Here is a 60948-nt window from a genome sequence, read left to right on the forward strand (position 1 = left end):
TGTAGTGATCTTTTACTTTTCCGCAGTTTTTAAACAGAAACCTCTCTGTGGTTTAAAAACAACTGAAAGTAGGTTAATAAATGTGTATCTACTGAATATCCCCGAAGCATCCATAAGAAGTGGTGGTGCTGGTCACCTTTAAAGTATCTCTAAAATCTATTGCCTAGTCCAACAACCTCTTCACCAATCCCACATAACCAGTATTTAGATGTCCCTTCACAGAAGTAAACTATGGTTGTTATTATTTTTAACTTGCTCAGCAAGTTTTCCCACCTGACCTTGACCATTTACTTATTCATTTACTTCTTCTCAGTTTAGTAAGATGAGGAATGGCCACCAGGTTTAACAAAATGGAAATCAGCGGTGACCTTAGAGCAGCTTTGGTGGAGTGGTGGAGCCTGGCTGCTCAAGAGACACTGAGAAAGGATAAACTGGAGTCAGAGAACATGGTTTGTTTTCATTTTTTTTTTCTTAAGAATTCTGCTATAAAATAAAGAGAAATGCAGTAGCAGCTAGAGGAGAAGTAACATCTAAAGAGGGTTTGGAGGGTTTTTTCCTCACCCTGAATAGAAGCAACAACTACATTGTTTACTGACCAGTAGAGATGGCCTAATATAGAGGGAAATGATGATATACAGGCAACAGAAGGAAGAGGTCTTGAGCAACACTCCTGACTGAAGACGAGGGATCTAGAGTACATGTGGCTCCAGCGAGAAGCCATTCGTTCCCAACAAGAGAAGAGAAGGTAAATATGCTGGCAGGTGGGTAGATGAGGTAGTGGGAGATTGCGGAAGTTCTCTTCTGATTCAAAGGAAGAGGGAGGCGGTGAGAGAGGTTTGAAGAGAGAAGAAACTTCATAAAAACCACCATCAAAGTGGGAGAATGGAGGACCAGGCAAATATGATCAGCCAGGCCACACCTCAAGGCCTGTTTCAGGTTACTTACTATCATAAATCAGTTAGATTTAACAAAGCCTGGTTCATCCGAGAGAGAACTACAAAACAAGGGAGACAAGGTACTGAGAGTATGAGCGAGGGAAGTTATGATGAGTGCCCATGGAACTGAACTGGGTAAGGGGGAAGTGATGACACAGAGGAAATGGGTAACAGTGAAAAGATGGCAGGGTCCCAACAAGACCTCAGGGACTGATGGAATGCTAAAGGGAGTGAGCTGGTAAGACAGGAGGTGGTGGCAGAGGGCTGCTGAAACTGAGACAGTTATCAGCACCGACAAGGGTTCAGCTTAGGATCAGAGGAGTAAATGGCTGAGACAGGGTGGAAGGCAGATCACTGGTGGAGAGGAGGCCAGGGAAATGAGAGGTCAGGGTATTTGAAGTACCTTCTGAGTATCTGAAATCATCCAAGGAAGGAATGTTGGAGAAAAGTGACAGTAAGCTAAGAGCTAGAATTTTTCAACAAGTGAGGGAGAACGAACCAGGAAAGAGCAGATGACTGACTACAACAGGGATGTAGACCACAGCATGTTGTGACAATGTTAAGATTCAAACTGGAGGGGCGCCTGGGTGGCACAGCGGTTAAGCGTCTGCCTTCGGCTCAGGGCGTGATCCCGGCGTTATGGGATCGAGCCCCACATGAGGCTCTTCCGCTATGAGCCTGCTTCTTCCTTTCCCACTCCCCCTGCTTGTGTTCCCTCTCTCGCTGGCTGTCTCTATCTCTGTCAAATAAATAAATAAAATCTTTAAAAAAAAAAAAAAAAGATTCAAACTGGATGTTTCTTAGGGAGGATGAAAGTAGAATGAGCCTAGCAGTGAAAAACAGGAAAGTTGACTATCCCACCTTTAAAGACCCAAATGGCAAAAAAGGATTTGAGAATCAAAATGGCCACCATTCACCAAGCCTTCAGAGAAAGCAGCAGCCACCAGGGGAGTCCGGCTGTGGTCAGTGCCGGAAGGCCGACTTTCACAGAAGAGACTGAAGATATAAAAGAAACCACAGAAGCAGATAGAAGCTTCTGATCTTGGAACACATACCTTACATGTGGCAGACGATGGTTTCTGTACAGAGTCGAGATGGGGAAGGAGGGAGGGAAAGAAGACAAGAAGAGGAAAGACATGCAGGTGACAAATAAGCATATGAACACATGCTCCACATCACAGGTTATCAGGGAACTGCAAATTAAAACAAGGAGGGGGCACCTGGGTGGTTCAGCGTTAAACGTCTGCCTTCAGCTCAGGTCATGATCCCAGGGTCCTGGGACCCAGCCCCACATCGGGATCTCTGTTCACTATGGAGCCTGCTTCTCCCTCTCCCTCTGCCTGCAGCTCTCCCTACTTGTGCTCTCTCTGTCAAATAAATAAATAAAATCTTAAACAAACAAAAAAACCCAACAAGGTGGGGTGCCTGGGTGGCTCAGCTGGTTGGATGACCCACTCTTCATTTCGGTCATGATCCCAGGGTCATGAGACTGAGTCCCATATCAGGCTCTGGGCTCCATGGGGAGTCTGCTGAAGATTCTCTCTCCCCCGCCCCGCCCCCACTCACACACATGCACATGCTCTCTCAAATAAATCTTAAAAACAACAACAACAAGATATCACACACACTTACTAGAATGGCTAAAATCTCAACATTGGCAACATCAAATGCTGATGAGGACATGGAGTAACAAGAACATTCATTCACTGCTACTGGGAAAGCAAAACAGTACAGCCACTTTGGAAAACAGTTTGGAACTTTCTTTCAAAACTAAATATGCTCTTACCATATGATGCAGCAATTATGCTTCTTGGTATTTACCCAAATGATATGAAAACATGTCCACACAAAAAGCTGCACATGAACATAGCAGCTTTACATGTAACTGCCAATATTTTAAAGCAACCAAGACATCCTTCGATATGTAAATGGATAAACAAAATGTGCTATGGACTGAATTGTGTCCCTCTAAATTTGCAGCCAGAGACAGGGGGGTCTTTAGGAGGTAATGAAGATTAAATGACAATGCAAGAGTGGGGCCCTAATCTGATAGGGATGTAGCCTAATAGAAAGAGGGAGAGAGATATCCTTCCCCACCCCCTTCTCCTCTCCTCCTCTTTCTCCCTTCACTCCTCTGCCCTCTCCCTCTCTCTTTCACCTCTCATGCCTCTGCCTTGTGAAGACACAGTGAAAAGGCAGCCATCCACAAGTCAGGAAGAGAGTCTTCACCAGAACTTGACCATGCTTGGCACCCGATCTCAGACTTCTAGCCTTCAGAACTGTCAGAAAATAAATTTCTGTTGTTTAAACCACCTAGTCTATGGTATTTTGTTATGGCAGACTGAGAGACTAATACACTGTAGTACATCCATACAGTGGAATGTTATTCGGTGCTTTTAAAAAAAAAAGAGCTATCAAGCCATGAAAAATCATAGACAGATCTTAAATGCATGTTGCTAAGTGGAAAACGCTACCTATTGTACGATTCCAACTATATGACATTCCAGAAAAGGCAAAACTAGATAGATAGTGAAAAGATCAGCAGTAGCTCAGGGCCCAGGAGGAGAGAGAGAGATGAATAGATGGAGCACAGGGGACTTTTTAGATACATGAAACTATTCTGTGGGATTCTGTACATACATGACATTAGGTATTTGTCAAAATCCACAAAATGTACAACACAGAAGGAATCTTAATGTAAACTATGGACTTTAGTTAATCATATTGGAGCAATACTGACTTTATAATAAACTGTAACAAATTTACTACATTAATGCAAGATGTTACCAATAAGGAAAATGGCAGGGGGGTGTACGTAGAACTGTATATACTATCTGCTCAATTATTCTGTAAATCTAAAACTGTACTAAAAAGAAAGCCTATTAAGTATTAAAAATAATTATGTGAAATTCAGGGGGCGCCTGGCTGGCTCAGTCAGTAGGTTATGCGACTCTTGATATCAGGGTTGTGAGTTCGAGCCCCACGTGGGGTGTAGAGATTACTTAAAAATAAGTTAAAAAAAAAATCTTAAAATAGGGAGCGCCTGGGTAGCACAGTCATTAAGCGTCTGCCTTCGGCTCAGGCGTGATCCCGGCGTTCAGGGATCGAGTCCCACATCGGGCTCCTCCGCTGGGAGCCTGCTTCTTCCTCTCCCACTCCCCTGCTGTGTTCCCTCTCTCGCTGGCTGTCTCTCTCTGTCAAATAAATAAATAAAATCTTAAAAAAAAAATCTTAAAATAAAGTGATTATGTGAAATTCAGATTTCAGTGTCCATAAACAAAGTTGTATGGGAACACAGCCATACTCATTTACATGCTAAGTTTACATCGCCTATGGCTGCTTTTGCACTGTAACAACAAAGTTGAGTAGTTGCAACAGAGACCACGGAACCACAAAGCCTAAAATACTTACTATCTGGACCTTTACAGAAAATGTTTGCAGACCACGGTTCTAAATTTCATCACCCAAGTTAAAGGGAAAAAGCACATCCTACCATAAGCTGTTATGAGATAATCACTTTAATTATTCAAGTTGTTAGAGTGACAAGTACTAATTACATAATCTGAATTTTTAAAATATCACTGGCCACCTAATATTAAAAAAAAATCAAATCAGTGAAGTCTTTGGATACTCAAAAGGGCAACTCCCAGAAGAAGAATCCATATTCTACTGAAAAATAGTAGCAGACAGCAGTGTTTCACTTTAGTGCCTGCAAGATCTATCCTACTTACTGAACACCTAACAAATCAGAATTAAAGTGTGCAACGAAGAGAAGACTGTTAACAGTTTGAAAAGAGAAGCCTGGAAAACAATGGGAAATGGACAATCAGGGAGGCGCAGGGCAGGAGACCTGAGTTAAGTCAGTGAAATGACTACGAAGAATTGAATGCTCTGTTAAAGAACATTAGGACTACGAGTCAATTTATCAGATTAATCAGGAAAATGCAGCCTGAGTATCAGAAGAAAAAATAATGCTTTGAGGAAGTGCCCTATAGTTGTAGTTTAAGAAATATCATGAAAATGTAAGTTAAGTACCTGATACTCTAAAGTAGATTTATTAATAACTGGGGGGGGTGGATCCTGGAAAGAATCAAATCTGCAGATATAATTAAGCATTATAGAATAATGACTAAGAGCACCAGCTCTGGAAGTAGACAAACCTGGTTCTGATCCTGCTTGTGCAGTCGCTAGCTAGAAGACTGAACATTCACTCTCCCTCAGTCTTTTTTCTCATCTGTCAGTTAATAACTCCTTGCGCTGTTGGAAGGATTAAAGAAGATAATGCATATAAAAGCTTTGCAGGACACCTGACACAAATGAAGTCCTAGATAAATGGTAATTACTATTACCACTAATATCTGGCACAGGAAAACACACTTGAAATGGACAGCCTACAGTGTTTACAACAACTGGGAGGAAATCCACCAAGGGCTGAAATAAATCTCTCACTTCATATAATTTTAGAGAAGTTCTGTCCTTGGAAAATCAAATGACGACTTCAGTTCAATAAATAGAATTGAGATTGTACTTTGCTACTCATAATGATGGTCCAAGGGGGAAAGATGAGCATCAGTCTGGCTTCCCCCCAAGTTCCAAAGTAGGTGAATGGCGTAGGCTCAACTACAGGGCCCATTAGACCTATGCAATCTCAAATTCTCAGCCCGAGACCAGCATTAGTATTATGTCCCGCAAAAAGGGAAGAATAAAAGGTTCCTCTCAACACCTAGATGACGACGTTTCCCCACTCTAAGTCCCACTGCATTCCATTCCACTCTTCCTGACTACAAAACCAAACAAAAATATACGTAGCAGGGGCGCCTGGGTGGCACAGCGGTTAAGCGTCTGCCTTCGGCTCAGGGCGTGATCCCGGCGTTATGGGATCGACCCACATCGGGCTCCTCCGCTGTGAGCCTTGCTTCTTCCTCTCCCACACCCCCTGCTTGTGTTCCCTCTCTCGCTGGCTGTCTCTATCTCTGTCAAATAAATAAAATCTTTAAAAAATATATATACGTAGCAAAAAAAAATTAGAGCTGTTTCTGGAGAGCAGTCAGGATTACATCAGTTTTTAAGAGTTAGCTCTAGGTAGTCAAGGGCCCGAGGTCAGGTGCTTCGGTTCTCTGCCCAGATGGACATCAGCCTAGATCAATAGCGGCAGCTGCGACATGAAGATCTCTGTACACACTCCCATTCTCTCACACAAACACGGAGAGACACACTCCACGGTGTGTGTCTAAATTCACATCGCCCACATCCCACACTGAGAAAACAGCTTACAGCCTTTTGGGTGGTCACAGCCATCCTGCCCTCTGCTTCATACCGACGCCCTTTTCACCCCCACACAATGACCACCTAGTACTTTCCCAGCGGAAACGGTGAAAAACGATAATAACTCCAATCAGGCAACATTTTACGCTCGCTGTTGCCAGGGCAGAAACCGACCGGTTCGGCTAGACTCTTCCAGGGAGGTCCGCGGACGGAAGCGACAGGCTAGCCCTGGCTCCCGGGGCAGAGTTCGCCCACACCTGTCTCCAGAAGTGGGCGGAAGGAGGAAGAACCCCACGGCCAGCATCGGCACGTTCTCAGCTGGTACTCACCCCAATCCTCATCCGCTCGGTGGGAGAGGCCCGGGCTAAGAGGTGACTCCATGGTGCGGGCAACGCCAGCCGGCTCCCGCAAGCCCCACGCTCCGACGGCCAGGAACTCGGCGACTAATATGGGGGACGGCGGCCGCGGGCGGACAAAATACTCCCTACCGCCCTGAGGACGGTGGCCGAGTGAAGACAAAGTGCTTCCACCGCCCGGGGAACTTGCGCAAATCCGAAAGGAGGAGCGTCATAGACTGAGCTCCTTTAAACAAATCTCCGAGTAAATATTTCCCTGTGGGACTTTTCGGCACTTTCTGTCCCGCTGCTTTAAGGGAAAAAAAAAAAAGAAAAACACATAAACACTACTTTGGTTAAATAAAATGTACTGATAATATTAAAAAAAAAAAGAAATAAAAGTAAAATCCCTTTCTGAACTTACTGGTGTGTTCCCTGAATTTTCTTAATACCACAGAGTAGCTATCTCAGAACACAGAGACCAATAAATTAAATTCGATTTAATTTTAAGAATCACTTACTATCGATGTAAAAATGTTCTGTATACACAAGGGTGTGAGAGAAAAACTCACCTATTGTTCGACGTTCGTTAGACCCACGTCTTCGCGGGCACCTTACCTCAGGTAAACACCGTACCGTGAATCGTTCCTCTAGAAAGACTGCTTTTATTTAAACAAATTTAAACAAGGCAAATATAAAAGATGAACTCCCCGTGCTCAGATCTATCTCCTAGATAAGTTTTCTAAATCATAGTACTTCGTAGTGGAAATCCGAGCGAGTTTACCTTATACAACCTACAATAAAGTAAATTCCCAATCTTTTTATTACTAAAACTTAAGATTCGGTTTTGTCTAGAAGAAATTCACATCACGAACTCCAGCTGAAAATCTGAACTGAGTTTGACAGAACAGTTTTAAGGCCGCTGCTTAACAGAATTTCTTTTTACGGCATTTCGGCGGCGAGTACGTCAACTACCCAAAGAACACGTATCCCTTTAGGACCAAGTGGAATCCTTCCCATGGTTACTAAACCAAACAAATGCTTCCCAGAACCCACCCAACTCCTCGTGGCTGGAGGGTTACTACAGATTGCATAATCCGCAGTGTTCGACAGAGCCCTGGGACCAGAAAGAAAGAAAAAAAAAAAACACCACAGGATTCCTTTTATCATCAGATAACTAACCAGTTTTCTTGTACGGTGAAATATGTATCACTTCTATTCTTAGTCAACTGCAAATTCAAAACTGACAGACTGAAATAAAACCAGCAAGAGTCTTCTATTCCGCATCCACCGGATACCTTAGTCCTTTTTTAAAAAAAATCGCCATGACTAAGCTACTACCAGTTTTTATTTTTTTAATTCTTGAAATTTTTATTTTTATCCCCAAAGTGCAGATAATGAAACAAACATTTGCATACCTATCAACAAAAATTAACAAATATTAACGTTCTCCATTTTTGTTTCAGATTTTTCATAGTATAAGAAATTGAACATTACAGACAAAGCCGAAGTCTGATTTTCCCTCTGCTTCATTTCCCTCCCTCCACATAGACAACTTCTATTACATACATTTAATGTTGTGTTGAGTTTTTAAATTTACATAAACATGTCATACCCATTCTCCAAATCACTTTTCTTATTCAACATTACTTTTTGATGATCTATTCATGTTTTAACTGTTGTATGGTATTTCCTTGAATATCTATATATCACAATTTCTTCTCTCATTTTCCTACTAATGGGCATTTGGATTGTTTCAAATTTTTAATGTTACATATTATCCTTGTATGAGTTTCTGTGCATATAAGCAAGAATGTTTTTAAGATACATGCTGGGTCGTAGAGTAGTAATGTTAATATTTGCCAAATTTTACCATTTACATCCTTGCTAGCAGTGATGAGTTCTTTGATTTGGTCACTTTCACATTTTTTGCCCCTGTGAAGGGTGTGACCATAATTTACATTTCCCTGACAATTAAAGAGATGGTGCATCTTTTCCTGTTTCTTAAACCTTACTCTTCTGTGAATTGCCTATTCTTAGAAAATTTGCTATTGCGTTTTCTTTCTCTCAATGATACCTACATCTTTAGCTAGCCTACTCTATTCATTTAACAGATACGTATGTTGCATATACCTTCTCCCAAGTTGCCATTGTCTTTTGTTCATGGGACTTTTGTCCTTTAGGTTTTAATTTCAATGTAGCCAAATTTACCAATCTTCTGTTTATGATCTGTGCTATTTGTAACTTGCTTAAGAAATTCTTCCCTCTCCTGAGGTCATGGAGATTTTCTTGTTTATTTTCCCTCCATATTTTTATAGTTTTGCTTTTCACATTCTTTTCCTTCCCATCTGGTTATTGCTGGGGTGTAGTAACACTATTGATCTTTATACAGCAATCTTGTATCCAAAAACCTTGCTGAATTATGTGACTGTAACTATTTTGTCTGTAAAATTCTCTAGGATTTTCTATGTAGAAAAACTTGTATGCAAACACTAACATATTAAAATTTATTTTAACATTGTAACCTTTTAAAAACTAACCTTTAATGTGGGAAATTTCAAACAAACACAAGAGAAGCTAATCAATCCTCTTGTTCTTAGCACCCAACTTCAACAATTTGCCATTCTTGTTTATCTACCCTCTCTCCCCACAACACTTTTATTTTTTTGTTTTGGTTTGGTTTTTTTTCCTCCTGGGGTGTTTTTAAAAAATATATTTTTTTAAGATTGTATTTATTTATTTATTTATTTATTTATTTATTTATTTATTTATTTGTTGAGAGAGAGAGAGAACGTGCGCAAGCACATAAGCAGGGGGAGGGGCATAGGGAGAGGGAGAGAGAGAGAATCTCCAGCTGACTCTGCACTGAGGGTGGAGCCTGATGCAGGGCTGGATCCCAGGACCCCTGAGATCATGACCTGAGCTGAAATAAAAAGTCGGACACAACCCACCGAGCCACCCAAGTGCCCCATCCCCTGGAGTGTTTCAAGGCAAATCCCAGAGATCATGTTATTTCAGTAACATGTAAATATTTCTTTTTTTTTTTAAGATTTTATTTATTTTATTTGACAGAGAGAGAGACAGCCAGCGAGAGAGGGAACACAGGCAGGAGGAGTGGCAGAGGAAGAAGCAGTCTCCCAGCAGAGGAGCCTGATGTGGGGCTTGATCCCAGGACCCTGGGAAAATGCCCTGAGCCGAAAGCAGATGCTTAATGGCTGAGCCACCCAGATGCCCCTCACCTGTAAATATTTCAATTTGGATCCTGACAAAAGCTTTCTTCAATTAAAAAAAAAAAATGTAGCTATGATACCATTGTAATACCCACCAAAAATAATTCCTTAATAATCTAATACCCATTCCACATTCAATTTTCTCCCCAAAATGCCTTTCTACAGTTGGTTTGCTCAAATCAGGATCATCGGGTTGCATTTGGTTCATGGAACAGTCCCCTCTTCCACTTGTTACTCCATGACCTTTGTTAAAGAATCTGTCATTTGCCCTACGGAATTTCCCACTCTGTGATTTTGCCGCTTGTATCTTCATGGTGATTTTTTCCCTGTAAACCACCAGTTAAATGTAATCTTGATTAAATGGTTTTGGTCTCATTTGTTTTTGCAGGAATGCTTCTTAGGTACTTCCTTGCATGTACCAGGAGGCACATATTTCTAAATATCCCACTTTTAGAGATGTCAAGATTTATCAGTGAATTCTGTTTTTTCCCTAAGTCTGAAACCTTTCCCCTTCTGATCCTATTGCAATAGCAAGGACCTCTGCTACCACACTGACAGGAGATGCACGAGCATACCTCTTTTAACTTGTTCCCAATTTTAATGTGAAAGTTTTACTATTGATAAGATTCTTCCTGTAGTTTTTTAATGCAAGGAAAATTTCAATTTTCATCAAGAAATTCGCTATGGTTGCTATAGTTTTTATACACACTCTGGTCATATACTCTTTCCATTCTAGTTACTATGCTTTTTTTAAAAAAATGATAAATGTCAAATGTTATTGAATCTTCTTTCTTTAATTTATTCATTTGCTTTCAACTTAAACCCCCGGAAGAGAAGTGAAATTTGAAAGAGTTTTGCCTAGAGACATAAAGGAGGCCCTTGCCTAGATCCACTCTTCAGAGGACTCTACTCTGGCATCTGGCAGCGTCTCTTCCCACAGGGAGAGAATCCATGGTGCCAAAGGGATACGCCCAACCAGAACACGTCTCCTTCTAGACATGCTTCTCATGCCCAAATAGCTCCATGCCTGCTTCTGAGGCTTGCTTAGGCCTCTGACTTCCTAAAGGTGAACTGTGCCAATGCTGTATGACAGGAGTGTAGATTAAGCTTAGAAATGGGAGGTCAGAAGTTCACATACGCATATGCACCAGGCATATGAACAAACCCGGGGGTGGGGAAAGGGCCCAACTCTGTAGGTTGCTCTGTAGGTCAGGGGGCCAACTCTCCCTGCATTGCCATGTTTTGTCAGGGAACTCCATAAAGTCAGAGAATTTTAAACTCAAACCTTGTCTCTCAGGTCTTTATGAAGGTAAGTTTGTCAAGATAAGAGAATAACACATTTTATTTAATAATTTGGTAGCTTGATTTATAACTTTCAAATACAGAGCCAAATAGTATCTGGGCCTCAATTTGCTCTCATGAGAATTCTGCAAATGTTGGTGGGGTACCTGACCAGTGAATTTACAACTTGGTTAAAAATTGCATTTCAGGGGCGCCCGGGTGGCTCAGTTGTTAAGCGTCTGCCTTTGGCTCAGGGCGTGATCCCAGAGTCCTGGGATCAAGCCCCGCATCAGGCTCCTCCACTGGGAGCCTGCTTCTTCCTCTCCCACTCCCCCTGCTTGTGTTCCCTCTCTTGCTGTCTCTCTCTCTGTGAAATAAATTAAAAAAATCTTTAGGGAAAAAAATTGCATTTCATCAGTGCTATTATCTAACATTTTCAGTATGACATCTTCTCTATCACCCTAAACAGTGAATCAAACACTAGAATACAGCAGAATTGAAAGCTCAAATTTTGGAATAAGCCAAATCTTGATTCTAATCTAGGTTCAACCATTTGCAAGCAATATAACTTTGATGAAGTGACTTAATCTAAGCCTCAATTTCACCTGTAAAATGGGAACAGGATCTATCTCATAGGATTGTTGGGAGGATTAAATTAGATAAACACATTAAATGCATAGTGACTAGCACATGGTAAATTCTCAATAAATTGCAGCTACTTTAAGGAATAATGCTGAATGCTACTGGGTAGGCACTGTATTAGGGTCTATACCTGCATTATATCACAAAAATCCCAACCACCTGGATTGGACACAATTATCTCCCATTTATACAAGGAAGTAAGGCTTATGCAAATGTCCTTTAAAACAACCCTATTAGGAGGGCAGAGCAGTAGAACATATATTAATCCCATTTCGTGAAGGAGAAACCTGACCCTCAACTTTCAAAAGACCTTCCAGGCAGCTAGAGACAGGTGAAGCCAGAATGATCGGAGCCCAGCCTTACTTCTGCTTGAGTACTATATTAACTGCACCTGAAACACCACCTATGAAATAAAGTTCATATCGCTATTTTGGACAAATGTGTAAACCCACATGTTGTAAGTTGATGTTCTTAAAAAGTGTTCCACTTGTTTTTTCTTGATAATAAAGGCATAATGGATTGTCTATTTATCATTTCTATTTACTATTTACCAAGTAAAACATTAATGGACTTTAAATTGGAAATTTTTGCTTAGTGGATGTTTCGAAAAATTTCAAGATTTACATAAAGAAAAGGCAAGTTCCCCAAACTCATTTTCCACTGGCAAGTACCAGTTATTTTTCAAAAAAGTATCTTGTCAGGACGCCTGGGTGGTTTCATTAGTTAAGCATCTGCCTTTGGCTCAGATTGTGATCCCAGGGTTCTGGGATCAAGTACTGCATTGGGACATTGGGAGCCTGCTTCTCCATCTGCCTCTGCCTCTCTGTGTCTCTCATGAATAAATAACTAAAATATTAAGAAAAAAAAAGACGGGTTTTATCTAGTTTGTTCACTGCACCACCTTTGAATTGTGCACATAATAGGTGCTCGGTAAATATTTACTGAACTGACAGTTGTAAATTCCGATAAAATCTATGTCATTTCCTGTGCTAGATGCTGCAGTGTGACAGACAGCCATACAAAACTCTCGCTACTCAACTTTTTACCTACAAAAGGCATAATTCATATGGTTCAACCTAATTGTTCTCAAAAGCTTTCCAGGGTATACTATGAAGGTAGGTGGACAGATATTACAAAAGCTAAGATAGAAATGGAGAAATTTTTTCTCATAAGAAAAAGTATTTTATGAAACGTACCAAAGGCTTCAGGTCCTATATTAAGAAGTTCTCAAGAATCACCTATTAACCCTCCCAACATTTCAAAAATTAAACTAGGTAGGGGCACCTGGGTGGCTCAGTCGGTTAACCTCAGGTCATGCTCTTAGGGTCATGAGATCCATCTGGGCATTGGAGTCTACGCTGGGGGCAGAGCCTGCTTAGGATTATCTCCCTCTCCCTCTGCCCTTCCCGCCCTCCCCACTGGCTCCCGCACACTCTGTAAAAATAAATAAATAATTTAAAAAAATAAAATTAAACTAGGTATTTTTAAAGAGGTTTATTTTCACTTTTTCCATTTAAAACTACTCCCATTTTGGTGTTTATATACATATAGACATACTCACTTGTAAATATGCAAAATGTCTTAAGAACAACTCTAATAGCCCTTCCTTCTACAGTTCCAAGAAAAATCCAGACATATGTAAATTTACTAATGTCATTTAAAGAAAGAGAAATGTTTCAAAATATGTGCAAACAAATCTGCTTTACATTTCTAGAAATAAAAGAAAATCTGTTTAAACATGATAATTTCCAATTTTTATAAATAATTGTCTATCCAGACCTTAATATCACATAACTAACATACCCAAAATCAGAACTCTTTTGAAAAATATGAAACAAAGAATATGGGTTATAGAAAATTTTAATATCAAATAAAGTACAATTTACATGATTAAAGTTTTGATTTCCATGTATTCTACTTAAATAGTGTAAGAGACTAACAAATAACAAAGCACAGTTTCCTCTTCACGTCAAATGAAATGTTGATGGCCTACAAACTAGACAATCTGCCACGAATGACAATAAGCAAGGGAAGCACGTATCAGCAAGTTTCTCTCCAAGCTATCAAAAATGTCACAAGTTCATATTTTTCTTGTTTGTGATCCCAAAACTGGCAGCATCTTCATTTCATCCACTCTATTCTTATGTATTTGAAAAGCAGGTGTTATCCATCGACCACATGAGCATTGTTCACCATACCAGTTGAAAGAACCCAACTTGGCATTGCATTTGGGGCAAAGAAGCTGAAATAAAGGAACCGTGTTACTTCATTCACTCACTTTTATAAGACAAATAATTATCACTGGCAATACAGGATATAAAAACAGGTAAGAACAGTCAGTTAAGCGTTGGACTCTTGATTCAGGCTCAGGGTCATGAGATCAAGCCCCGCCTTGGGCTCCGTACTCAGGAGGGAGTCTGCATCTCTCCTCCCTTTCCCTCTGCCCCTCCCCATCTCCCTCTCTAAAAACACGAACAAAACAAAATAAAAACGAGGTAAGACATGGCTCCTACCTTCAAGGAATTTATGATCGAATCAGCAAGATAAAATGCAACGGCAATTTACTGTAACAGATGGTGGACTATGATAATTGTGTAACAAGCATGTTGTATCCTGGGAGTTTAGAAAAGGACCACATTAATCCCAGTATGAGGGGAGAAAGGTAAAGGCTGAGATATGACGCAAGATTTCAGGATGAGGCATGTGTTGCCTTTTAAATCAGTCTGCAGTTTAAATATGTCAAACTAAGATCACCATGGCTACAGAAAAGGAAAGTACCTTAGGAGTCTCATGCCAGTATCAGTATTGATATTGACAGCATGTAGGTCAGGTCTCAGATTCCTAGCTATTTAAAAACAAACTGATGCTCCAGTAAAATAGATAAATTAAAAAAAAAAAAAACAAAAAAAAACTGAACACATCTATATATTTTATTCTAATGTATTTAGAGCATTATTTTTTAAGTTTAACTTGTTATTTTGTGCATGACATGAGGCAGGGAGTCTTATTTTTAATATTAAATTATATAAGCTCTGGACATAAAACTCAGAAACAGAATTTGATTTACATAAGTATCTTAAATTTTTAATATGACAAAATATACCACAAAGCTGAAATAAGTAACAGACAGAAGAAAATATTCACAGTATATCAAAGGAAACATTAACATCTAGACTATTTAAAGAGCTCCTATAAATCAATAAGAAAAAGGCAAAATCCAGAGAAAAATGGACCAAGGATGTAAAGGAAATTTATAGAAAAAGAAGCTATAAATAGTAAGTATATAACAATATTGGTTCTCAGTAGTAGTCATGGAAATTCAAATTGTAACATTTTAAGATGAACATTTTTCATCTCCAAGGTTGATAAAACGTAACCAGTTTTATAATATCCATTATGCCAAGGGTATGGGGAAATGGGTACATACATTCAATGTTTGTGAAAAGCAAATCTGTATAATTTTTATTGTCAGGGTGGAATATTAGCAATATTTAAGATGTACACACTCCACAAGCCAGGGATTCCACTTTTAGGCCTATAGGAAAATTCAAAAAAATGTAAAGAAGTATGCACAAATGTGATGTAGTATCTTCCACAAAAATGCCTTTATCTTCTATGTTTTCCAGGTTAAGTAAGAGCAGCAAGCCAAAAGCACAAGCCACAAGAGAAGGAAGGAAGGAAGGAAGGAAGGAAGGAAGGAAGGAGAAAGAAAGAGAGAAAGAAAGAAAGAAAGAAAGAAAGAAAGAAAGAAAGAAAGAAAGAAGAAAGAAAGAAGAAAGAAAGAAAAAAGAACAGATAAAGTGGATTTCAAAGTTAAAAACCCTACTGCTGTAAATGACACCACCAAGAACGGGAAGTGACTGCTAATGGGTACAGCGTTTATTCTGGGAATGATGAAAACAATGATGTTGCAAAAATTCTGTGAATATACTAAAAACCACTGAACTGTGCACTCTAAATGGGTAAATTGTATAGTAAATGAATTATATCTCAATAAGCAGAATGGTCTGAAAATGTAGGTTTGAATACAAGGTGCCTCTTTCTAGGCAAGATGCTAACATAAACTAAGTTTCCTTACATATAAAATATTTTTTCTGTTCTACCTATTTTATAAAGTTACTGTATTTTTCAAATGAAATATAGTGAGTTTCATAAAATTTTCATTATACAAACTTTCATACAAACCATAAAAACCTTTACAATCATTAAGACTACATCTTAGATTAAGAATATCTTTGAATTGGGGCACCTGGGTAGGCTCAGTCGGTTAAGCGACGGCCTTCTGCTTGGGTCAGATCCCAGGGTCCTGGGATCTGTCTTGGGATCAAACCCCGAGGCAGGCTCCCTGCTCAGCAGGAAGCCTGCTTCTCCCTCTCCCTCTGCTGCTCCCCCTGCTTGCGCTCTCCTGCTCTCTCTGTCAAATAAATAAATAAAATCTTAAAAAAAAAAAGGGTATCTTTAAATTACTATTAAGTAAACCTGAAAGAGAAATGTGACCATCCCAGGATGCTCATATGAGCTGCATTCTTAAGAATTAACAGGAAATGAAAATGAATCTCTTAGCAACATATGGAACTAAAAGATCAAGAAAAGAGATGCATGAAGTGAATGAGAAAAAGAAAGGCAAAAAGAGAAAGAAACTTTAAATATAATTTTAAAATCCTTGATTTGCCCTACTTGTTACCGAGTTTGAGTTTTGTTAAATATATTCCAATCGGCTTACATTAGTCTTCTACTTGAAAAAATACGAATAGCCTTAAAAGGAATTACCTTAGACCAACAGCTCTCAACGAGAAGTAGTTCGCTACTTCGGACAGGCTGGATTTTTATTTAATTAATTAATTTATCTGAAAGATTCTCATCTACACTAGAAAGACATAATCTTCATAAAGTACTTATGATGGAGTGAGACACCAGTTAAAATACGGTTTAGAGTGCAACAAAGAACAAAATATAGATGATAGAATGAAACTGCAGAAAATAAAATGTGTTCTTACCTGTCCGTCCATCACGCCCAACAAAGCAGATTCCATCCACTGTACAGGTTCAATGAAATACGACGTACATTGAGCCTGACTCCCTGTGGTGAGCATGAAAGATGGTGTCACTCTCTTGTGGGCAAAGGCTATGGGACCACTTCCTTCATTATGATCCAAAATACTAGAACTTCGAAATAAAGATCGCCTGCAACCCCCAAACAAACAAAAACATTAATGACTTCCGAAAGGATGAAAAAATAGATGAAATGTGCAGTATTTCTTAGCAAAATAAATAAAATGGATTATGCTACTTTAATATTTTTTAAAAAATATTTATTTATATGACAGAGAGACAGCCAGCGAGAGGGAACACAGCAGGGGGAGTGGGAGAGGAAGAAGCAAGCTCCCAGTGGAGGAGCCGGATGTGGGACTCGATACGGGATCACGCCCTGAGCCGAAGGCAGACGCTTAACGACTGCGCTACCCAGGCGCCCCTGCTACTTTTAATTTTCAATCACCTCTACAAGTAACCGGATTCACTTTCACTCTTAAGAATTTATATTCTTCTTAAAAGCAGTTTTGAATTGAAATTTTTTTATTATTCAATGAAACGAATTCTTCCTACAGATTCTAAGAAAATGAAACTTTTAGTACATTTTGGCTACTGAGACAAGATAAAATCTCCAGAGGATAGAAAATATTTTACCTGCACTTTCTACATTTGTAGAGAATACCATCTTTCAATCCTTGTGAAATGGTGGTTGGGTCAACAGCAAAGAGTTCTTGAGGTAAGTTCTGTAATTCTACATGAGATAATTAAAATGTACCTATTTGTTGAAACCAACTCTGCATTTTCAGGCAAAATTCAGCTAATGTCAAACTGGGGCAAGAAGTGCTAACCTCAGAAATTAAAAAAATAAAATAAAAAAAAAAATAAAAACCTCCAGTGTTGAGAAATCAGGTGATGTCAGAGAACATAGTGAAGAAGCCCTTGGGTTTTCAGCACCGACTGCCTGAGTTCAAATCCCAGCCCACCACTTATAAACCATCTGACCCTGAACAAGTTATTTCTTGCTAAACCACCCTTTCGGAAGGAAATAATAGTACCTGTCCCAAGGGATTACGGGGAAACCTGAGATAACACACCTGAGGCCTTTAGCATCAGAGTAAAGAGCATCTAAAAAGGGCCCAGTAAGTACTAGCAATTATTACTTACCTGGATACTTTTCTGTGACCTTTTGTAAACGATACTGCTTATAAATTGCACTAGAAGTATCTACTTCACATCCCATTGCCTCGTATAATTTCAGTTGCCACTCAAATCCCTCATTCATCCTGTAAGGACAAATATAAAGTTAAGTTTTCTTTAAATGAATAAAATCACATCGCAAAAACAGAATTATTTCTATAACAAAGAACTCACTTAGCCTCTGGTTTGATGGTCCGGAGACTTTCATAGGCTTTTTCAAAGGTAAGCTGGTCAGTCTTCATCATAAAAGCAGTCATTATAGCCACACTTCGACTAACTCCTGCATGACTGAAAAAGACACCTTTAAAATAAAATAGCAAATAGCAGCAATTAAAAAAAACAAAAAAGCCCAGCTCTGTATCAACGCTTAAGTTCAGGTCCACTTCATGTCTGCTTCTTCTACCCAAATAAGCCCTTTGCAAAAGAATTATTCCTTTATTTCCTTAAACTTTTTGAATTCTGGGGCTCCTGGGGCTCAGTCGTTAAGCGTCTGCCTTCATCAGTGCATGATCCCGGTGTTCTGGAATCCAGCCCCACATCAGGCTCCTCTGCTGAGAGCCTGCTTCTTCCTCTCCCACTCCCCCTGCTTGTGTTCCCTCTCTCGCTGGCTGTCTCTCTCTCTGTCAAATAAATAAATAAAATCTTAAAAAAAAAAAACTTTTTGAATTCTGAACCATGTGAATGTATTACCTTTTCNGTTGTTCCCTCTCTCGCTGGCTGTCTCTCTCTCTGTCAAATAAATAAATAAAATCTTAAAAAAAAAAAACTTTTTGAATTCTGAACCATGTGAATGTATTACCTTTTCAAAAAAAAATTACACTAATTTAAAAATTTTTATAATGGCTTTGGAAAAAATCCAAAGCTCCTTTGCTCTTGCCATTAAGGGCCCTGAAGATCTGGTCCCAGGCTTCTTTCCATTTTACCCCTACCTTATGTCCTCTATGTAAATATTTAGAACAAGTGCTGGCACGCAGTAAAAGTGCTGATTCAATAAATTTAAACTCGTTATTACACTCCAATGCAACTGAAAAGGACTACTAAGACTTACCAAATACCTATCAAGATTTTCTTTTTGGCATTGCTACAACTTACTCCGTCTTTCCCCTGTTTGTGGCTTAGGGCTCCTTTATGTCCTAAGCAATTTTTCTCTCCCCATTTCTCATCAAACACCCTCTACCCCAAACAAAAAACACTGAAAATAATCTGCTTTTCCCGTGAAGTTTGAATAACCTTAACCTTTGTTAATCTCTTTTAATACACGATTCGCATCCAAATCTGCATTTCGGTAATCTGGGTGTCTGGCTTCTCCTGAAAAGCTTTAAACTCTTTTTAGGTTCAGGGACTTTGCCATCTATCAGTCCCTACTGAAAAACATCTCGGGGTTGGAAGGGGGGGGCTGCATAATGAACCAACGAAAACAAGTATGAATCAACAAAGCAAGAATGAATGAGAGCAAGCACGCCATCGGGGGCCCGCCTCCGGCCACTCCTCTCGCTGGGACACACGCAGCCCCGGAAGGGAGAGAGAGGAGGTTCTGGTGGTCTGACAGCCCCCTTAGTCCTCCCCTAGGTCCTCGGAGGAAGGGGCTGCGGCGGCAGCCTCAAAGCAAAGTGGGGCGGCTCCCCCACATGCGGGCCACTCACCAGTGCACCAACACCGCGCGGCCCTCGGCGCGGGCCTGGCTGATGAAGGCCACGCACCGGTCCAGATGGCTGAGCAAGTCAGTCTCGGGCTTGTCCAGCGCCGACACGAAGAGGCTCCGCAGACCCTCCATTCCAGCCCCCGACTTGTAGTCGGGCTCCTCCGAGTCCACCGTCAGCACGGCCGTGATGCCCACCTGTCTCAGGTGGTCCGGCTCCGCCACGGCCGCGGCTCCACCCAGGTACAGCCCCGGCCGCACCTCCAGCATCGGCCCGGCAGAGCTGGCGCAGCTCTGACTGTGCACCGGCCGCTCGCAGCCATGGCTCCCTGCCTGAGCCTCCAACATGGCAGCGGCCAGGGGTCGAGAGAGCAGGAGCCCTACCATCGAGTAGGCGGCCGGCTAGAACGCCCTTCCTCTGGGACAAGCCGGCCTGAGATGCTCAGGGACTCCCTCGGAGGACCACGGCGACCGTGGGAATGTGTACTACGTGGGGAAGGTGATGCGGCTGACCCCCAGCCGCCTTCAAACCCTTGTCTGGCCCCAGCTCCCACAACTTGGTAGAGGCTAAACTTCCCCAAATACAGGGTTTCCCAGGCTCATAGTGCTGAGGCTTTACGGAAAGGGACAACAAAAGCAGCTGGACTCAAATCTGAAATGATGGTCCCGCCGACTGAATCAGCAGTATCATTTTATGCGTTTGGGGTAAAACAGGGTTTTTTTCAACATTTATGAAAAATTGCATTTCTTCTTTTATATTTGTATTTCTTATCTTGTGACTATTTTTTTCTTTTTTTTTTCTCTCTATGCCCAGTTTTTTAATTGGTATGTGAATCTCTTTCTTGTTGATGCATACTGTCCTATATACTTTGTAGATAGTAATCCCATGTTTTTGTAAACCCGTACCCTCCAACCAAAGACCGCCGGGAACCTACTTCACTTTCTTATCACTTGCATGTTCACTGAAGTAGCATTTTAAATTTCCTTCAAGAACTTTTCCTTTGCATTCACATTTTAGCTGATTGTTTGGTACAAAAGGCCTAGTTTTCAGCCTATCTTGGCTTTTGACATGCCTCCCTCACTAAACTTAGTCATTTCTAGCTTCTGCTTTAAAGTGAAAGCTGTGTGAGTCTTCCTTTCACTTGAGCATTTAGAGACCATTGTCGGGTGGTTAATTGGCCTGATTTCAATATTGTTGTGTCTCAGGGACTGGAGAGGGAGACAGACTGGGGGAATGACTGGTCTGTGGAGCTTGAAAACATATACAACATTTATTACATTTGTCATCTTGTATGGGTGTGATTTGTGGCACCCCAAAACAATTACAATAGTAACATCAAAGATAACTGATCAGAGATCACCAGAGCAAATATAATAATAATAAAAATTTAGAAATGTTGGGAGAATTGCCAAAATGTGACAGAGACACGAAGTGAACAAATGCTAAATGCTGTTGGGAAAATAGTGCCAATACACTTACTCAATGCAGGGTTGCCACAGACCTTCAATTTGTAAAACATGGAATACTTGTGAAGCATAATAACACAGGTATGCTTGTATAGGATTTGGGCTTATACTGAGTGATTTTGGACAGAGCCCAAGGAAGCGGGGCTTTGCTCTGGATTGGATGCTGTCAGGAAGTGGTGGTGATTCTATGATGGGGTATCTCAGTGCATTTTCCCTCTATAGGGAGAGAAGGCTACACAGATGCTACAGCTGTAATTGGTCCAGAGGTAGCAGTCCTGGTACTGGCGTAAAGATAGACTCATAGACCAATGGGACAGAATACAGAGCCCAGAAATAGACCCTCACATATATGCTCAAATGATCTTTAACAAGGGTGCCAGCAGGAACAATGGGGAAAAATAGACTTTTCAAATGGTGCTGGGAAAACTGTATATGCACATGTAAAAGAAGGGAGTGTGATCCCTACCTTAAAAAATATACAAAATCAATTCAAAATTGATTAAGGACCTAAACATAAGACTGTAAAACCCAGAGCGCCTGGGTGGCTCAGTCAGTTGAGCATCCAACTCTTGATTTCAGCTCAGGTCATGATCTCAGGGTCATGGGATCGAGCCCTGCGTTGGGCTCCACACTCAGCATGGAGTCTGCTTGTTCCTCTCCCTCTGCTCCACCCTCTGCTTGTGTTCTCTCTCTCAAATAAATAAATAAATAAATAAATAGAAATCTTTTAGGGACACCTGGTAGCTCGGTCGGTTAAGAGTCTGCCTTCAGCTTGGGTCATGGTCCCAGGGTCCTGGGATTGGGCCCTGTATTGGGCTCCCTGCTCAGTGGAGAGTCTGCTTCTCCCTCTTCCTCTGCCTGCTGCTCCCCCTGCTTGTGTGCTCTCTCTCTGTCAAATAAATAAATAAAATCTTTTTTAAAAAATCTTTAAAAAAAAAAGATTATAAAACTCCTAGAAGAAACATGGAAGTAAATCTTCATGGCATTGGATTTGGCAATGATTTCTAGATAGGACTTCAAAAAAATAGATGAACAAGATTATATCAAAATGTAAAATTTCTGCACATCCAAGGAAATAATCAAAAGAGTAAAATGACTATGGAATGGGAGAAAATAATTGCCAATCATATATCTGATAAGAAATTAATATCCAGAAAATACAAAGAACTCTACATGAGTGATACCAGCATTGTGGCTGAATAAGATGTTCCTCATCGGTGTCCCCTCACCCCCAACAACAAGTTGACATACATCCACTGGCAAAAGGGCCTTGGTGGGAGCTGTGAAATCCTGCACCATATGCCAAGGGACACAGGAAGTATCTTGCCTTCCTGTGTGTGAGATAATAGGCACATGGACCTTGGTCCTGGCTACAGACCCTACAGTGGCCTGTGAACCATCTTCACTCTTGCCTCTGGTCAGGGAGCCTGCAGAAAACACGACTTAAATAATGAACAGGGACAGGAGAGCCTTTGTGGAAACCCAGGTTTCCAGCAGAGTTCTAGCAGACAGTGGGAACAAAAGTATGTTTGGATGCATCAGAGAGGGTAAGACTGATTTTCCTCACATCACTTCTCCCCCAAGGCAGCACAGCTCGGGGCCAAGAGAGGTCTCCCGGGCTTGAGCTTTATCCAGGGAGGCAGGAGGGAGGGCATGTGAGTGAGCACTGGCTTCCCCAGCTATGCAGGAGCTATGGAAGAGGCTCATTGCTCTTTGCCCCATACAGAATACTGAATCGTGAGCTGCAAGATCATGGCGGGGGTTGGGGGTTGGAAGGAAGAGGCTGAGAGAGCCACACAGAGGACTCTCAGAGGGCACTAAAGGGACATAGGTCCTACTAAGTGATTCAACAGGCTCCATCAAGAAGCCTGCCCAGGCGCCTGGGTGGCACAGCGGTTAAGCGTCTGCCTTCGGCTCAGGGCGTGATCCCGGTGTTGTGGGATCGAGCCCCACATCAGGCTCCTCTGCTATGAGCCTGCTTCTTCCTCTCCCACTCCCCCTGCTTGTGTTCCCTCTCTCACTGGCTGTCTCTATCTCTGTCAAATAAATAAATAAAATCTTTAAAAAAAAAAAAGAAGCCTGCCCAGGAGCTGCTAGAGAGGCCTTGCCCCTGGACCCCCTATTTGCCCATGGGCACCCCTACTGCTCTGTGCACCTCACCCACACACTCACTTCCACCCTGCGACCAGCTCCCTGTGGGTGCTCCCAATGGCAGTGGCATGAGTGTTTTGGCAAGTGTCTAGAGAGCATGTGCAGAAAGCCAGCCTGAACCGTCAAGACAGGCAGAGACCACAAACTTGAACTTTAGTGCCACCTTTGGGAAAACGAAAGGAAGGAAGCTGTCAGCGTTTCGCCTGGTGTGCTTCCGCATCTGAGAAGGCATTCAAGCTTAAGAAATCTGCCACAAGAGGGAGCAAGAAGCATGGACTAGACGGATCCATAGCCTATTTGAAGGGGCCTCAGAATCTCTAGTGGGGCCAATGGAAGGTATCTCTCTCCTGAAGGCAGTTAGTAAAGACTGAGGGTGACTATTACTTCAGATGCAAAAACAACAATGCAAAATTTCAAGGAACATGAAAAATCAAGGAAACATGGTGCCACTAAAGCATCAAAATAATCTCCCAATAACCAACCTGAAAGACAAGGAGATCTGCAATTTATCTGATAAAGAATCTGAAATAGTTGTTTAAGGAAACTCAGGGAGCTACAAGAAAAGACATAAGGACAATACAACAAAATCAAGGAATCAATACAAAATGAGAAGTTTAACAAGGAGATAGAAATCATTAAAAAGAACCAATCAGAAATTCTGGAGCCGAGGAACACATTTAATGAAATACAAAAATGCAGTAGAGAGTATCAGTATCAGAATGGATCAAGCAGAAGAGAGAATCCATGAGTTAGAAGACAGGAATTTTAGGGGCACCTGGGTGGCTCAGTCAGTTGAGCTTCTGCCTTCGGCTCAGGTCATGATCCCAGGGTCCTGGAATCAAGTCCTGCATTGGGCTCCCTGCTCAGCGGGGAGTTGTGCTTCTCCCTTCCTGCCCCTGCTCGTGTGCTCTCTCTGTCTCTCTCTCAAATAAATAAAACAGAAATATTAAAAGAAGAAGAAGAAGGCAGGAATTTTGAAATTATCCAGTCAGAGGAGAACAAAAGAAAAAGAATGAAAAAGAGTGAAAAAAGCCTATGTGATCTATGGGATACTAGCAAAAGAAATAATTTGCCAGTTATTGGAGTTCCAGAAAGAGAAGAGAGGGAGAAGGAAACACAAAGCTTATTTAAGGAAATAATGGCTAAGAACTTCCCAAATCTGGGGAGAGATTTGGATATCCAAATTAAAGAAGCTCATAGGTCACCAAACAAGCTTAACTTAAAGAAATCCTGTCCAAGACACATTATAATAACATTGTGAAAAATCAAAGACAAAGAAAAAATCTTAAAAGCAGCAAGAGAAAAGAAGTTTGTAACTTATAAAGGAATCCCCATAAGGCTATCAGCAGATTTCTCAGCAGGAACCTTACAAGCCAGGAGAGAAAGGGATGATATATACAAAGTTTTGAAAGAAAGAAAGAAAGAAAGAAAAACACTGCCAATGAAGAAAACTCTATCTGGCAAAGTTGTCCCTCATGACTGTAGGACAGGTAAAGACTTTCCCGGAAAAACAAAAGCTGAGAGAATCCACCAGACATGCCTTTGCTGAAAGAAACCCTTCAAGCTGAAACAAAAGATGCTATTTAGTAACATGAAAATATGCACACATTGTTAAAGGTACGTATATAATCAAGCTCAGAATAATATAGTAATATGGTGGTGTGGAAGCCACTGAACTCTAGTATAAAGGTTAAAGGATGAGAGTATTATAAGTAATTAGAGCTATAATATTTTGTTAATGAATACAATATAAAATAAGAGGTTGGGGCACCAGAGTGACTCGGTTGGTTGAGTGTCCGACTCTTGGTTTCAGCTCAGGTCATGATCTCGGGGCCCTGAGATCGAGCCCCACATTGGGCCCTGTGCTCCTGGGGAGTCTGCTTGAGATTCTTTCTCTGCCCTCCTCTCTCTCTCTCAAATAAATAAATAAACAAATAAATAAATAAATCTTTTTTAAAAAAGAGATTAAATGTGATATCAGAAAATCAAAAGGGGGAGGGGACTAAAAGGGTAGAGCTTTTGTATGGATTAAAGTAGTTATCAGTGCCAAATAGACTGTTATAGCTATAAGATGTTTTATATCAGCCTCACAGTAACCACAAAACAAAAACCTACAGTAGATACAATACAAATGAGATAAAAAGAAGGGAATCAAAGCATACCACTGGGAAAATCATCACTTCACTAATGAAGGAAACAAGAAAGAAAGGAACAAGAGAACTACAAAACAGCCAGAAAATAATTATTTTCAGACTGCAGTAGTAAGCCCTTACTTCAGATAATCATTCTAATTGTTAATGGATTGAATTCTCCAAAGGCATAGAGTGGCTGGATGGATAAAAAGGCAAGACCCAAGTATATGCTGCCTGCAAGAGAGTCACCTCTGCTTTAAAGACACATGCAGGCTCTAAGGGACCAGATGGAAAATGATATTCCATTCAAGTGGAAACCAAAAGAAGGCAGGTAGTTATATCAGATAAAATCGACTTCAAGCCAAGAACAGTAACAAGAGACAAAGATGGTCATTATATGATGATAAGGGGGTCAATTTATCAAGAAGATATAACAATATTAAATTTATATGCACAAAATCAGAGTACTTAGTATATTAAATACTAACAGATCTAAAGGGAGAAATAAATAACAATAGAATAATAGTAGGGGACTTCAGTGCTCCACTTTCAACAATACATAGATCATATAGACAGAAAGTAGACAAGAAAATGTTGGAATTGAGCCATACGTTCGACCAAATACACCTAACAGAACTATACAGAACATCCCAACCAACAGCAACAGAATACATATTCTTCTCAAGGACCCACAGAACATTCTCCAGGATGGATCATATTATAGGTCTCAAAACAAGTTTTAGCAAATTTAAAAAGATTGAAATCATACCAAGTATCTTTTCTGACCATAATGGTATGAAACTAAAAACCAATAACAGTAGGAAAATTGGAAAACTCATAAATTGGTGGAAATTAAACAACATACTGCTAACAACCAACAGGTCAAAGAAAAATGAAAAGTGAAATCAAGAAATATCTTGGTGGGGCGCCTGGGTGGCTCAGTTGGTTAAGCCTCTGCCTTCAGCTCAGATCATGATCTGATCTCCGGGTCCTGGGATGGAGCCTCTCCCCACCAAAAAATCCAGCTCCCTGCTCAGCGGGAGGTCTCCTTTTCCCTCTCTGCCCCTCCTCCTTCTGTTCTCTCTCTCTCTCTCAAATAAATAAATTAAATAAATCTTAAAAAAAAAAACAAAACTCTTGGGGCGCCTGGGTGGCACAGCGGTTAAGCGTCTGCCTTCGGCTCAGGGCGTGATCCCGGCGTTATGGGATCGAGTCCCACGTCAGGCTCTTCTGCTATGAGCCTGCTTCTCCCTCTCCCACTCCCCTGCTTGTGTTCCCTCTCTCACTGGCTGTCTCTATCTCTGTCGAATAAATAAATAAAATCTTTAAAAAAAAAAAAAAAACTCTTGAAACAAATGAAAATGGAAGTACAACCTATAAAAACCTATGGGTTGCTGTAAAAGCAGTTTGAAGAGGGATATTTATAGTGATAAATGCTTACATTAAGAAATAAAAAGATCTGAAGGAAGTAACCTAACTTTGTACCTCGAGGAACTAGGAAAAAAAAAAAAAAAAAGCAAGGTAAGCCCAAAGTTAGCAGAAGGATGGAAATAACAAACATCAGAGCAGAAATCAATGAACTAGAGACCAGAAAACCATAGAAAAGATCAATAAAACAAAGATCTGGTTTTTTTAAAGGTAAACAAAAATGACAAAACTTTAGCCAGAGTCACTAAGCCAAAAGGAGAGAAAACAAAATCAGAAAGAGAAGACATTACAACTTACACCACAGAAATATAAAGGATCATGAGAGACTAGTATAAAAAATTATCTGTTAACAAATTGGATAATCTAGAAGAAATAGCTACATTCTAGGAAACATGTAACCTACAAAGACTGAATCATGAAGAAATAGAAAATCTGAGCAGACCAATAATGAGTAAGTAAATTAAATAGGTAATCAAAAAACTTCCAAAAAATATTTCCCAGGGCCAGATGGTATCACTAGTGAATTCTACCAAACATTTAAGGAAAAATTAATGCCAATCCTTTTCCAGGTCTTCCAAAAAATTAAAGAGGAGGGAACACTCCCAAATCCATTTTACAAAGACAGCATTTACTGTGATTGAAAAGCCAGATAAGGACACTGCAAAGAAAGAGAACTATAGGTCGATATCCCTGATGAATATAGATGCAAAAATTCTCAACAAAATAGTAGCAAGTAGAATTCAATAGCAAATTAAAGGATCACATACCATGATCAAGTGGGATTTATCCCTGGGAGGAAAGGATCGTTCAACATCCACAAATTAATAGATGTGCTACATCAAATTATCAAAATGAAGGATAAAACTCACATGATCATCTCAATAGATGCATAAAAAGCATTTGACAATATACAAATCCTTTCATGAAAACAAACAACAAACTTTAAACAATTGGGCATGAACGGACATGTCTTAACATAATACAGGCCATATGTAACAAGCCCATAGCTAACATCAGACTCAACAACGAAAGATGGAACGCTTGGCCTCTAAGATCAGGGTCAGGACATAAGTGCCCACTCTCACCGTTCCTATTCCACATAGTACTGGAAGTCCCAGCCAGAGTAATCAGGCTAGAAAAGAAATAAAACACATGCAAATCGGAAAGGAAGAAATAAACTTGCTTTTGTTTGCAGATATGTGATCTTGTATATAGAAAATCCTAAAGACTTCCCCCAAAAAAACTGTTAGAACTAATCCACAAGTTCAGTAAAATTACAGGATACAAAGTCAACATATGGAAATCAGTTGCATTTCTACACACTAAAAACAAACTATCTGAAAAAGAAAGAAAGCAATCTCATTCACGATAGCATCAGAAACAACAACTCAGGAATCCATGTGACCAAGGAGGTAAAAAATCCATACCCTGTAATATGAAGTATTAGCCTTTTCCATGGTAACCAAAGGAAAGGGGGAAAGAGTGGGTGGGGATGCAAGGACGCTCAGTGGTTTGGTGGCAAGAAGTTAAAGGCATTCTCTTGTGATGTTTTCTCTTTTCTGGGTAAAGAATCTGGCTTATATGCTGAGAATGAGGATGGAAGTTTGAGAAGAGTAGCCAGTTTGAGGAAAATTTAACAGAAAAGAGTGGAGAACGTCTGTTGAAGCTGACCTGTGGGGTCAGGCAGCCCAGGGCCTGGTCAGTGTTTGCATCATAAAAAATAAAAGTCTTCCGTGCAGTAAAGGGTTAACTCAGTGGGTCTTGGTTGCTCAAACTCAAGCCTGAGGGTAGTCTCTGATATAGAATCTATTGTCTAGAATAATGAAAAACTGGAACTATCTAAAGGGCTACAGGGAGTAGGTTGGTTACATAAGTTGTATCCAGTCAGTGAGATACTAGGCAACTATTTTAAAGGTAACGAAGGAAATGGACAATGCCAGCTTTGCTATAGTTGGTTTTTTAAAGCTGGTTTACAAATAGAAAACATGTCTTAGCCCACTTATATTTATATACGAAAAACATTGAAAGTTAAATATCAAACCCTTAACAGTGGTTATTTTTGGGAGCTGGCTTAAGAGCCCTGCATGGTAGTCTTCACACACTTCATTCATTGTTTTTTTTTTTTTTTTCCAACTATTATCATTTAAAGAGTTCATTGTAGGGGCGCTTTGCTGACTGTCAGAAGAGCTCTAGGAACCCTGGGACNAAGCAGGGGGTGTGGGAGAGGAAGAAGCAGGCTCACAGCGGAGGAGCCCGATGTGGGGCTCGATCCCATAACTCTTGATCTTGATGTCATGAGTTTGAGCCTCGTGTGGGGTATAGAGATCATTTAAATAAAATCTTAAAAAAAATAAAATTATTCATTGTTAGCAATTATAGATATTTATATCCTAGAAAAAGGGGTTAAAACTATTAAGGGTTTATCTCCTGGACGTTTTATGAAGCTATCTTACTCATTCCCTCAGTTTTATTAGTTTTCTGTTGGAAGTGAGCTTTTTATCCTCAACTCCCTAAAATGACTATAAATGAGCTCCTTCACGGATGGGAGTAGGAGACGCACGTGAATTGTTACTACAGAGCCTGGCTCAGTAAATATCTGTAAATCGGTAATTGAAGCTGAAGGTATTTACCAGGTTCCGCATTTGTACTCTTCACACTAGATGACACCCATGACTCTTTGGCCAGTTAGATTTTCTCACCCTCCCTTGCAAGAGGGAAAAATAAGTATGACAACCTGTAAGAAAAGCAGGATGTTAGGAGAGGAAATGTGGGCTTTAGAGAGGGAGCTGGATTGTTTTCTATCCTGGAGAAAAGAGGCTCTCTGTCCTAGGAGTGGTAGCCCCCACCCCAACCCTGCCACGCCACACAGACACAAAGGCAATTCATCTGTTCATTTTATCACCAGAAACCCTGCACCCGTGATAAATATGGATTAAGCAAAAATTCTTTTAATTGCTAAGAGAACATCAAGTGTGTGGTGGCTTGCATGTTAAGAAGACACCTGTTTTATGTAACATAACGTGATCGCACGAGAAAACACATCACCCAGCCTTTCCTTTCTTTGGTTATTTCTCAGAAATTTTTGGCTACAGTCTCATATATAATTTTTCATTTTCGTATTTAAAAATATTTTCTGTAAGTGCATGTGTGAGCCATGAGCAAGGAAATTTCCCCTCTTCTGCCCCATCATGTCCCCATCAAAGTCCAAAAACGAACTTCCTCTTTCTATCCTCAGCATGTTTCCCGGACCCTCCTATACCCAGTGAGTTATCAGTAAATGTTTGTCCATGGTGTTCTTCATGGGACTTAAAATCAAAGACAATGATGAAGATCTACATGAAATGTACTTTGAGGCCAAGTAAAAATGAACAAAAATATAAACGGCTGGGGGCACCTGGGTAGCGCAGTCCTTAAGCGTCTGCCTTCGGCTCAGGGCGTGATCCCGGCATCCAGGGATCGAGCCCCACATCAGGCTCCTCTGCTATGAGCCTGCTTCTTCCTCTCCCACTCCCCCTGCTTGTGTTCCCTCTCTCGCTGGCTGTCTCTGTCACATAAATAAATAAAATCTTTAAAAAATATATATATAAACGGCTGATAATGACATAATTCTATTATTTGGCTTGTGTTTGTGAGTGGAAAGTGGATATCTAGAAAGTGATGAGCTGGGAGTTGGCATTGGTCTAGAGGGGCGCAGTCTGAAGCCAGAGAAAACCAAGGTGTCATCTTGAGCTGCACTGGCCCCTGCTTCCCCGTGACATGTGGTGATGTGCCTTTCTACAAAGTTCTGTGATTTCCCTAAGTCTCTGTTTTTTCCTCTGCAAAATAGGGGTGATTATAGCCGTATGACATAACTTACTAGTGGCAGAGATGTACCCTGAGCTGAACCACTGTACTGGGAACAGCTCAGAGGGGCTTGGGAGAGGGGAGCTGAGCCGCGGTGAGGAAGATGTCTGCAGATAGCTCGCTCTGCTGCAGCTGCGGAGCAGAGATGAACCATGGACTGTGATCTGCCCAGGAATTCAGTGCTCTTGAGGATTAAGGGAAAGTGGACCCTAACCACCTACCTGTGCGACCTCATCCCTGCGCAAGCTCACTTATTCTCTTGGAGTCTGTGTCTTTGTAAAGATGTGTTCTCCTTCCCCAGAGGGGGCACCTACTGTCAAGATTCTGAGCAAGAAACTTCAGCTCTAGGAACCCTGGGACCAGAGATGACTGAATGGAGTTGGAGCACCCTTGGTGTGTAGGGACAACTTAGTCGACTGGCCCAACAACTCTCCCTGCCTTACTCCCAACCCCTCCCCACCCCCCAACTTTTGCAAACTTACCACATCCCCTCCTGCAGCTATCCTGAGAAATGCTGGGCCAGGAACTGATCTCAGTTTCTTTTTGACTCGAAGAGAAACTGGTAAACAGAGAGTCAGATGAGTCGAGCAAAGGAGACCACAGATGTTCCCTGTTGCACACTGGGGATTTGCTGGGTTACATTCAGCAGAACTGCTTCCCCTCCCCAGAGCTTCTGTGGCAGACAAACAAAACACAGGGAAAGGCCTAGCGGCCCCTTCCCAATGTTACAACTTTGGAGCTCTTTTGCTGCCCAAACTTCATCCGGTGAGTTACGGTGGAGAGAGCTCTGGACAGGTGCCGCAAGTCCTAGACGCAAGTGTTCTGTCTTGTGTTGGTTGTAGGACTTGGCCAAGCCAGTTAAAACCTCTCAACTGCAGTCAGTGTCTCCACCCACAAAAGACAAGGCTAATGATGGCGCCTCTAACATTCCCCGGAAGCCTTAAACCATGAAATCTGAAATCCTGTAAACTTTTGGTCAGTCCACAAAAGATTTTGAAATCCTTTAAAATGCTGTTCTTTGCCCCTCCCCACCACCAAATATACTCCACTTCTCAGTGTTTCATATGTGCAATCTAACCCCTTCCAGGAAATATTTCTTTGCCCACTCCTACCAGTAATCTACTCATCCCCAGCCAGGAGAACTGAAAGTAGAGATGGGCCATTTACAAACATTCAAATCAGCAGAAGAAACTGCCCAAGGAGGAGGGAAAAAAACCAACCATCTAGATTTGGATGCTCACAGAAGCACTTTCATGTGGTCCCAAAGTGAAATATTTTTTAAATTACTTAATGAAACCCACCTTGATTTTATCTCCGTTGATTCACTCTTGCTCAGCAAGGAGAATACAGCACGGAATCAGATGAAGACCTTAGGGTCAAGTTTGCACTATGTAGACAGGGGTACAGGTACCCAAACCATGTGTTAAGCTGGCCATACAAACAAAATACTTGGAGCTCAGACAAAAAAGGAATTCATTTTGGCTGGAAGAAACTGGGAGAAGCTTCCTGAGAAGGTGGCATTTGAGTTGGGTCTTTTCTGCAAGTGAAGGAGATGAGGGGAAAGGGTGGGTAGGAGAGAGAGCCAGGAAGAGGGTGCTCCCAGCTCTGAGGGCTGGCACCGGAGACTGTCGCATTCAGCATGCCCAATGTGGCTCATTAAAGGGACGACTTGTTGTCAGACTTCACAAGCTGTCCTGGGACATGTGTTCGGTCACACTGGCCACATCCAGCCCTAACGGCAGCCACATAGAGTTGCAGCCCCTGTGGAGACCTCATGATTCCACAGCCCCCTATCCCAGAGGGTCTCAGAATCCCTTAGCAGCCGGGCCGGGCACTGAGTGGATAGACCTCCATCTCCGCCTATACCTTTAGGCCATCAAACCAGTAAGATTGCCTCCAATCCAAAACAATATTCGAGAGCACATTCCTGCAGCAACGACTGATAAACACTTACAGAAATAAGCATCTATATTAAGCACAGTGTTATTAGCCATAGACAGCATGGTTATTAAGTATAATTAATCATGTGGTGGGCGTGGTGCCTATAGTTAATAAAACTGTACTGCATACTTAACCGTGGCTAAGAGAGTAGATCTTAAAAGTTCTCATCACAAGAAAAAAATTCTGTAACTATGTGTGGTGATGGGTGTTAACTAGACTTACTGAGGTGATCATTTCACAAAACATAGAAATACTGAATCGTTCCGCTGTATACCTGAAGCTGTATGTTAGATGTCCCTTGTGCCTCAATTTCAAAGCAGCAGCAGCAATGTCCACTAGGGGCCAGCATGAGCTTACCCAGATTAGTCTTGCTCGGCTAGCCTGTTCTTTCCCTGAAGGAATGACTGCATCGGCAGATGAAGGGGACGGCTCACACACCAGATCTGTACTTCTCCAGGCTTTTGGACACATCTCCTGTGGACAAGGGCAGAAATATAGGTTAGATGTCAGAACAATTGAGTCCTGGGTTGAAGTTGGTAGCTGGTTAAACGATTGTACCGGAAGGGACAGAAATGGATCAAGGAGATTCCTAGGGAGAGAGAGCCCTCACCTAAGTTTCTTTCATCTGTTTGATAGAGCTTTCTGTTGTTGTCGTCGTGGATTGATTTGGATTAGGGTACTGAAGGCCTGCTTACTTAATTTGTGTGTGTTACAGCCCAGAGGAACTACGCTGGGATCCAAAATGGTCTTAGGAAGTAACAAAGACAAAATTCAAAAGAGATAAGCATAAGGTTCTGCAATTCGGACCCCCAAATGAACCACACAAATATAAATTGAGGGATAAAGAAGTACGCCTTAGATGGAAACAATCCCACAGGTGGGTTTGCAGGCAGTAAGCTTAATGAGTTTGGACGAAATCAGCCCTGGAAGAGCTACTATCCTTCTCCACCCGAAACCCTGTGTCTGTTTCTACCCCACCACTAACAAGTCCTTTAGTCTCCGGGTCTCTAGAATCATCAAGTTGGACTAAATCTCTAGGTTCCTGACAGCGGTAAATTGGAAGACTCTGCCCTTTACCGTCTCTGGGCATGGGGTCAGCCTTCAGTCCACTATCTTCTCAAGTGCCTTTCTGAGCTGCAGAGCCTGGAAAGCTGGAAGGGACAGAGCCTCCCTCGCCACCAGGTGTGGGGCCCAGCAGAGGTCTGGCCACTCAGAAGCCTTTGGACAACATGTGGAAAGTGAATTGAAGAGGCTGTGCTTCTGTCACTTCTGTTCCTTCTGGAAACAGGGTGCAGAGGCTTTTGGGTTTTCTGCAGCAGCCACGGCAGAGATCCCAGCATCCGAGAGCTAGCTCAGTGGGGCTCAGAGGCAGGGCCCTGAACATCCATTTCTTGGATTATAGCAGACCAGGTTCCATCCCGGTGCCCCAGAAATCATAGCTTCTTTCTATCATGGCTGTTTCTCCGATCACAGCTATGTCTGAGTGGTCCTTGACTGGTGATTTTCTGATCGTGGAAGGGGCAACATCTCCCATAGTGGCCTGATACGGGGAGGCTTCGCTGAAAACTCAAGCTAGAATCTATTTATCTCTCCCAACTGCTCTGTAGGCATCTAAATACTATGCAATAAATTCCTTCCTACTTAATCCAGCTAGAGTGGATTCTGTTCTCCAAAACTGAATGCTGATTGATATGACAATATACTTTTTTTTTAAAGCCTGAAAGAGCACGCACCAAATTATTAGATGCCAGTGACGTCTGTAAGCACCGAGGGACTGGGAAGGGGGCACCTGAAAGTACACTTGAACATTTTCCTATATACCATGACTTTTTATTTTTATTTATTTATTTTTAGATTTTATTTATTTATTTGACAGAGAGACAGCCAGCAAGAGAGAGAACACAAGCAGGGGAGTGGGAGAGGAAGAAGCAGGCTTCCAGCAGAGAAGCCTGATGTGGGCCTCGATCCGAGGACTCCAGGATCACACCCTGAGCCACAGGCAGACGCTTAAGGACTGAGCCACCCAGGCGCCCCAACCGTGACTTTCTAAAAATAAAGACAGTATAATCCCTTGTGAGGCTATGCTTAAAAAATCTAAAAAGGTGGGGGTGCCTGGGTGGCTCAATTGGTTAAGCGTTTAGCTCAGGTCATGATCCCCGGGGCCCTGGCTCAGGTTATGATCTGGGGGCCCTGGGATCAAGCCCCACATCAGGGCTACCTGCTCAGCAGGGAGCCTGCTTCTCCCTCTCCTTCTGCCCCTGCTTGTGTGCTCTCTCTCTCTCTCTGTTACTCCCACTCTCTCAAATGAAATAAATTTTTAAAAATCTTAAAATTTTTTTTAATTAAATAAGGTGGACAACTTGTATGTTGAAAGCACAATTTGTAGTGTAATCAAAATGCAGCTTTTTAATCTTTTCATAATCCATTTAAAATTTATTCCATGGGGCAATCTTTCCCTGCTCCCAGCACTCCCAGCAGTAGCCGCATCCATTGGGAGCTTCTTAGAAACGCTGGATCTCAGGCCCCACCTGCACGTGCAGGTGATTCACGTGTACACTAAGGGTTGAGACAACTCAGGATTTTTCTGCTTCTCTTGATAATTGATAGTCCTATAATGACTTTAGTTCACAAGCATAGTTCTAATTTATAAATTAGAATGCCCAGTCCTCCATGTTAATCAGACCCCAATCTCAATTCAAAGATAAATCTTTGTCCTCCTGCTTACCCAGCTGAGGTCCTGATTTGGAGAAGGAGCTTGACTGGTCTCCCTCCCCCCTCCCCTCCCCGTTTCCCATCCTCTCCCCCTATCTTTCTCATTAGGATGTTTCCCTTGGGTCTATGCTAGAGCCACAGCTCACCTGAACTTTCTCAGGTGTGAGTCAGGCCCAGTTCCCTGTGTCTCCCAACTGAACATATTTTAGACCTCCCTGGGTGACCCCATGGGCATCTTCTTCCTTAGGCTTGGGGGAGACCTGGGGAGCCTATGAGGAAGAGTTGTGATGGGAATTCACATCATGGCAAAAGAATCGCTTTACACATCCTCTCTCTTCCCCTTTTAATCTCCTTGATGTGACTGCAGCGTCCAGAAGTCAGGGAACAGATCCTCCACCGTTTCCTCTGTAAATTGTGCATGTGCTATCTGGTTTCAGAATTTCACGTCTGTTGTATCATGAGATATCACTTTAGACATCCCGTCACGAGTGCAATTGCTTGATTGTAAAAAATAAAAATAAAATCCTGCCTTCCTGCCTTATTCTCCCCAGACACACCCCCCCTTAAGGAACTGTAATCAGTTGTGGGTCCCACATTTTAAAACAGATATAGAGCAGCTGGGCGTGTGCTCAGAAAAGCCAGGATGGAGAAGGAACTCCAAGAATTAGGGATGGTTGAAACCAGGAATTAGATTTGTTCTGTGCAGTGAATACAAGTTATAACAAAACCATTTCAAATTACATTTGAAACCAAGTCTGGACTCCTGAGCCGGGGTTCTAAACCTCTACACTCTTCTGCCTCTCGGTGCAAAGCCGTTTAGCTTGGCTATTACAGCTTAACATGGTACTTCAGGAGCGTGTTTCTTTTAAGAGAGGGGGAGAATGGTCATCCCCCACATCGCTGCAATAGGATTGTCTCCTTTGAACTGAAAAAGGCAAAAGTGTATTACGCCTATTCTTTTGCCTTAGATGTTAGCTGGATCAGGGACATACAATTATATGAGACCTTTTATTATGAGGAGGATGTCAAGCATTGAAAGCAATTGTCTTTTCAGGTGTAATGACTGGGGAGTGAGCTAAACCAATGTGGGCTAACTGTAGTATATGTTGGAAATAATCCTCTACTTGGCAGAAAGTCTGCACTTAATATGTAAGTACGGTCAGGAGTGCATTTCCCTTAGTTAACTACGGACCAGCTAGCAAGTAATTCAGAAGATGGGTGGGGCAGCATTACAAAGAAGGGCATTGACTCCAGAGGGACCTTACTGCTAGGCCCCCACATGACTCTAGGTTAGTAATGGCTCAGGGTCCAATGGGAACGCTGAACAGTGGATAAAGAGTTAAGAGGTTCTCTGGGTCTAATTAAGAAATAAATACATGATGGTGTGCTCTCTTGACTAGGGTAGGAGAGACAAGCTCTCTCATACATATCTAGTGGAAGTTCAAATTGTTTCAATCTCTTTAGGGGATAATTTGACAACACCTATTAAAATACAATATAAAATCCAGCAATTCTGCTTCTAGGAGTTTATCCCACAGATATATTCAAAGACATGCGTAAAGATATAGGGGTGGGGTGCCTGGGTGGCTCAGTCGGTTAAGCCTCCGACACTTCATGATCTCAGGGTCATTGGATCAAGCTGTATAGGGCTCTGCACTCACTGGGGAGTCTGCTTGAGGATTCTCTCTTCCTCTCCATTCTCTCTTCCTCTCCCTCTGTCCTTCCCCTCATGTTCTCTCTCTCTCTCAAATAAATAAATAAATAAATAAATCTTTTAAAAAATAAAGATATAGGGATAAGGATATTCACTGGAGCATAATGTAAAACAGTAAAAGTTTAGAATCTATCTAATACTCTGTCAACAGGGACTGGCAGATGTCATCTCTCCAGGAAACGATTTGTGAACCCCTACTTTGGGCTTAGTGTCCCTCCTCTGTGCTTCTAAGCATCTTAGCATCCTCTATCTTAAAATATCTAGTAATGAAAGAATCTATTTACCTGTCTGTCTCTCCCTGTAAGGTTACTCTTATTTCCCTCGTTCTGCAAAAGAGGACACTTGGCTTCAGAAGACCTGAGCAGCCCCCTATCGGAGCTGAGGCAAGAGTCTATGCCAAGGCACAGAGGTGGGGAAGGGGCTGGCATATTGGGGAGAGAACAAGTGGTCAGTGTGACTGCAGTATAGGGTGAATGGGCTCCATAGGCCAGGACTTTAACAGGAGGATTTGATTCAGCCTCTTAGGGTAAAATTCATCAGTGGAGAACCCAAAGAGTTTCCTCTTTCCACAGAGTTAAGACGAGATAAGAAACAAGACTCAGGGAGGCTGAGATCCAAATGGAACAACCTGCCAGGATCCTCTCTGCTCTCCGATAGCAGACCTTTGGGTTCCTTGTCTGGAATCTGGTTTAGGGTCGGAGACCTGAGTCTGAGGCATGGAACTGATCAGAGAACCAGAGAGAAGCAACTTCCTCCCCAGGCTTCTCTAGCATTTTGCTGCCATCCTTGCTGCTTTGGAATGAGCTCTAAGCTCTTCTTGGGCAGCCTGGGCTAGTCAGCCTTCTGTTTCCCTAAATGCAGGTTGGAACTTCAACTGGAAGCTGGACAAGGTCNGCTAGTCAGGCTTCTGTTTCCCTAAATGCAGGTTGGAACTTCAACTGGAAGCTGGACAAGGTCATTCTTTTCCCCCAGAAGGGCATGGCCAATAAATTGCCTGTCTGATATTTCCTGCCATTTTCGTAGTGTAGGCCTTCCTGAATATCATTAACAGGTGTTGTAGGGGATGATCTATGAGAGCTGGGGGCTTAAAACAGTGTTCTAGAGGGCTTATGAGTCAATCCCTCCTGCCCCTGGCAAGACACACACACACACACACACACACAAAGTTGCATCATGAATTATTTCCATTCTCACGCTTAAGTCTTGTTCTTCCCCATCTCCCACATCTCTGGTGCAAAAGGCAGGTGGGTGGCAGGACAGGAGGGAGGGTATTGTGGCTGCCAACAGGATGCGAGAGAAGGACATACTGTTGCACCAGCTCTCTTGTGAGGGGCTATTTCACTTTTTTTCTCTCTTGAAAAATAATCAACTGTTTTCCTTGTTTTGGGGGGTTTTTTGACTTGAGATCCTTTGATTACTAAGCTTTTTGGCACTAAAACTGGTTACTTCCTGTCTAATTCAGAGATGGCAGAAACTTCGGGGAAACAAAATCAGAAGGAGGAAGGATGCTCGTCCCTGGAGTAGCGTGGGGTTAGCCAGGGAAGTCATACTCTAGGAGAGTTCTGAGAAGAGAGATGAGCTTGCATTAGAAAGCTTGAAATCAGAGCCACAGAGATTCTTATAAATCAGAACCCAGGACTGGATCATAGGGGCCTGGAGATGCCTTCTCAGGAATAAGCAAGTGTCCATGGAGATCAGTTTAATTGATTCTTCTTTTCTGATTTTAAATTGGCATCTCCTCCAATAAGGCTTGATGCCTTCAGTAAAGAAAGCTTCCAAATACCCATCCCAAGTATCCAACAGGTTGAAGGACTTCCTAACAAGACTTTCAGGTTCTGATCCCCCTTTTCCTTCTCCATGTTCATCTCTTGTCACCTTGGCCCTAAAATTCGCCCCCCCACACACAGAAACACACACAATTCCCCAACCACTGTCAATTATTTGCAGCTCTACAAACACACTAAGATCTTTCAAGCCTCCATGTGTTTGTTTCCACAGCCTACACACCCTACTCTCAACCTTTTTCATGTCTCCACTTGAATTCTTACTCTTCTTTCAAGATTCTGCTTCCTTCTCTGAATTCCTCTAGTGTTTCAGAGAGCACTTATCACATTGCATTGTAATTTATGTGTGTACCTGCCTGCCTCTCTCCCCCTATAATTTCAGTGATTTTGTAATAACATGGTGACGAAGCATGTTATTCTGGTTGAAGGATGAAGGATGTTGATGTCATTCTGGTTGAGCACTCAAAAAGAAAGGGGAAATTGGTTTGTGACAAGTTCAAGTAGAAGTGAAAGATGGGAGAGCAGAGTTGTGATCAGTTCTTAGCCTTAACAGTGCTGCTTGCTTGATGAAAGGTATGGACCCAATGACCTTCTGGGACCAAGTCACACCAGCCCTGCAGAGAACGAATGGCTCTAGCAGGCAGATGGGGACTCATGAAAATGGGGCTTGGAGTGAACATATCCCTGAGATCACAATTGACACAGTGCCTTGCTTTTTTCCTTCAAGTAACAGTAAAGTCACCATGCAGGATGGGATATGGATCAGGCCATGTGCGTCTAGGTGTGTTAGGGTTGAAGTGACTCTTAGGGAAGTAAAAAAAAAATGCTAAAAACCAAAACTCTGGAATTTTAAGGATTTGTTTTAAAACCTTCTTCAAAGAAATTTCTGAATGCAAATAATACCACTAGTTTAAGTTATGGCTGAAGTGAGCCTGGCCATGGCCCATCTGTCTGTCCAGCTACACTGGGACAGGAGGAGCGAGAGGGCTCATTATCTCAATGATCTTAAACACCCAACTGTTGCCTGTGCTGGAATGTGTACTGGGTGGGCATCTATGAAAAGCTAAGGGTGACTAAATAACCTTGCAAACAGAAACTTCAAAAACTCCAAGTAGAAAGTAACAGAGGGGGAGTCCTGTTAGGGGAGGAAGCGATCAGAGTAAAGGCCTCGGGCTTACAGACTGCTCAAGTATGCTGTGACGCTGTGACACTGAGATCGTCAGCCACCACACTTTATGGCCCTTCTTTATCAGCCAGCACACTTTATGGCCCTTCTTTAACACCGCCTCCAAACAAAGGCACGGGAGCAGAGATGGCTTCGGGAGGTCTCTGCTGGTGGGAAGCAGGGGAGACTGGAGACAGAGGAGGCTGGAGAGGGGACAGCAGCAGCCCCGCCCCCTCAGCTCTCCACAACAGTGGTCTCCCGGGTTCCCGGGCTCACAGCGAAGCGGGAAGTGGGGGTCTCGAGCGTTTCCTTGTGCTCTGGGAAGGCCTGTGGCTCCTTGAATTCCAGGACCACCCGGCTCAGAAGGCCCTTGAGCAGCTGCATTTCTTGAAGCAGAAGGTCCACGTCGGGTTTCAGGGTTCCAGCGGATTGTTCCAAGGGCGTCGGCGGGGCGCAGGCCGGTGGCCCAGCAGTGGGGGCTCTGCCCGCGGGGAACTGCAGCCCCAGTGAGGTGGTGTTCGGGACGGAGGTGACCGACAGGGCTGATCTGGACACCGGAGGCTTTCTGAAGGACAGCGGCTGGTTACCCGGCGCCAACGCTGCGGCCTGTGGGATTGGGGCGCTGGTGGACGCCAAGTCCAGCGGAGAACCTGTGAACGCAACACACAGCGGTCTCACAGCCTGCGGTGGGGGGGGGGAAGGAAGCGGGCCACACGGGCCGGAGGGGAGTAAGGAGGGACGGGATGGAGTGAAGGGGAGAGGGAGGAGTGAAGAGGCGGGGATGGGGTGGAAAGGAGGGAGGAAGGGGGATGGGAGAGGAGAGCAGGGGAAGAGGTGGAGAGGAGCGAGGGAAGAGGGGTGGTGGGGGGGAGGGATGGAAAGGAGAGGGAGAGGGGAAAGGGGAGGGGTGAGAGGTCGGAGGGGAGGAGGTGAAGAGAAGGGAAGGAGGGGAGGAGTGACAAGAGCGGAGGGGATAGGATGGGGAGGAGGAAGAGTTGGAAGCGGTGAAGAGGGCGGAGGAGGTGGGGTAGAGAGGAGAGAAGGGAGGGGGAGGAGTGAGGAGGGCGGAGATGGTGAAGTGGGAGGGCCGGATGGCGACAGGGAGACTCCGGGGGCCGAGGAGGAGACGGGGCTGCCCACCGGGGGTGGGGAGTGAGATGGGTGGGGGGAAACGTCCCGGGAGGTTGAGGTCACTAACCACGCCCGGCGAGCTGCAGCCAGGGGCTGCGTTTCCGGACGCTCCGCGTGGCGGTAGCGGCCTCGCACCAGTACGATTCAAGCTCCTCGACCTCGGGCTCGCGGACCGTGTACTCGGCGCCCCAGTCGAAGCGGCGCACGGGACGACTGTACTTGTAGAAGGCGAACTGCAGCGGCGTGTCGCGCTTCTGCGGGTGCAGGCGGGTCTCGCAGCGCACCGCCACCCCGCCGCGGGCCTCCGCCCGGCCGGTCACCCTCAACACCGGCGCCGGGAACAGCTCTGCGGAGAGGGGTTCCGGGGCTGAGGGTGCACGGTGGGCCGGCACAGGGGTCCCAGGGGACCGGGTCCAGCGTGTCCACGGCCCCGCGACCCCTCTGACCTTCGGGTTTCCCTTGAGGGCTCCTCGCGGACCAGGGGACCGAGAAGGGGTGGGAGGAGACTTGTGTGCGCGCGCAAAAGGAGGAAAGCCTTCTGAAGTGTGGGGCGGGGGGCCCAGGCCTCGAAGGACAAGGAAAGCTTGCAGGGGGGAGGGGGGACGGGGCCAGACACTTCCTGTCACATCCCAACTGACACCCAGTTTGGATCACCGGCCTAGAGGGGGTGGCTGCGTCCGCCTCGCGGGGTGCTCGGATCCGTTCCCTCGCCCCACTCGCACAGCGACCCCTGCCACTGCCGCGCCTTCTGGCTGGGGCTTGGATAGAGCTTCCCCCATATGGAGTTCCCACCCGGAGCAAGGAGCTGGAGGTGTGTGGGAGGGAAGGGACACTCGTCCCCACGCAGGCTGAGCATCAGGGACGCTTCGCTGCGGTGGAGAGGCGAAAGCTTACGTGGACTAGGGGAGAAATCCGCGGCGCGGCAGCTACTTGAACCTCCGCCCTCCCTGCCCCGCTTGGTTCCTGTCCCAGAATTTCCCATCGCTCGTTTGCCTCCCTCCCGGGCCCCAGGTGTCCCCCACCTTGCACGGTCACGGCCACCTTGGAGGAGAACATGGGCGCGCTCTCCACCGGGATGCGCATGGTGCCGGAGCACTGGTAGCGGCCGCTGTCGCTGGCGCGCGCCTGCGGCACCGTGTAGTTGGCGCTGGAGTGGAAGTAGCGCACCGCCTTGCCGTCGTGGTAGTAGTGAAGCTTGTAGACCACCTTGTCGTACCAGCCGCGGCAGCGCATGACCAGCGGCTCGCCCTCGAACACCGCCGCGTAGGGCACTTGCAGGATCAGCCAGTCTATGACAGTCACCACAGACCGGCCTGACTCCAAGAGAAGTTGAGCCCTGGGGGTCTCCTACTCTTCTCCGCCTCCCTGCTCCCCCTCCCTGCACAGTGGCTCTCCTCCTCCCCCACTTACTACGCAGCAGTCAGGCGCCCAGGAGCCTCAGAGCTGGATGCATTGGGAGGCGAGGGGAGAGGAAAGCCAAAGGCCTCTCTTTCGTTAGGGATTAGGAAGGCCAAGATGCCTGGTTCTAGGTTCCAGCCTCATCAAAGAGTAATGGCCATCAGAATCAAGTTTACACTCCTGAGGATGCCCTAGGGGCCTTCTTCACCTGGCCCCTGTTTACCTTTCCAGCACCATCTCAGTATTCTCCCCTGCTCAGTGTCTCCCTCACTGTCCCCACCTCCCACTCCTAATGCAGTCTAAGTCCAGCCACGTCCAACAGACGTTGGGAGCACTGGCCCTGCTCTGAGCCCAGGGACTTTGTACCTCTCAAGAAGAGCCCCCTACCCCAACCTGTTTTAGGTGAGACCCACTTGTCCTGTAGGTCTAGCCTTAGACCTTTTCTCCTCCAGAAAACTTCCCCAACCTCGCAGGACAGCCTTAGGTACCGGCCACAGCACCCCGGATTTCCCGATCACCATTGCCATCATAGCCAAAGCTTATATGTTCTGGATGCTATTTGAGGAGTTTTACTTTGAGAAAGAATTCTGCGAGTAACTGTCACAATCCACAGACTACTCTATTCCGCAATCGGTAACCATACTCTCATGGCCAGTGTCTTACCTGAACTATCAATTTCCAAACAACAAACCATGGAGTATAGACATGAAGTGTATGTAGATGCTAAGTGATGATCTTTGAATTCTGAGTACAAACTGTGGCCCATCAGACTAAGATGACATAATACTCCCCACCAAGTAGCCCCTCCTGTACTCTAAAGAATGAGTTATTGCTATTTTCTTATCTTGCTTTGAAACCCTTTAAGTAACTCTGGGAAGTCAGTTTCTGAATTGACCCCTACGTACACATGTGTATGTCTGCAATAAATTTTTAAGTGCTTTGTTCCACTGCTGCTCTCTTTTTTCCTTAACGTGTCATAATTCATGTTTCATCTTCACAACAACCAAAGAGACAGATACAATTTTTGTCCCTATTTTACTGCTGGGAAGCACAGAGAAGCATCGCGCTGTTCGTTCAGGAGTAATTCTCACAGCCGCAAGCAGCCTGCAGAGGGACCCTCCTGCGCCCCCCCCCCCCCCCCCCCATGCTCAAACACTCACCGTTGGAAACAGAGAGGTGGATGGGGTCACTGACAGGTGCTCCCCGTGTCTGGCATCGATACACCCCTGGTGTCTGCACCTCGATGCTCTTCTTGTGAGAGGGCAGAAGGAGGTGGCCCAAGTACCAGAGAGTACTGATGGGCCGGAGCTCCAGCAGCGGAGGGTGGTACCCATCACAGTGCAACGTTACCCGCTCCCCCTTGAAGATTGTGGTCCAGGGCGGGTGTAGAGACAGTGTGGGCTTCTCCAGGGTAGCTGGGGGCGTGTGTGAGAGGGGGCAATGTGGGAAAGAGAATCAAGGTAAGGTGCCCAGAATGTGGTCTGAGGTTGGCAAATCTGAGACAACTCCAGTTTGCAGAACCCAGGCCACGTGACTGAACCCTCCCCGTGGCAGGACACACCACGCTGGACTACAAGCTAGCAGTACCCATTTCGAAGTGCTTACAGACAAACTGAGTCACAGGGATTGAGCAGACGTGGGAAGAGACACCATCTCACAACAGCCAGGAAGTGGGGAGTGCCCAAGCAGGTCACTGGGGGGGTTGGTGTAGAAGTTGTGGAAAACTGGGCTGAGGGATGTGGAAGACTCACCAGCTCGCCCGCCGCTTGGAACTGCAAAACAAGAATTGGAGAAGAATGTTGCGAATGAGAGGAAAGTAAGGGACCTCTTCACCAGGGGAAAAACTCCACAGGTCTCCAGACCTGGTTTTCTTCTGCTTTTAGTTTCCCCGGCTCGGAGAAAGCCCCCTTCTCTTTATCCTCGAAAAAGAGATAGTGAACTGCTGTTTGGAATCGAGGAATATCCCCTAACACACACACACACACACACACACACACACACACACACACACACACGCACACGCCCTGGCCCTCACTCTCCCCCACAGCCAGTCCTTGCGCCACTGTTGATGGCCTGAGGACTCACCCAGGAGCAGAAGGGCTGTCAGCGCCCACATGACGGTCCGTCTGCAGTGGTCGTAGGACAATGTCTGCAATAAATTTTTAAGTACTTTGTTCAACTGCTGCTCTTTTTTCTTTAACAACATGTCGTGATTCATGTTTCATCCTCACAGCAACCAAAGAGACAGATACAATTATTGTTTCTATTTTACTGCTGGGAAGGCTGACCAATGCTGACCACTGAGCCCTGGGGGACATAGCTGCTTCTCCCACCCATTCCTAATTCCTGAAGATGGTGGACTGGAGACCACAGGACACGGGCTGGATAAGTGTCAGCCCTCAGGTGTCCCAGGCACCAGGCACCATCCCACCTACCACCCTTGAAGCCACCTCACATCTCAGGCCAGCCCCAACCTCTGTCGAGAAGGCTTGCAGAGAAGAGACTATGCCCTCTGCAGCCCAAGAAAGCCACATAGAACCCCAGATGGTGGCAGGTGACCCTGCCCCTTCAGGCTCCCATTGACATCCCCCTCCTATCCCACCTCCTCCCTACCTTCCAATTGGCCCTGTAAGCCTCAATTGAGGAAAATACCTCCCCATGTCTTCAAGGTCTATCTGGGGCCTTTATTCTGCCCACTCCCTGATGGAGTAAGGCCTTGGGAGGTTGGCACTGGGCTCCCTGCACCCAGAGCTCAGAACCCCCCACAGATGAGTGGACAGAAGGGTATGACTCGCCAAACACCTTCTGTGTCACTGTCTTCCAAAGTTCCAGCTAAGAAGGGAAATGCAATGTGTTTCCCCTTTTCTCCTTTCCTTAAAACTTAAGCCCTCAGAAATGAGAAAGTTTTTTCTACCCACCCCAGTGATCTTACCCTATGGCATCTCCACACACTTGTGCCTTCCTTCCCTCTAACCATCCCTGCAAGCCTCCCCCAGCCATGCCCCAGTGCCAGGACTCCTTACCTGGGGCAGAGAAGTCACTGCCTCAGCCCCTCAGAGACTTCTCAGATCTGACCTCCCAGCTCTTCTTCCTGTGCTTTGAGAGCCATGTGATCATACCCTAAGCAATGGGGAACCTGAATTCTCATGTAAATACTTAATGAATTTTCCAAGCTGATTGTATGTCTCCTTGGACCGTCTCCTGTCCTCACCGTGCTCTTATAGTCCTGGGCACCTCCTTCCTCTGGAACTTTGGCAGGGAGGAAAAGGACTATCAGACGCTGTCAACTCTTTCAAACACAGTCTCCCCCCTCTTGCTTGCTGGTGGCCAAAGCGCCACTCAGAGAATTCCCTCATAGTTTCTCTTAATATGCCTGTTTTTGTTAAAAGTGCAAATGCCTCTTGGGGAAATGTGATTGGTCATTTAAGGTATGCTGGCCATTTCAGGTCCCGTTTGACAGCAGGTTTTGATAAAAGACAGATAGTCATATGGGTCTGAAAAGTAGGGAGGTACTTGATAAGGGGCTCAGGAGGGAAGGAGGGAGAGAGGAACTAAATAGTAGGAACAGAGATTTATAAACTGCCTGCTTTAGGGGTGCCTGGGCTAGGCAATACTGCCAGGTTCCCCACACCCTGACTGACTCCTCCTCCAGGGCCTGTGTGGGCCCCTCACATCATCCATGGCCTCCCCACATCATGCCCCAGGAGACTGACTGACTTCTGCCCCAGGCCACCGCCTCTACGGTAAGAACGCGATGCCCCTGTCAGCAGTCTCTTGCTCTGCACAAGCAGTCTTATTTTGGCTTCTTATGACTCAGAACACAGATCTCAGCCTCTTCACCAGATTCCACAAGAAACCTGATTACACCAAATATTCATGAGCCGTATGGTCTTCCTGAAAATCTCTAGACTCATCCAGACGGTTCCTATCATACACTGCTCAGAATCTGGCTTGAAAAATCTCCCACCCAACATATCTTTATTCTGGGCTTTCTTCTGGGCTGCATTTTCCCCAAGTTGGATCTTTTTCTCCATCCAAGGCTTTTCCCTGCAGAATTTCTAATTCTTCACCCCTTTGCCATGCAGAGAAATGTAGCAATTATCACTCGTTACCTGAGTAATTCTTGGAGGCCTATCATGACATAATTTGTGGACAAGCTAAGAATTCAGATGACTAAAATGTTTTCAGTGATGGTGACCGTGCCGTTGCTGCTGCTGCCCTGGTGGCCCCAGCTCACTCGCAGTGAGTGCTGGAGCCGGGAGCACCCGAGCCCACGGCAGACACCATATTCCTGCAGTTAATTCCAACAAGGGGCCTTTGAGGAAGGATTATTAGTAACCAAGGTGATAGAGCTGGGATTCGAGTAGATGTCCATCTCTGTCCATCTCACTCCAAAATGTGCTCTCTGTCCCTGCTGCTCATGGCAGGTCGTCATCCCAGACTTGTCAGGTGCCCTCTCTTGTTCTATTGTTTATTTTTTTACCTCTGTCCACACTGCCCTTTTCGTCTGCTCCATAGGAGCTCCCACTGCATGGCTTACCAAATGTGCTTGTATACATGCAAATGTTTATCCGCGAGAAACGTCTCGTGGTATGGATTTACATAAATGGTATTGTGTTCTAGGTATTGATTTCTCTTTTAGAACAAAAGCCAGAGTTAAGAGGAATTGGCCCACCCCTCTTTTTTCCCCCCGCATCTATGATTGAGGTGGGATATGTCATCTCATCTTCTCTGGCCCTCATTCTGGGATTTACACCAACAGCTTTCCTCCTTCTCGGACCTTTGGACTCAGACTGAGTTTTCCTGGGTCTCCAGCTTGCAGATGCCAGATCATGGGACTTCTCAGCCTCCATAGTCTCATAAAGCAATTCCTCATTCTCTCTCTCTCTTTCTCTCCCAGTCTCTGACAATTACCATTCTATTCTCTGCTTCTGAGTCTGACTATTTTAGATTCCACACGTAAATGAGATCATGCAATGTTTGTCTTTCTGTAACTGGCTTATTTTGCTTAGCGGCACGTCTTCCAAGTTCATCCATGCTGTTGTGAATGGCAGGATTTTCATATACACACATAAGGTTCACATTTTCTTCATCCATTCATCTTTTGATGGACATTTAGCATTTGGGTTGTTTCCATACTTTGGCTATTGTGAATAGTGCTGCATCGAACATGGGAGTGCAGATATCTCTTCGAGATACTGATTTCATTTCCTTTGAATATATACCCAGAAGTGGGATTCCTGTTCATAAGATAGTTCTTTTTTTTTTTTTAAGATTTTATTTATTCATTTGAGAGAGAAAGAGAGAGAGAGAGCAAGCACAAGGGGAGAGGGGCAGAGAGGGAGGAAGAGTCAGACTTCTCGCTGAGCAGGGAGCTGGATGCGGGGCTCGATTCCAGGACCCAGAGATCATGACCTGAGTCCAAGGCAGGTGCTTAACCATCTGAGCCACTCAGGTGACCCAGTCCTTTTTTTTTTTTTTTTAAGATTTATTTATTTATTTGAGAGAGAGAGTGAGCAGCGGGGAGGGGCAGAGGGAGAGGGAGAGAAAGAATCTCAAGCAGGCTCTACGCTGAGCGCAGAGCCCGACAAGCCTGTGAGATCATAACCTGAGCCAAAATCAAGAGTTGGCCGCTTAACCCACAGTGCCACCCCAGGTGCCCCTCATAAGACAGCTCTGTTTTTAATTTTTTGAGGAACCCCTGTACTGTTTTGCACAGTGGCTACACCAGTTTGCATTCCCACCAGCAGTGCACAGGGCTCTCTTTCCTCCACATCCTCACCAGCAACACTTGCTGCTTCTTGTCTTTTTGATGCTAGCCATTCTCACAGGTGTGCAGTGATATCTCCTGGTGGTTTTGATTTGCATTTCCCTGATGGCTGGTGGTGTTGAGCACCTTTTCACATACCTGACGGCCATTTGTTGGTTTTATTTTGAGAAGTGTGTCTATTCATGTCCTTTGTCCGTTTTTAAATCAAGTTATTTGGGTTTTTTGCTATTTAATTGTAGGAGTTCCTTATATATTTTGGACGTTAACGCCTTGTCAGATATATGATGTGCAAATATTTCTCCCATTTCATAGGTTCCCTTCTCACTCTGCTTACTGTTTCCTTTGCTGTGCTGTTGTCCCCCCCACCCCCAGAGATGTATAACAGAATAAAGGAACATGGAACACAATCAACTTAGACTTTCTGAATTCAGTTGAACTCTTCTTTGAGAGCAGAGATCATGTTAAATTTATATTATTTTTTTCCTATAGCACCTTTTTTTCCCCTAACAACACAATACTCTGTACATAAACGTCAAATTATATGAGTTTCTTCAGTACTGAAAAAAATTAGCAATTTTGTCTGACCTGATTAAGGCTGGGGCAAATGTGTGAAACATGACTCTCAGGTCAACAAACAAACAAATGTTCACCAAATCCAGCAATACTGAGGGTACACTGGGGCAGTCTTTAACAGGTTGGAAGGGTTACTTGAGGATCAATAAAGGAAAGAACTACTCCACATAGTAGGTAATGAACTTGGCTTTTATTACCTCCAAGAAAAGATAAAGGCAGAAAACACACAGGAATTTGAAGATAATTTAGAGAAATATATATATTTAAAGGAGGCCTAAATTCCTATTTAGAGAAGATTTTAAAAATTACTAATAATTTGTATCTATATGTGTTTCTCCCTCATGGTGTCCCCAGTCAGCCCCTCAAGGGTAACTACTATCCTGACCTTGGTGTCTCCATGTTCATGCCTTTTCAAAAGGTTTATCCTATGTATGTGTAAATACCTAAACAATATATTCCTGTACTTGTTTTTAAACTTTGTATAAAGGGCATCATATCGTGTGGTATCTTCTAGGCCTTGCTTTTTCCCCTCAGTGTTATATTCCTGATATTTTTTATCATTTTAGCTTCATTTTAGCTGTGGTTTACTAATTTTTACTATTGTATAGTATTCCACTCTGTGAAAATAGCACAATTTATCCATTTTTCTGTTGGTGGACAATTGAATTGATTCCAAAGTTTTGCTTTTACAGATAGTGCTATTATGAACATTATTATATCTGTCTTCTGATACACATACAGTAAAATTTATTTTGGGCATTAACACCCAGGCATTGGATTCAACTTTACAAGATAATGGATGTGCTTGCTACCAAATGTTGACTTCAGGGACAAAATCTAACATGGCTGCATTGGGACTTCTGTGTATTACAGAATCCTAAACTGCACAGGCCATAAACCCGACCCAGTGTAACAATTCATCTTCCCCACCCCCTCCCAAACTTCCCAGGCTAGACGGGGGGATGGAGACAAGTAAAAACCCCTCTTGCCCCATTCTCTCAGCTCTGTTCTTGCCTTTCTCACCCATGATAATAGGAGATCCTCTCCTTGAGGCTTCCAAGTACTTGACTAGGCTGGGTCCCCTGGACAGAGTCTGGAGATTTTGCTGATGCCAGACATGCCCTTCATCCTCTAAGGTCCAGCTTAATTTCCATTTTCTTCAAGATACCATCCCTTATGCTGGTCAAACTCAACTCAACTAAACAGAACGTTAGAGCTTAACTGTGCCTTAAACCAGACACCAAAGAATCAATGTGGCACAAGAGCTCAAGGAGCTCTCAAAGAGCCTACCCTCCAGTGAGTAGAAATAAGCTAATAAAAAATTCAGCTGCAGTGTGATGATAGAGGTGCACACAGACACGTGGATGAGGAGTGCAGAGCTGACACTTATCTCAGTCAGCTGCACCCGTGACTTCCTTCCCGGATCTCTGATAGCTCTTGGTACCTGTGCATGAATTCCTTGTCCATCATGAGAGCCTACAGGATGCATTCATGAACATGGTACCATTGGCTGAAATCAACTCCACGTGGTATGGTTCTAAGACACTATCTTTGGAAGTATATACAGCATAGTCCCCTGGCAATTGACTTCCATGTTTTCAAATCCACCAAAGTCATGAAATACTTCTGGTCATCATTTCTTGCAACTCCCATTCACACAATTGTGAGTTGATCCTCTTCAAAGATGGCTTCAAAGATGTTTATGGGCTTTTCCAGTTCCCAACTGCCTCCTGATCCTTCCCCTTGAAGATGTTAGGAACCACCATAAAACTTGCATTTTGGAGAGTGCTAGGAACCACCATAAAACTCACATTTTAATATCCAGCATGATTCTATTCCTTTGTTTCTTTGTGGCATGTCTGGAGTGATCACATGCACATTTTTTTTAAATCACTGTGGGTCACTATTGTACAGAATAAATGGCACAAAGAAAGAATATGGTGGATAACATCATACGACATGATTTAGGATAACATGGTAGAATGCTCATTGGCTGAAGTCATTATAAAATGGTGTGCTAACTCATTGACCAAGGGTTACTGGAGAGTCTGTCAAGCTAGCTTTCATTTTCTGTGGATGTACAGTAGCTGTCCAAACATAGAAGAAAACATTATTATGGTACCAAAATAGACTTAGGTATGTCTTTAAAGAAAAATATTTCAGAGACAAGTGTATTAAAACCAGTATCTGCTGTTTTGGCAACGTTATGTTTGATCATATATTTCTGAGTCTAGTAGGATCCTGTGGGAAATTTTTACATATCCGCTTTCACTGCTGTATGGAAAAGGGTATTACTGCTTCTCTATCCCAAAGTCTAAACCCCCTATAGACAGAGACACTATCTTATGAGTATACTTAAAATAGCACAAACTCTGATACGTAGTAGAGGCCAACAAAATACCAGCATGTAATTAAGACTTGTTGAGTGATGCTGGAGGGGGCAGCAAGTAGAAGAGGCAAAGGTCCACCCCAGAGGCTAACACCTAGCTTCCACAGGGTTGAAGTTTCTTGATCTCAGCACGACTGACATTTGGGGCCAGATAGCCCTTTGCCGTGGGGGCTGTCCAGCACGTTACCTGAGGCTTAGCAGCGTCCTTGGCTTCTACTCACTAGATGCCATGGCACCAGCCCCACAATGGGAAGACCAGAAGTGTCTCTAGACATTGCCAAATGTCCCCTTTGGTGGGGGTGGGGGATTGCCTCCAATTGAGATGCTGCATTAAATCCATCTCATTGATTTTCTTTCAGTCACCAGATTCGGGTCTGGGCGAAAGAAGGCAACGCCTGGTCTAGAGAGATCAGGATTGTTATGTCATGTTATGAGAGAATATACAATTATAGCTAAATTCTGAGGATCACTCTGTGCACACTTATTTATACTCACCTATCTCTGTTACTCTAATAAAATACTGGGCAATTTGTATTTATGTATATGTATAGGACAGAAAGAGGAAAAGTAGAAAAAATTGAATTTATTGGGAGTAGTTGAGCAATACTGCAAATGAATTATTTACTCATATTTGGCAGAACCCTTTGTGGCCTCAAGCTTCAGGAGGACAGATAAGTCCCTCAGCTCCATGACCAGGTGACCAAGGAGAGCTCTCATATCCTGCACTTGTTTGAGAAGAATGCCCATCTGGTGATACAGATGGGGGTCTGGCACCTGCAGAGGAGAGAAGCCTGGATCCTTAGAAGGGGTGGACAGTGGAGGCTGAGGTCCAGGGGAAGCAGTTGGAGGAGATTCTGGAACAGCTGATTTCTGAGGAACTGGATTCAAGGTGGGGGGTGCAGTAGAGCTGGAGGGACCTGCATTGTGGGGTAGGGGGCACATATTATAAGAGTGCTGTCTGACTCTGACCCTAACCTCATATTTGTGGTCAATCTTTCTTTTCTGCAAGTGGACCCCACATTGGACCCCACAATGCCAGCAGAGGTTTGAGGACTCCCTCATGGTCAAAATTTGAATCTGAAGCTTGGTTACCTCAGTTTGAAAATCTTCAGTGATGAGGCTTCATCCTTACAGGGCTATAGATATTAGCCAATTCTTACTCTATCAAGGCAGAACCCAATTCCCTGCAGTATAGATGTGGTAATTGGTCCTAGGTCAACATCTTCACTGTATATGACACTAGTGTAATTCCTTGTCTTTGTGTCAGCCTTCAGTGTTTCAAGGACACCTCCATTAGCCCTTTGGGTCACCTCCTCTTCAAGATGAGAATCTTCCACCACCCCCCATTATTTTTCTTATGACATGACTTCAACCCCCTCATTACCCTGGTTACCACCTCCTCTGGATAAATTATTTCAGGTCAAATGCAGCCTTTTTAATTGGGGGTCCCTGAACGGAGCATAAACTCCAGACCACTTCATCTTCATTCTAGATACTATATCCCTGTAGATGCCCAGAGTTCATGTAGGGAGCATAAGGTCTGTGGGGCAGCAGCTGTGGCGCTGGCTCAGGTCTTGGTTTGGTGATGCGTGCACCATGGTCTGAGGGAGAAGTTCCCTATCTGTGCTCTCTTCCATCCCCAGTGACTCCGGCTTACTGTTCCTGCCTCCTCTGTGTCCTTTCTTTACCTCCTCATACCAAACCCCAGCTCATGGTTCCCCTCACTTTTCATACATGCCAGACAAATACACACTAACTTACCCTGCACCCGGATCTCCAGCTTAGAGCTCTGTTTCCAAACTTGGTTGTCCTCAGTGGTTGCTTCACACCAGTAGGACCCAGAGTGTCCCTCTGAAACTGTGGGGATTTGGAATTCCGGGGAGAGGCCCCTGCTGCGCACTGTCTTGCTATCCTTGTAGAAGGAGAAGAAGAGCCGGGCGGTTGACCTCTGCAGGGGCAGCTTTGTCTGACAGCTCAGGGTCACCGGGTCCCCCTTTTGGGGCTCAGCTGAAGGGGTGGCTCTGAGAAGTGGGGCTGGAAACAGTTCTGGGGGAGAGATAGGTGAGAAAGAAGAGCTCAGCCATCGTACATTCAGGTGGACCCATGCCAAGCAAAGAACCCAGTCACACTTTCCTCCCCCTATTCCCAACAGGAACGAGCACTCTGATCAAAGCTGCATCAGAACCTTTCAAATATTCTCTCTTGGACTAGACAAGATTAGAAGAGACCCAGAGGTGGGCAAATCTGACAATAGTCCAGATGCCCAATCAGTGAACTTTGGGAAGCATGGATCTGTATGATAGAGCTGTGGGAAGCATACTGAACGCAGAGAGGGCTGAATGACTTGAGAATGCAATGCTGAGATGCTGCCCCTCCTGAAACCCAACTTGGGCATTTGCCAGCAACCCGTTCCTTAGCCTTCAGTGATCTTGCCACCTCCAGTGAAAGACGGTCTTGGTTCCTCTGTGTCTCCCCACCTGCCTCTGCCACAATGACACTGTCTCCAACTCTCACCTTGGACCTTGATGGCCACGGGAGATGCTGTTTCTGAGCTCCCAGGACCAGGGCTCCTGAAGATGCCGCTGCAGTGATAGTGCCCGCTGTCAGCCTCTTGCACCACGGCGATGGAGAATTCCCTATTAGGTCCAGGAGGACCCATTGCTGAGCCATCTCGGTAGAAGGTCACCTGGGTCAGTGGCCAGTCTTGCCAGGCTTGGCAGCGTAGAGTCAGTGGGTCTCCTTCAAATATAGGGCTGACTGGACCTTGGAGGATCAGCCAGTCTGTGGCCCAAAGCAAGAGTTGAGCGTGATCCACTGCTTTCCATGGGAGCTCCCCGTACTACACACATAGACTCCCCTCTAAGCTTTCTCTGAGGGTCCAGGTAATTTTTGCCCCTAGTTGGGAATGTAGAACAAGTTCTCTAAGGCTTAAGACTGAGGGAACCCTGGCATCTGTGGGCTAAATATGAGGAAGAAGGCACAGAGTCCCCTCCTTATCCACAGTGTCCCCCCCTTATCCACAGTTTTGCTTTCCATGGTCAACTGCAGTCCAGACCCAAATAATCCTCCTTCTGACATATCATCAGAAGATCAGTAGTAGCTTAACACTACATCATAATGCCTATGTCATTCCCCTCACTTATCTTTTCAAGTAGGCATTTTATCATCTCACATCATCACAAGATAGGTAAGTATTAGTACAATAAGGTATTTTGAGAGAGGGAGAGACTATTCTCATAACTTTTACAACAGTACATTGTTATAACTATTCTATTTTATTATTAGGTATTGTTGTTAATCTCTTACTGATCTCTTACTGTGCCTAATTTATATTTTATCATAGGTATATAGGTATAGAAAAAACTTAGTATATTTAAGCTTTGGTACTCTCTGCAGTTTCAGGCATCCACTGGGGGTTTGGGAACGTATCCTCCATGGATAGGTGCGGGGGGGGGGGAGGGGGGAGCTACTGTATCTCATCCCATGGCCAGTTTCCTGGGGCACCTTCCTGAGTGGGTTGGTGAACTAAACAGACAGGTTTGGGAAATGGGAGAAAGAGAAGGCCTGCACAAGTCAGTCCTTCCCAAGACCTCACCGTAAGACACAATCAGATGGAAGGGTTTACTGAAAGTGTAGCCCTTGACCTGGAAGTCAACTTCCCTTGGGTCCGTCAAGTCCTCCTGGATACCACAGGTGCTGTCTTGGGTCCTGACCGGTCCTTCACATTGTAGCATCTCAAAAGTGGCAGCTGAGGAGGGCATGGTTTGAGAACCAGAAAACAATGCTGTGACTTGAAGGAAGAAGACAGAAAACTGCCCTTCACAAGGGAATCTCCAGGGGAATCATCCTTTTTAGAGAGAGAAGGGGAAGACGCCAAAACACATATGGGTCTCTTGACCAAATACTTTTGGCTTGATTCACTGGCTTTCAGTTGCTCTCAGTGAATGGACCGTGCTATGGGGAAGAGGTTGGGGAGAGAATGGCAGAATGTGAACTCACCAGCATGACATCCAGCTGCTGGCACAGGAAACCAGAGGCCAAAGGCAACGATGACCCCAGAGCAGGCAGACACAGGACATGAGGGAAAGGGAGATGATCAGATTTTAACACACACTGGGGGGTATTTAATGTATGCTACACACCACTAGGCACTTGTACACATGATTTTACTTCATCTTGACAAGACCTCTAGGTATGTGATTTCACTCCCAATTTTATAAAGCTAACAGAAACAGGCTTAGAATAGTTCATTAACTTACCCAAAATTTCAAAAGGAAGTAGGGAATGGAGCAAGAAAGGAAGGTATGCCTGAGTCCAAAATCAGTGTTCTTTTTCCTTCACTGTTTAGACTTGATCGACTGCAAGTCTCAGACCTTCCTTGGGGGGTTTCCTTCCATGTTTTTATTTTCTCAAAATTCCCTTGGCTCTTCAACCATGAATGTATTATCTATCAATTAGCTTTCAGTACCAAGTGGTGTCTCCTCCTTCCTTGTTACCTCCTTTCGGGTCTTCGTTTTTCAGCCATCTCTACCTTGATGTCTCCTGTCCCTTGAACTTTCCATGACAAAGTGGAGCCCTTCCTATGTCCTTCCCTCTACTCCAAACTTCTGCTCCCAGTCTGTACTGGTAACTATGGAACAATTCTTTCCTTGCTTCCAGGCTAAAACTTCCAGTTAAGGATTTTTCACTGCATCTCCTCCACCTATCTCTTAGCTCCATGGTACTCAAGCAAGGTAATTTCCATTTTTCCCATTTTCATGACTGCTTCTTGTCCCTTAATCCCTCTCCAATTCTTCTGGCTCCATCGTCATTCACATATACTCAATTCTTCACTCCGTTCTTTCCTGACCCACTTGCCTTTGCTCCCTTCCACTCCCAAAGGCCCCAAACTCTTTTTGGACCCTGTAACTTCCCCTAGCATGGCCCGTTTCCACTTCCTAATTCTCATTACATCAGTACCAGGTGTTTTCTTTAGATCCTCCCTCAGCTCCCTTCACCACCCTGCTGCTACCTTTTTCAGTTCCTCTGCTATCATTCAACTAGACTCAGCCTCCACTCCTGTTTGAAAATGAACTTGTGGGTTGCCAGGCACTTTCACTCAATAAATTATGTGGTAGGTATTAGTCTCATTTTATGAATAAGAAAATGGAATTAGAGGGGCGCCTGGGTGGCTCAGTCGGTGAAGCGTCTGCGTTGGGCTCAGGTCACGATCCCTGGGTCCTGGGACTGAGCCCCATGTCAGGCTCTCTGCTCAGCAGGGAGTCTGCTTTTCCCTCTCCCTTTGCCCCTCCCCTGCATACACATGCGCGCGCTCTCTCTCTCTCTCAAATAAATAAATAACATCTTAAAAAAAAAGAAGAAAATGGGGAGCGCCTGGGTGGCTCAGTCGTTAAACATCTACCTTCGGCCCAGGGCATGATCCCAGGGGCCTGGGATCGAGTCCCGCAACAGGCTCCCTGCTCCGTGGGGAGCCTGCTTCTCCCTCTCCCACTCCCCCTGCTTGTGTTCCCTCTCGCTGGCTGTCTCTCTCTCTGTCAAATAAACAAATAAAATCTTTAAAAAAGAAAAGAAAATGGAATTAGAGATATAAAAAGTGAATTTTCCAAGGTGACATAGAGCTAGTTAATAGAAGAAGAACAGCTTGAGACCAGAAGTGTCTGGAATTCGTGCCAGAATACCAGTGCTGTATCTTCATACAGTCACCCGATCCTGCTTGTACCAGTTCAATAAAACGATTCAACAAAATTTTTGTGCAGGGACAATGCAATTGCTAAAAATTCAAACATTAATTTGACAAGGTTAAAAACAAAAAAAGCACTGTCCTTGTCTACAAATAACTCAGTTTAGTGGACAGCACTGTCTTATGAAGAGATTATTTCAGCATGAGGAGGAAAGGAATAACAAAGGCATACGACAGGCAGTCACTGGGACAAAAAGGAGGGTACAAAGAAGGTTCCCTGGTGAAGATGCCATCTATGCAGAATATTTAGGGATGCCTAAAAGTTTGTGAGTGATGGGGCGCCTGGGTGGCACAGTGGTTAAGCGTCTGCCTTCGGCTCAGGGCGTGATCCCGGTGTTATGGGATCGAGCCCCACATCAGGCTCCTCCATTACAAGCCTGCTTCTTCCTCTCCCACTCCCCCCTGCTTGTGTTCCCTCTCTCACTGGCTGTCTCTATCTCTGTCGAATAAATAAATAAAATCTTTAAAAAAAAAAAAGTTTGTGAGTGAGAGGGATTGGGGGCCATGGAGAGAGCTCATCTCAAGCAGAAGTAGCAATATAAGCAAAGCTTGGAGATAGGTAAGAACCTGGTGTGCGAATGGATAAATACAAGCAGGTTGGGGTTTATTACAGCATAATATGCGGGGCTGACAAGGTAACAGCAGAGCCTGCAGAGGTTAAATAGGAACCAGGCTATGGTGGGCCTTGTGCACATTGGCTGCAGACTGCAGAATCCATTTCAAGGGCACAAGGCTGAGACACGGAGGTTAGTCAGGAACTTATTGGACTATCCAAAGTCTGCAATGAGGAGGGCTTTTCCTAGCATACTATTAGTTCTGTTTCAAGGAAGGGACTGTCTCTAAGAACAGTTTAGAAGGTATATTTTGCTGATTGATCATATGCAGAGGATGGAGAGGGAAGAGTCTAGGTGTTCTCCCAAGTTTTTGGCCTGGATGCCCAGCTGGATGCCATGAATTTTGAGATCAGACATAGTGAAAGATGAAATTAGGAGAGGCAGGGGACAGGAGGACAGATGAGTTCAGCTCTTGTCATATTGTGCTGAGATACCTGTCAAACATGGAGGTAGATATGTCTCGTGCAATGTTGGATCTTCGACTGTGAAACTCAAAAGCACAATTAGGATTGGACGTATGACTTTGGACTCTTAAGTAGATAGTTGTAGTGGTAAAAAACGATACAGATAAATGAACTCACTAAGGAGATTGTGTGAAAAGTGAAGGGTAGGGAGGCAGGAATGCAACAGTAGAAAACACAAGTCTTTAAGAGGAAGAGAACAGAAGCCACCAAAAGGACAAAAACACGTACAAGGAGAGCAAGGAGAAAATGGCACGTGGAAGTTAGGCGAGCAGAGAATGTCGAGAGAGAATAAGTGACCAACACTGCCCAATGCAGCAGAGAAGTCCAGCAGTAGAAGAACTAAAAGGTGGGCAATGGTGCAATCAATATGGAAGTCATAGCACCCTGGGCAAAACTGATTCCAGTGGAAGCCAGATGGGGAGCACTGAGGTATAAGCGAGAAGTGAGGAAGTGGAGAAAGCAAGTGCAAACTTTCTTTCAAGAATTTGAGAAAAGGAAGGAAAAGAGTTGAAGTGGTAAATAGGGCATCACAGTCAAGGGGACTTTTAGAATGGAAAAGGCTTGAAGGTTTTTATATTCAGAAAGACATTCAATCCAACACACCAGACATTCTAATATCTTTCCTTCATTTCCCACCTGCATATTGCTTCTTTGGGCCAAAGTCAATCCACATATCTTTACATTGATCAAAGTCAGGCGTATCTCCATTCCCACACCAACGTTCAAACATATCACTTACCCAGTAGCATCTGGACTGCCCAGAGCATGGTAGGAGAGAAGTGGAGGACCCCAGCCGCGAGGACACAGCTCAGCTTCATGGTGACTGTTGAGGTCTCCTGCAGCCTCTAACGCACTGATTTTCTTCAACATGAAACCTCTCAAATTAGAAAAGAGGAAGTAAATCTAACTGTCTCATCTTCTTGCATCTGGGACCTATTTTCAACTTTGTGATTGGCTTTCATCATTCAGATTTGTCTAGGCTGCCCCGGCATCATCTACATCCTCAGGATTGTGGATGAAATAGTAACACCCTGAATTTTTCAAGAATTCTCCCATAGAGCTCAGAGAACTTCCAAAGGACGTAATTGTCTGATATCCTTCTGGCCTTCATGACACTCTGGGAAGGGTCAGTGCAACAACCTTTCATTTCACTGGCGAAGCAGCTGGGGACAAGATGCAGGAAATTGCTTGAAGGCAACACAGAGATTCACTGGGAGAGCAATGATGAGAATTCATGTGTCCTGTCCTAACCTGCTCCAAGGTTTCCATGTTTCTAGTGACCAGACTGTCAGAGAGGGAAATAGATTGGTAATGACACCTGATCAGATATCAGATTAGTCCCTTGTGGGCTCCAACCATCCAAAGCCCACACAAATTTGTACGCAAATTTCTCTAGACTCATGTCTCAGCTCTCGGTTTCTGCAGCAAGATTAAAGCTATTCAGTCTCAGAGGAAATCTGAGTATGAGGCAGAGTCCCCTGGGAAAGAGGAGAGGAAAGCAGAAAATTGACTTCCTGAGGACATAGCAGTAAGCCCAGGGCTCAGGCCCAGGGCCAAAGCTTGAGCCACTGATCCTGAGGAAACTAGAGACAGGAGGCATCGGATAGCTGGAGAGACCTAAGGAGACTCAGGAATAAGGGCGATATGGAGGCGATAGCATCTCTCTTCAGATCCAGGTGGCCTTATGGGAACGTTGTCCTTGCCTCTGAATGTTTACTGTTGGGTCAAGGCCTCCTTAATGGCAGGGCTCATGACTCTTGTTCCAGGGACCACACTCCTTACCGCCCCCCCATCATAATACCCACCATGAGATGAAACAAGTCATCAGAAATGGGAGAAAGCAGTCCTGCTTGAAGGCAGAGGGAGGACCAGCATGACCCCTCACCTGTGCAAAAACCACAGGTCAGAGCAGACATATTAGCAACATGAGCCTGCGAGAGCGGATATTTCTCAATCTAAAATAGCGTTTAGAATAAATTTTCCATTATCTGAGGGCATGTATTTTTGTGCAGGTGGCCCCAGGGAATCCAGCGGGGGTTGAATATGGGTGTGGGGAGAGTCAGTGAGGCAGTAAGCCTTGCAGCTGACATGATGCAAAAGACCGAGCAGCCTCAGAAGAGGAAGAAAATTCTTGGCCGGACCTAATCAAAATTAAGAAAATGAAATGTGTTTACATGGACCTCCACTCCTAACACTCCTTAGAACAGAGTCTCAGGGTAAGATAAGTCTTCAAGGGGCTTCTAAACCAACCACAAAACTCTGTCCCTTCTCAGGCTGAACCTTCTCTTCAACTGCCCTTCCACACTGTCCTACCTGGACAAATACCCTCCTCCGTACCATCTGCATCAACTCACGAGATCTCAATATGAGAAGCAAGAAGGCCTCTGAAGACGTGGGGTGAAGCCATCGTATTCTTCACACTTAAATTCCTACTAGGGCCTCTGGGAATTTTACTCACTTGAAGCCTCATGGATGAACTATTTAGAGTAGTAGAAAAAGGCAACCTTGGGCCTTGCTCTGTGCTTGTGAAGACTGAAATCCAGTTCACTGAGTTAGCTCTGCCATCGAGATCATCCCCGAATTCTCATGGGGAGATGGGGAGAGTTCTTGACACCACCCCATCCCAACACCATGGGTTAATGGCTGTTACCAGTCCCAGCTGTACCTGGCTTGTCGCTAGTGGGCTGATGCTTATTTTTCCTTTGTTTTTAATTGAGTAAAGATATTTATAAAAGAAGTGAAGGTTTAAAAAGTAATAGTGCAATATGCAGTTTTGTTCCCTTGTGCAACTGAAGAAATAGAATAACACCCTTATCCTGGAAGCACAGTGTAAGTCCCTTCTGATTACATTCTCTTCCTTCCCCATGATAATCATCCACAACCCTGATCTTGTATTTATTGCCCCCCTTTATTTTATAGTTGTAATAATTTTGTACTTTTGAAATTTTAATAAATAGAATCATATTATATTTATTGT

At 44.1% G+C, this 60948-nt stretch overlaps 4 protein-coding genes across 12 annotated transcripts in view; all 4 read right to left on the reverse strand.

The window, feature by feature from the left end:
- ATF6 (activating transcription factor 6) overlaps positions 1–7413 on the reverse strand; it is a 205880-nt gene extending 198467 nt beyond the window's left edge. Inside the window, exons 1-2 of one of the 4 annotated variants that reach the window (XM_034667251.1) lie at positions 7108–7413; positions 6530–6845 (exon numbers count right to left, since the gene is read on the reverse strand). In XM_034667251.1, coding sequence (XP_034523142.1) covers positions 6530–6581 — 52 coding nt within the window. In that variant the 5' untranslated portion in view covers positions 6582–6845; positions 7108–7413. Of the gene's footprint in view, positions 1–5095; positions 5170–6529; positions 6846–7107 lie in introns of those variants that run through there. The other 3 variants (XM_034667252.1, XM_011226064.3, XM_034667253.1) reach the window with 3 other exon arrangements.
- A 5754-nt stretch (positions 7414–13167) lies between these two features.
- Positions 13168–21506, reverse strand: DUSP12 (dual specificity phosphatase 12). 2 transcript variants are annotated; one of them, XM_034667255.1, is made up of 7 exons: positions 19560–21506; positions 18091–18204; positions 17884–18002; positions 17374–17470; positions 16686–16872; positions 14202–14301; positions 13791–13930 (listed from the first exon to the last, which is right to left on the reverse strand). In XM_034667255.1, the coding sequence occupies exons 1-6, from the start codon at positions 19940–19942 to the stop codon at positions 14224–14226; spliced, it is 978 nt and encodes a 325-aa protein (XP_034523146.1). In that variant the 5' UTR covers positions 19943–21506; the 3' UTR covers positions 13791–13930; positions 14202–14223. The 2 variants fall into 2 exon arrangements, with proteins under 2 accessions (XP_011224369.2, XP_034523146.1); XM_011226067.3 differs by lacking the exon at positions 14202–14301 and having other exon boundaries at positions 13168–13930; positions 19560–21499.
- Positions 21507–39950: 18444 nt separating this feature from the next.
- Positions 39951–47286, reverse strand: FCRLB (Fc receptor like B). 2 transcript variants are annotated; one of them, XM_002920104.4, is made up of 6 exons: positions 44507–47286; positions 44173–44193; positions 43582–43836; positions 42046–42312; positions 41091–41369; positions 39951–40542 (listed from the first exon to the last, which is right to left on the reverse strand). In XM_002920104.4, exons 1-6 carry the CDS (start codon positions 44637–44639, stop codon positions 40127–40129), a joined length of 1371 nt encoding a protein of 456 aa, XP_002920150.4. In that variant the 5' UTR covers positions 44640–47286; the 3' UTR covers positions 39951–40126. The 2 variants fall into 2 exon arrangements, with proteins under 2 accessions (XP_002920150.4, XP_034523147.1); XM_034667256.1 differs by having other exon boundaries at positions 40174–40542; positions 41091–41236.
- Positions 47287–48934: 1648 nt separating this feature from the next.
- On the reverse strand, positions 48935–58855 carry FCRLA (Fc receptor like A). 4 transcript variants are annotated; one of them, XM_034667258.1, is made up of 7 exons: positions 58711–58853; positions 55153–55170; positions 54749–54901; positions 53668–53934; positions 52915–53199; positions 51928–52070; positions 48935–50851 (listed from the first exon to the last, which is right to left on the reverse strand). In XM_034667258.1, the coding sequence occupies exons 1-7, from the start codon at positions 58787–58789 to the stop codon at positions 50828–50830; spliced, it is 969 nt and encodes a 322-aa protein (XP_034523149.1). In that variant the 5' UTR covers positions 58790–58853; the 3' UTR covers positions 48935–50827. The 4 variants fall into 4 exon arrangements, with proteins under 4 accessions (XP_034523149.1, XP_034523148.1, XP_034523150.1 ...); XM_034667257.1 differs by having other exon boundaries at positions 48935–52070; positions 55153–55167; positions 58711–58855; XM_034667259.1 differs by lacking the exon at positions 51928–52070 and having other exon boundaries at positions 48935–51927.
- Between the last annotated feature and the right edge of the window lie 2093 nt (positions 58856–60948).

Source organism: Ailuropoda melanoleuca, chromosome 8, assembly GCF_002007445.2.
Source record: "Ailuropoda melanoleuca isolate Jingjing chromosome 8, ASM200744v2, whole genome shotgun sequence".
Classification (NCBI taxonomy): domain Eukaryota; kingdom Metazoa; phylum Chordata; class Mammalia; order Carnivora; family Ursidae; genus Ailuropoda; species Ailuropoda melanoleuca.

Coding starts and splice junctions, on each gene's coding strand:
- FCRLB (XM_002920104.4), bottom strand. CDS start 44,639: ATGAATCACGACATGTTGTTAAAGAAAAAAGAGCAGCAGTTGAACAAA. Junction 43,837..44,172: donor TCCAAGCGGCGGGCGAGCTG/GTGAGTCTTCCA, acceptor ACACGCCCCCAG/CTACCCTGGAGAAGCCCACA. Junction 41,370..42,045: donor GGTGGCCGTGACCGTGCAAG/GTGGGGGACACC, acceptor CCCTCTCCGCAG/AGCTGTTCCCGGCGCCGGTG.
- FCRLA (XM_002920106.4), bottom strand. CDS start 58,789: ATGAAGCTGAGCTGTGTCCTCGCGGCTGGGGTCCTCCACTTCTCTCCT. Junction 53,935..54,748: donor CCATCTGATTGTGTCTTACG/GTGAGGTCTTGG, acceptor TTTGGGCCACAG/ACTGGCTGATCCTCCAAGGT. Junction 53,200..53,667: donor CGTGGCCATCAAGGTCCAAG/GTGAGAGTTGGA, acceptor TCTCTCCCCCAG/AACTGTTTCCAGCCCCACTT.
- DUSP12 (XM_011226067.3), bottom strand. CDS start 19,942: ATGGTAGGGCTCCTGCTCTCTCGACCCCTGGCCGCTGCCATGTTGGAG. Junction 18,205..19,559: donor CGCGCGGTGTTGGTGCACTG/GTGAGTGGCCCG, acceptor TGTCTTTTTCAG/TCATGCAGGAGTTAGTCGAA. Junction 18,003..18,090: donor ACCATCAAACCAGAGGCTAA/GTGAGTTCTTTG, acceptor TTGTCCTTACAG/GATGAATGAGGGATTTGAGT.